Source organism: Cydia fagiglandana, chromosome Z (genome assembly GCF_963556715.1).
Source record: "Cydia fagiglandana chromosome Z, ilCydFagi1.1, whole genome shotgun sequence".
Taxonomy (NCBI): Eukaryota; Metazoa; Arthropoda; class Insecta; order Lepidoptera; family Tortricidae; genus Cydia; species Cydia fagiglandana.
Window position 1 is genome coordinate 42,043,075 of NC_085959.1, and position 72,089 is coordinate 42,115,163.

The window sequence follows — 72,089 nt, forward strand, 5'->3', positions numbered from 1 at the left end:
AGGTCCGAGTCCGGGTCCGAGTCCGGTTCCGAGTCCGAGTCCGAATCCGGGTCCGAGTCCAGGTCCGGGTCCAAACCGGATCCGGGTCCGAACCGGATCCGGGTATGAGTCCGAGTCCGGGTCCCAGTCCAAGTCAAAATCGAAATTCGTAATCACCAAACGTGTACCATGCGTCATTGAAGAGTTCTGTTCTGGTCATCATCAGCAGTTCCACTTCATCAAATGCGACAGTTTTTAATGTAAATGCTTGATTTTATGATGAAAATACTAAAAAATCTATACGTATGCCTTTAATATTTGAGGAGTTCCCTGGATTCCTTATGGATCCCATCATCAGAACTCGAGCTTGACAAAAATGTGGCTTAAAAACTTAACTTGCTTAACGAACATAACGAAAAGGAAAAATCGCCAAACGTGAACTATGCGTCGTTTAAGAGTTCTGTTCTGATCATCATCAGCAGTTCCACTTCATCAAATGCAACAGTTTTTAATGAAAATGCTTGATTTTCTAATGTAAATACAAAAATCTCTATACGCATGCCTTTAAGATTTGAGGAGTTCCCTTGATTCCTCATGGATCCCATCATCAGAACTCGAGCTTGACAAAAATGTGGCTTAAAAACTTAACTTGCTTAACAAACATAACGACGAGGACAAATCGCCAACCGTGAACTATGCGTCGTTGAAGAGTTCTGTTCTGATCATAATCAGCAGTTCCACTTCATCAAATGCAACAGTTTTTAATTAAAATGCTTGATTTTCTGATGTAATTAAAAAAAATCTCTATACGCATGCCTTTAAGATTTGAGGAGTTCCCTTGATTCCTCATGGATCCCATCATCAGAACTCGAGCTTGACAAAAATGTGGCTTAAAAACTTAACTTGCTTAACAAACATAACGAAGAGGACAAATCGCCAACCGTGAACTATGCGTCGTTAAAGAGTTCCGTTCTGATCATCATCAGCAGTTCTACTTCATCAAATGTCACTTTTTTGGGTGTATATGCTTGATTTGTTGATAAAAACCCAAAAATCACTATATGTATGCCTTTAAGATTTGAGGAGTTCCCTCGATTCCTCATGGATCCCATCATCAGAATCTCCTTCTTTGAGATTTGGAAGTCGGTTAAAAATAGCCAGGGAGGCTTACGGGGGCCGCTTGTTGCCGACCGCTGCTATAGACCAATGATTGACCGGCATTAATTAAAGATACCTATAGGTACCTTTCGGAAAATACAATATTCCCTATGATATAAGTGGTGTATCTGTGAATGCTAGGCGTGTAATCGTGTCCTGGATTTCTCAAGTGTTTTCTTTTTATTTCTCGTCTCGTAAAGAAAGATTTGCGGAGATTTGGGCCCTTTAGAAAGATTTTATCGACGCGCCCTTCCCCCGCTTGCTCTCATAAATATCTATACCATTCTGATTCTTATTTTTGTTTATATAAGAACTGAGTATACGTAAGTGTTTACTTATTTTGACGCTGACTGTACAATGGAAATATTTCTTCGAATGCTTGACGATTATGGTTATTTAGTTACGTATTTTGCAGTCTTTATTCATACTTTAAAATATTTCGTTTGAAGTACAGATTGATTCATATAATATGTAAGGTATTTACTGGTACTAGCAGAAAAGCGGAGTGACCAGCGGTAAACTGGCCTTCTTTTTTACAAGAGCTTTTATTTAGTTTCACTGACCGTTGTCTGTAATCAAATCTTGCAAGTTTAATTTGATCCACTTCCCGGTTTCCGATTGAGCAGAAATTTTGCATACATACTTAAGTAAGTCGGGTGACAATGCAATATTATGGTGTCATCGAGCTGATCTGATGATGGAGATCGGAGGTGGCCATGGGAACTCCGTGATAAAATAACGAAACTTAATTGTGTTTGGGGTTTTTAGAATTGTCTCGATGAGTATTAGTTGCCTGTGGAAAGAAAAGTACAGTCAGCGATAAAAGCTTGTACCAAAATTTTTGCCAAAAACTTATTACAAGCTTTATTTACTTTTACCTATTGTGTTTCGAACCCCTACTGTAAATATCATTCGATAGTGTGACGTGACGTGCGCGTTCAGTAATAGCGCGTAGTAAATTAAACGAGTTATCCGCAGATGGTGTAAAACGCAAAATGACTAGTGTGTTGTTTTGCCTAAATCGCAATTAGTCTACATCGCAAACGGTCTAGAACGCAAAATGCCTACTTTTTTATATCACCACATTTTACATAGGTAGGTTAGGTTCGTTAGGTAGGTATTTTCAAATGGCCGAAGGCTAAACAGCACAGAATAGGAGCCCGGCGGAAGCGACACCGCTATAAAGTTAAGATAAAACAGAAAATATAATTCAGGCATTTTGCGTTCTAGACCGTTTGCGATGTAGACTAATTGCGATTTAGGCAAAACAACACACTAGTCATTTTGCGTTTTAGACCATCTGCGGATAACCCAATTACTTGCAAGTTACATTTGACCCACTTCCCGGTTGTAATTAAACTAAAATGTCTTACTTTAGTAAGGTCTTACCATAGAATTAGATGACAAAGAACAACTGTCAATCTTCAAAAGTGTGACCAAAAATGAAATGCAAGTGTGTGCGTAAATTGTCTATGTGAGATCAAAAATAGTGATGTCATGTCACAACATATTAATAATCTGTCGATGTTTGGTTGCTTTGTCGACTACTTTTTCAAATGTGTTATTTTAAACATTTAAATTCTACGACATTATGACGTATAAATAACACTTGCACTGCGTTTGCCATCAAAATCGTTGTAGACTTATCTTAATGTAACTCTTACTGTGTTGCAAAGTGAAGTTATCATGACACGCTAAACATGAACACCTTCAAAAAGGTATAACAACCGTTATTATTTGAAGTCGGTTATAAAAGCTAATATCTTAATGATGTCTTGTGAAGAAATAATTACATAGCTATTAATATACCGACAAGTTATCGATACTGTCATATGAACATTTTGTCAAGCCCTAGCGTAAACTAACAGTTTATTTTTACACAAAATATCCTAAATTATTGACTAATATGATAAAATATTAGCACGGAACGAAAGAAAAACTTATAATGAAGTGTATAAACCGGCTTCTTACACTTTTTAACCGACTTCCAAATCCCAAAGGAGGAGGTTATCAATTCGGTTGTATGTTTTTTTTTTATTTTTTTTTGTTTTTTTTTATGTTTGTTACTTCATATCTCCGTCATTAATTGACCGATTTTGAAAATAATTTTTTTGATTGAATGTATATGCATACAGATTGGTCCCGTTTCTGTCAAAACCCAGTTCTGATGATGGGTTCCATGAGGAATCGAGGGAACTCCTCAAATCTTAAAGGCATACATATGGTGATTTTTGGGTTTTTATCATCAAATCAAGCATATACATCCAAAAGAGTGACATTTGATGAAGTGGAACTGCTGATGATGATCAGAACGGAACTCCTCAACGACGCATAGTTCACGGTTGGCGATTTGTCCTCTTCGTTATGTTTGTTAAGCAAGTTCAGTTTTTAATGCACATTTTTGTCAAGCTCGAGTTCTGATGATGGGATCCATGAGGAATCGAGAGAACTCCTCAAATCTTAAAGGCATGCGTATAGAGATTTTTGTATTTACATCAGAAAATTAAGCATTTTCATTAAAAACTGTCGCATTTGATGAAGTGGAACTGCTGATGATGATCAGAACAGAACTCTTCAACGACGCATAGTTCACGTTTCGAGATTTTTCCTCTTCGTTATGTTTGTTAAGCAAGTTAAGTTTTTAATGCACATTTTTGTCAAGCTCGAGTTCTGATGATGGGATCCAATAAGGAATCGATGGAACTCCTCAAATATTAAAGGCATGCGTATATAGAGATTTTTGTATTTACATCAGAAAATTAAGCATTTTCATTAAAAACTGTCGCATTTGATGAAGTGGAACTGCTGATGATGATCAGAACAGAACTCTTCAACGACGCATAGTTCACGTTTCGAGATTTTTCCTCTTCGTTATGTTTGTTAAGCAAGTTAAGTTTTTAATGCAGATTTTTGTCAAGCTCGAGTTCTGATGATGGGATCCATAAGGAATCGAGGGAACTCCTCAAATATTAAAGGCATGCGTATAGAGATTTTTGTATTTACATCAGAAAATTAAGCATTTTCATTAAAAACTGTCGCATTTGATGAAGTGGAACTACTGATGATGATCAGAACAGAACTCTTCAACGACGCATAGTTCACGTTTGGCGATTTTTCCTCTTCGTTATGTTTGTTAAGCAAGTTAAGTTTTTAAGCCACATTTTTGTCAAGCTCGAGTTCTGATGGTGGGATCCATAAGGAATCGAGGGAACTCCTCAAATATTAAAGGCATGCGTATAGAGATTTTTGTATTTACATCAGAAAATCAAGCATTTTCATTAAAATCTGTCGCATTTGATGAAGTGGAACTGCTGATGATGATCAGAACAGAACTCTTCAACGACGCATAGTTCACGTTTCGAGATTTTTCCTCTTCGTTATGTTTGTTAAGCAAGTTAAGTTTTTAATGCAGATTTTTGTTAAGCTCGAGTTCTGATGATGGGATCCATAAGGAATCGATGGAACTCCTCAAATATTAAAGGCATGCGTATAGAGATTTTTGTATTTACATCAGAAAATTAAGCATTTTCATTAAAAACTGTCGCATTTGATGAAGTGGAACTGCTGATGATGATCAGAACAGAACTCTTCAACGACGCATAGTTCACGTTTGGCGATTTTTCCTCTTCGTTATGTTTGTTAAGCAAGTTAAGTTTTTAAGCCACATTTTTGTCATGCTCGAGTTCTGATGATGGGATCCATAAGGAATCGAGGGAACTCCTCAAATATTAAAGGCATACGTATAGATTTTTTTGTATTTTCATCATAAAATCAAGCATTTACATTAAAAACTGTCGCATTTGATGAAATGGAACTGCTGATGATGACCAGAATAGAACTCTTCAACAACGCATAGTACACATTTGGTGATTACGAATTTCGATTTTGGCTTGGACTGGGTCCCGGACTCGGACCCAGAACCGGACTCATACCCGGATCCGGTTCGGACCCGGACCCGGACCTGGACTCGAACCCGGGCTCGGACCCGGACTCGGACCCGGACTCAGACCCGGACTCGGACCCGGACCTTGATCCGGAAAACCACTAGGATACCTTAACTAAATAAACCACTATGATTACCTACCATAAAATGTGTAAGTATATAAGTATGATGATGCCCATCTTACTAGCCCCTCCCGCTTAAACCCCCGTACACCGCACGGCATGGGCCGTTAAGTGGGTTAGGTTAGGTTTGAACTGCGATCCTCACAGAACTGAACTGCTATCAGAGAAGTGGGTTAGGTTAGGCTAGAACTACGACCCTTACAGAAGCGAAATGCTAGTAGAAAAGTGGGTGGTTTTACCTCCTTTTCTACATAGTGTACCATCTACAATAATCTTTCACCGGCCCCCATAGAAGTCGGTTCTTTTTTCTTAAAAATTATTACGCTGTTAATTTGACAAAATATCGTTATGAAAATTTCGCTCGGAATATCATAAATCCTCTGAAATGAGTAATTGCTTGGATTATTTGCCCCTGTGACACTGCAATCCGGTACACTACAAGCACAGGGCGGACACGCCATACATCAAAACTCGTTTGCGTGTATATGTGTGAACGGCACGTCTGTACACGCGTCATTGTGTGAGTAAGTCGCTTAGGGCTACTATTTACATGTTTTTGAGTTCACGGAGCGTTATCGTTGTACTCGTAACGTAAATATCAAACATTTTTATTCCTAAAATTAAAGAAACAAACATAATTTACAAGATGGTATTTTCTCCTAGATCCTTGCTATAATAAACTGTTCTATTCACAGGTCACAGCTAATATTATTTGAACCTATATGCGAACTCACCCGTAACCCGTAAAGGCCGTAAAATATTACGTAAAGTATGGTGCGGCAATAAATTACCAAAAATGTCATGTCGAATTGTCGATACACAATTAGCGTGGACTAAATATAAATAATTATAAAACGCTACTTTTTAATATATGTATAATAAAAATAAATGTTCTTTATTTTGAAAAACAACCATACATCGCAAAATACATCGGCATTTTGAACGTTGCGTCATCGCGCCGCGGCGTTGCTAGCCGAACTGAGCGTACGTCAGGAGTCCGTCAGAACTCAGTCGCGGGGCGAGGTAATCCGAGTCGGGGCGGGGCGGTGCGTGTCCGTTCTGTATGATAATACTATTACTTATTCTGTGCTACAAGACACCATCTTCACTGAATTACTTTATTTAATACTTTTCGTCCTAATCCGTGTATATTTTTCAATTTGAAAATTACCGTGATACGCTCTTGACCGTCCGCGGCCGTCGTCAAACTCAAAAGTGGTTACGTTTTCTCATTGGTAGTCTGACTCTTTCGCACTCATGGGATGTTCATATACGTGATGGCTTCCCTTTCGCACACTTAAGCTGTCTGTCAAGCGCGAGCGAATTCTAGGTCTATGGGTCTTACAGAGGAGTAAGGTCAATACGTCTATTTAAAGCCCCAAGGTTAGTCTGTCTGTAGACATTTAACGTTTCTATCCCGTTTCTAATTTTAGAGCCGTGAGATTTTAATCTTCCATTGTATGAGCTATTTAAGTAAATACCTACACCTATTAGGGTAATGCGCCGCTTTAGGTAAATGCTGTTGAGGTGAGTAACGTGGTCGAGTGACCGCCGCGCCGGTGTGCCGTATGCAATGGCAATAAGGTGCAAGTGCTGGCAGGCGCCAGCGAACCCCTCGACCCTCCCGGTGCACGGTGCCTAGCCAAGGTGACGACCGCTTGCGCTACCACTACCAAACCTTACGCTTTGTACCTCTCTGTGGTTCTCCTTTGTTATTCGTTTTATGTTTTAATTGTTGAAATTCGTATACATGTTGGAATGTATGTGTCCACCGATCTGCCTAGTCCATATTTTATCTTTAGGTATTTCAAAATATGGCTCTATTCTAACACTATTATTATATGTACCTACTGTTAACATGTTGCTTGGCATCGTAACGCAGAATCCCTATTAAGTATTGTAAAACCTAGCAGATACACATTAAAAATTATGTTGAGCTAGCTCCTTTATAGCAAAAACTAATTAAGGTAGAAGTACTAGTGCTCGACGCTGCACTAGTATTCGATATGGGCACTTGGATAATGATAACACTGCAGTTTCCACTCGTTTTCAATTGTTTCTGATACTTGATCGTCCCATTTCAAATCTTCTTCTTTCCAGACCGATTGAAATAATAGCTTCAGTTTTGTTGTTGTAGGGCACAACCACCCTAGAGGGTCGAAGATCTTCGAAATGTCTGATAATAGTGAGCGTTTCGTGGTTTTACCAGTCAGCGACGGTTGTATTTTAAGTTGGAATGTAAATTCGTCGTCTTGAGGGTTCCATCGCAGCCCCAAGGTTTTTTGCGACTCTTGATGTTTGAAATCGAATGATTGTTGTTTAGTGGTGTCCACACCTTCTAGCAATCTGGGGTTATTCGATGACCATTTCCGTAAGTTGAAACCCCCCGCTCTAAGGAGGTTGATAAGATCCGTTTGCATTTTCTTTGCTGATATGATATTCGAATGATATGATATGATATTCGAATACTAGTGCAGCGTCTAGCACTAGTACTTCTACTTTAACATGTCTGACTAATTGACTACGACCATGTATGTTTCTAAAATAACGATGTGTCATTGTAATAATTATTATTAGTTTTCACCTCGGCACTTTTGACACTGATACATCTAATCCATATCGTTTCTAGATCTGTTAATTGATGTAAGTTCGAATCGGGTCTATTGAGCGATCATTTCGTGAAATGTTAATGTTACCACAGCTGACTAGTGTAGAACGCCTGACAGTACGCCTTGAACAAAGTTATTGTGGCTTGGTCTGAACAGTGAACAAACCGGTACCCCAACATGTTGCTGGCAACAATGGCCCGCCGCTGTCTTTCGAGACCATCATTGTCCTTTACAAGTTGCCTCCAGAAACTCGCGAACTAAATTGACATGAGTTTGACAAATAAAATGATACCAGGAATAGCAAAGAAAAAATAGTCAGGTGTATTTGTCGATAAAATGATATCGATAAGTAAGATGCACCTACTACCCATGTGGTAATTATAAAGGGGTCACAAACGATTTCGATTTGTATGAAGGTGACGAGAAAAGTGGTTGATCGATTGTAAGATTGTGACGTTACCAATCAAATCAAGAGGTGCGGATGTGAAACTAACAAATTTCAATGTTAAGACGAAACAGGACCTGAGTTCCTGAGTTTTAAATATTTTAGGTAAATATACCCATCTCGCTAACGGAAACTGCTCCTAAACTAGTGCGATAAGGACAAGGCGAAAAATCCTGCGTAAAAATCTCAAAAATCGAGGTTTCGTACTGTTTCCTCCAAAACTTAACCAGTCATAACCAAATTTGGAAATGTAAATGATTATGAAATTATCTGTGCCGGACCGTTTTGCTTTTTTGGCTAATTGATATCAGTTTTGAATACTACGCCTCTCATTGCGGCATAGTCAAGGAGCCCATTTTGGCCATTTTTGAAAGGCTCTAGCGCCTTAAAAAAACAAAAATATCATAAAAGCAAAACGGTCCGATAGATATTGACAATATTAATTTGTGTTGAAAAAATCATTGCTCTAGCATCAAAACCCACGGAGAAAACAGTCGAGTACGTTTGTATGGAGATATGACCACTCCTGTTGGCTCTTAATATGCAGGTTTGGGGGCAAGTTGTTTATATCAAGAGCTCGCGGTTGTCGTCATAAATCGAAAATTGGTGATTTAATTTTATACAATGTGACCGGTAGATGAGATTGAACGATAATTAAAGCTAGACCAAGAAAAGTCTGCAGCGATTTTGATAGCCCACGCAGTGCAACTGTTATTTATACCTCATAATTTCATAGAATTTTGACGTTTAAAATAATACTTGCACTGCGTGGGCTATTAAAATCGCTGCAGACTTTTTTTGGTCGAATTGTATTTAAATTCTGACCTAATTGTCAACTTGAATGTCCAGTTTCCAACGTCCCTAACGTTTTAATTTTTACGTCCACACCACACAAAATAAATGAGAAATCTTATCTTATTTCGCCGTCTGGGCGAATATATAAATAAGGCTATTTGTATTTTGAGCCAAGATCACGGATTTTTATGTTATCACCTACAACTTGTTACTCTAGCTGTAAATTTTCCTAACAAATAAAATAAATATAATAAAATATTTATATAATTAACTACAATATGTTTATCCAATATCCTTGTATCTATTACTATAAAATTGCACAATTATCGAAATACCAAGTAACATTTGTAAAATAATTTAAATTAATTAAAGATACTTTTTAACTGACCGCGCAACAGTAGCGCCGCTAGCGGTGAATTCTCGCGATATTCTCTAATCCAAACTTTTTTGAAAATATCGATATGAACAGCACTGGCCAAACTGTGGTATCATTTGTGCACATTGACCTGTCAATTTAGTTCGCGAGTTTCTGGAGGCAACCTTAGTCCGTCTGTCAAAACATGTCCCAGAAACCTACGTCGGACCTAGATACCACAGATACTTTAAACTATTCACAATTTTTAATTCGGTCCCATTAAGTATAACGGGCGGTACGACACGTGGGCCCTTCATAATATTTTTAGCTGATTAATTCCGATTTTCCTACCTTAAAAACAGCGGAAATTTCAAATGTCGTAAGTACACTAAACTATCCATTGAAATGAGTATTTTATTTCTTTTTCTATAACGAATGAAATCATCCATAGATTTAATGCTCATTAAAAGTGGTTTAGCACTTAAACCACTGCTAACAGTAACATTTCTTTTATTACGTCGATATACAGGATTAATCATAAGATTACAAAAGATCAAATCGAACGAATCGAGGCCAGGACCGGCCGCCCAAATCCGACAGTTTTCTATAATAATCAAAATGACCATAGATAAGTACAACAACCAAAAAGTATAAAGCTAGGTACAAACTACACGGTTTCAACAGTATGCTTATGCTTACACGAACTTAGAAATATAATGAAGTTAGGACATCGTAAAAGTTTGTGTGGTATGGGTCAACCTTTTTGTGTATTATGTGGTATCATGTGCTTAAAACTTGATCTCATTCTCCACAACTAAACACCAAAAATGAATTTACACTTCAAGGTTACAAAAATTCAAAAGAAATGTGTACAATCTTGACTAAAGAAATAGTTACATCTTTTAAGGTGGTTCGATTTTCATACAAAATTCAATCAAAGCTCATTAAGTAACTACACACTATTAGTACATAAATATTTCCGCATTTATCTTCCTTCGAATATTCGTTTGCGCGAAATTAACAGGAAAACAATGTTTCATACAGAAATCATGCAAAAATCATAGTTAAATTTTCATCAATTTTACGTATGTGTGTGTCACAAATGTCGTGTACAGATACATTTGCGACGTTGCCATACCATTTCCGACGTTGCCGGGCTGACCACGGCGCGAATTTGGAGTGCCGTCATGTTTAGTGCAATTTTGTTGACACTGACGTTTGACAGGTACTTAATTGACCTAAGCGAGAATAAGTACCCGAAGTTCGTCAGCTTAGCTAAGAACTATCATGGCGTGTTATGCAAACAGTCGCTTTTTTGCTTACAAACGGAAGATTCCCGGTTCGATCCCCAGTCAATTGTATGCTGGAACATAACTTTTTGTATTTTTGTTACATCTAAATTTCGTATTGTTTTTTTATTTTTATTAAATTTTTCTTATTATCATAAATCGATTGATTAAGTATGGTATGGGCTACACGTATTCGTTTATTTTTGACAAAGAAAATTAGAAATTATACTCTACCTAATCTCTCTTATTTTTACAATCAGGACATCCTCACTGCAATAAAAAAGAGATATATAAAATTTCCTGTGGATAAAATAATGGATTTTGTCTATGAATGAAAAACACAATTATTACTATAGTTTGTTTTTTTTTAGCATTAGAAATAAGGTAAACAATCTTGACGTGTCTTTTAATTGAAAAACACATTTTAAAAATAAGTTACGGCAAATATGTAACAATTATAAATCAAATACGATCATTTATATTCTTCTGCTTTCATAAGTAATAGTTTTTTGATTTTTAAAAAGCGTTTAAATCTGTGTGCCTAGCCAAGATGCCAGTCGTTCGCTCCGTAGCGAACGTTAGGGTAATACCTGTCTCTATCACTCTGCCATATTAATGCGACAGACACGGCTGCGCTTCGGTCGCTACGGAGCGTAAACCATTGGCACCTTGGCTAGGCACCCTGGTCATCTGGAAAGCGAAACACATACGGAACGCGTTTCTATTACTCAATACAGTGGCCAGTTGCAGATTCGGCGGTAAACTTAACTATACCTAAATCTGGGTGCCTAGCCAAGATGCCAGTCGTTCGCTCCGTAGCGAACGTTAGGGTAATACCTCTCTCTATCACTCTGTCATATTAATGCGACAGACACGGTTGCGCTTCGTTCGCTACGGAGCGTACACCATTGGCATCTTGGCTAGGCACCCTGGTCATCTGGAAAGCGAAACACATACGGAACGCTTTTCTATTACTCAATACAGTGGCCAGCTGCAGATTCGGCGGTAATCTTAACTATACCTAAATCTGGGTGCCTAGCCATGATGCCAGTCGTTCGCTCCGTAGCGAACGTTAGGGTAATACCTCTCTCTATCACTCTGCCATATTAATGCGACAGACACGGCTGCGCTTCAGTCGCTATGGAGCGTAAACCATTGGCACCTTGGCTAGGCACCCTGGTCATCTGGAAAGCGAAACACATACGGAACGCGTTTCTATTACTCAATAAAGTGGCCAGCTGCAGATTCGGTTTTAAAGTTAACTATACCTAAACCTGGGTGCCTAGCCACGATGCAGGCTAGTAGAGTTCTCTTTCACCTTCAGCAGAACCGGGAGATCCAAACCTACCTACTTTTCATCTAATAATCTCAAGAATCAGTGCATGATTCAAACTTTACCGGTTGCCGTGGTAAGACCTAGGATTTACCATATCGGTGTTGGTAAAAGCCCGAAGTAAACTAGTAAGATTTAACATTTCGGGCTTTTACCGATCGGCATCGGTAAAACCTAGGTTTTACCGGTAAATCCTAGGTTTTGCCGTACTTCGGGCTTTTACAGTAACATATATATAATAATTGCTCGTTTAAAGGTAAGATAACACAAAGGAGAAACAAAAAGAAATTACCTACTCGCACCAGTCTTGAACCCCAATCCTCTTGCACGTAGTTATTTCCACGAACATACCGTTACGCTATTGCAATGCAACATACTTACGTTGTGTGAAATTGTCTACTACAAGGATCACGGAAACACTGTTTGCATGTGTGAGTAATACTAGGAAAAAGCGTGACAGCAACACTCCGTCGAATTAAAAAGGTGGTTTTTGCACAATGAAGTATTCAATGTTTACTTTAATTGTTCAATATTTATTTAAAGAGTGCGCGAAACATACTTTTAAGTATACAAATACCATGACCATTTCACAAAAAAATAAAACCTCAAATTTTGCAAAAGTGGTGCCATCTAGCGAGAGTTAAGTTTTGAGTAACCTAGGCGAACCACCTTAACAGGATTGTGTCAAAAAGGCGATGTAACGCTAAATTAAACGTCCACTTAACACATATCAGCGCCAGAATCAGTTAAGGTAAACTCATTTATAAAAATAATCTCGCCCTGAAAATAAATAATCTCCGTAAATTAAATTAGATTTTTAAATTTACAATAATCAGTTGCGTAGGTACCTAAACACGCAAACGAATGGTGAATCCCTCTGGAGTGGCGTCACGGCAACGCTCAGCTCGTCAAGTGGTATGACGTCGTTGTTGCGTCGCCGCTAGCAGCTATGTAATTAGAATAGAGTTCTTGAGGTGACGAAGTTTTGGTACAACAGTAGTGTAATAAATAACACGTTCAGGCTCAAAATGTATTTCGACGTGCGAATGCGATCAGAGTGCTATCATACATTTGTTGAATTTTTAATACCACAGTGCCTGTGCTCACATCTACAAACGCAACGTTTACAAACACGAATCACAACAAGAGCGGGTCGTTTTGCAGTACGTGGTCTCGCCGTGTTTGTGTGCAATGCGTCTATGTAAGTACCTATAAGCGCCCAGGGGGCCGATTTTTGAAATTCGATCATTCGATTTCGTGTATTTCGTTAATTAATATCTCCAGTACTAGGCATTTAAATTCTACGAATAGAATTGAAATCGAGTGTTCAATACCACTAGATTCCAAATTTTTATCGCTCGTATCTCAAAAATTAGCATTTCGCCGTTTTCCATCGATTTTCGAGTGACGAAATCGAATGATCGAAATTCAAAAATCGGCCCCCTGGCGCCATCCACTGGCCACATGCATGGTGCAAGCGGTCCAAAGATTACAGAAAGCTAGCCAGGCGACAACCGTTCAATGAAAACGTCTCTCGGAGCCCGGAGCTTTTACTTTTGAATTAATGTGTGTCGATTATATATCGTCTTGGAAACGAATTGACAAGCGTAGGTACTTTAGAGAAAGAAGGTCACTTTAAAAATGATTTGTCTCTATGTAAATATATTAAAAAATATTTATTTGCATAATTAAATATACAGAGGTACTACAATACAAATACTAAAATAATTTAATAACTAAGCTTATATCTAAAATAGGCCCTTGAGGCATTGTATCAAGGATGCTGGCGGCATTTCCTCATACGGTACGTTGTGCGAGGAAGTCGCCAGCTCTTCGGTCACCAGTTACGTCAACCAGGCGTGTATATGTGACGTTCCATGGCAAAAGGTACCTTATGGAGGCTGGCGCTTACGTCGTATACCGCCGTAATAATATTGGAGCGGCGTTAATAATAGCGTAAGCGCCAACCGCCATAAGGTACCTTTATCCGTGGGACGTCACAATTAACGTTTAAAAACCGGATGTTTAGTGACTGACTGTGTAGATGGTAGGCACTAGCACAAGGAATGAAAATGCGAAGGTACACTTAACAAGGAACTTTAATTAGAATTTTGAGATACAGTCGAGTGACATAGATCGCGTCTAGCAGCGGACTGCCGCCGGCGCATGGCAACGTAGTGCACATTACTTGCATAACATATGTTATACAATTTCGAACCTTAAGTATTAGACATTAGCATCTAAATTAATATGGCAAAGTTTCCTTAAAATGAAACTTAACTAGTTACATACGTAAACATAGCTATAAGTACTTGTATAGTGGGCGCATCGCTAACACTCCCCACCCCAGTGCTGACTCAGCACTCTAAACTTACGGGAATAGGAGCGATGCGAGCCGCGGATCGCCGGTAAGTACCGGTAGCCGTCCTTACCTCCACTAAACGGATGCGGCCGTCTGCGCCAGAAATTACCTGGGTGATCAATTTTTGGACCGTATTGTGCGAGGTGATTAGGTAGACCATACTGAACAACTTTTTCTATGGGACTAATGGGACCAACTCCGAAATCACAATATTGCTAACGGTCCAACCCTGCATGTACAGAAAAGACGCGAATGAGTTTGCTATATATGTTTTTTCTTTTTTTTTTGTACCTGAAGTGGCGCTGTTTGTAGAAGGTTTTTACAATTAGTGACTTTCTTATTCTTTTTCTTCTTCTTCTTCTTCTATAAAATACACGGTGTAACATGAGTAAACCGAATAATTTTAACAGCGTATTCCTGATCATATTTAGAGACAAAAATGTCTTATAAACTTTTAAAAAAAACGCCTAGTTTCAGAGATAATATTAATTTAAAAATAAACAAGTTTTTGTTGTTACATAATGTAAAAGGCTTTTTTGATGGGAAAGTTGCAGCTATGGGACGTAGTCTAAATATCCTTATTGATAGATGTCAAAAAGTGACAAGTAACACTTTGCAAAAAGAAGGTTTTACGAAAAAAAAATGTAAAAATAAATAAACAAGTTTTTGTTGTTACATAATGTAAAAGGCTTTTTTGATGGGAAAGTTGCAGCTATGGGACGTAGTCTAAATATCCTTATTGATAGATGTCAAAAAGTGACAAGTAACACTTTGCAAAAAGAAAGTTTTACGAAAAAAAATGTAAAAATCAATTTTAACCCTTATCTTGGCATCGTAACACCCGTGATACATGGAACTTAAAAAAATCTAGCAGGTTCACTGTATTACCTAACAAAATAATTCTGCCATCCATATGTCGAGCTACCCTCCTTACTTATAGAAAAAAATAATGGACACGAGTGTCATTGTAAATTAATTAGTAATAATCAACATGGCGCCGCGGAAACAATAGATTTCGGTTCGTACTGGAAGTTTTGCATTTATTTATTATGTTAGTATAATATTTTTCTATAATCTACATTTTGATGTCTTTACTGTCTCTTAGTGCATACATATTTACAATGCCTTTGAATTTCAAAACATTTAATACACAGAACCTTACATGAAACTGTTATGTATTATATTTGATACTATGCCAAGAACTAAGAAATGTTCATATCGAAAGGATTGTATTACATTTAATACATTGCCAAGTTATCGTCAAAATAGTTTTACATGATTTTTTTTTTGCGGGGTTACAAAACATGCTTCAGTTATTTAATATTAGTTGTCGTATTATTTAGTTATTAAACTTTGATTTTTTTAAGAACTAGATGTTATTTAACTATATATTCGTACGCTGTAGCATTATTGCTACGCCGTAGCCCGTAGCACGGAAAAATATGTGTTTGGCAAAAAACGGTACTAAAGTTAAAAAAAAATATTTTATTTTACTTTTAATTATTTGTTTACTTTTCATATATTTACTCATCTTTTTGCCGACTACTTTTTTGAAACTTTTCGGGATCAAATTTTCCGCCCATGTGATCAGGTATTCGTAGATATAATTTATATTTACAGGTTTAATAGTCATCTGATGCTTTAGATTTCGTTTAATTAGCAGTAAATGCTAATTTCTGTAGCATTACATGTTTTATTTTTATTAAAATCTATATTTTTCTTCTAAAAAGTAGGTAACTATTTTGTCGAGTTATTGGCAATGTATCAAATATGATACATATGATTTTCCGAAACTGGAAAATCCTGGATTTATTTCCTTATTTTTTAATAGTCTAGTATGCTCAATAGGTGACAAAACACTAAAAAAATGTTTATATTTAAGATATTTTGAGCCTTGCCAAGATAAGGGTTAAGTAAGAAGTTTACCAATAAAATTTATTTTTTATGAACAAATACATTCAAAACATTGGAAAAACAAAACAATTTTTTTTTATTTTGGCGAAATTGACCTAAACTCATAACTATTAAATTTTTTCCTTCTTTTGACCTCAGAAATGCGTGGTTAAAATTATTCGGTTTCCTCATGTTACACCGTGTATGTATGACCTAACAGGGGATCGTATCGATATTTTATTAATTAGTTTTTATTGTTAGACAGCGATATACTTCGGTCTTAGATTTTTATTTTGAGTTATTTTATGTTTTGATTAATAATATGGATATACTACTACTGGTAATAGTGGCTACAAATCTTCCAATGATAACCAGCTACAATTTGAGTATGGTTTGTATCCTCGTCTTGAGTTAAATTAATCGCACACTGTCGATCTTTGTCTAAAAACGTCCTCTTGTTGGGCACCGCTAACCCGAGAGGCATCGGCAGCTCATTTCTAATCCGTCTGTCTGCAGCACTGTTGGCGCACGTCCACGTGACTACAGCGATCAGTTGCTGGGTCTCTAGGTTGACGACCACGTGCCCCAGCCCGAGCAGGGATCGGCGGCAAGCCTCGCTGCCGCGGTTGTGTTGTTCGACAGTGCAGGAATGGACGCAGGGCACCTGGTAATCGATAGGGTTCGCCGGAACTGGGTATATCTCGTTACAGACTCTGTTGCTCGCGTGCATGTTATCCAGCCTGTATAGCTCTTGAGTCCCCGGCGGCCCTTCCTAAGATATAAAAATAACAATTATTATTCGGATAGCCAATCAATAATTGAGAAGTAAATTATTAATTCCGATTCTTAGGTATTTGACATCAAGGCTATGTCGCTTTCGTTTGACTCGCGCTAGACTCGGCCGAGGCTTCCGACGCTTCGTTTTATATTGAAAGTACCACGTGATCACCGATCAGCCGTCATAGAATATGACATGTTGGACGCCTCGGCCCGGACACGGCTCGGTCTAGCGTGAGACATCCTTTAACTTTGATTCAACGCAACGCCAACCAAACATTACGATTCTTACCAGATTATTAATGAATCCTATCACAGTTAAGTTTTGTGGGGACTCGGTTGTGAACTTTTCGAAAAAATCATATGAATCGTCGTCGGGTCGTGGAACTTCCGAGAACCTGAGATAACCGGCATAGCTTATGCTACCCTGTCCCCACGGGTCCCAGACAACGATCAGCCCGACGTCATCGAACATCTGTTTTGACGGTATCGCCGGAAAAATAAACGCTTTCACGCCTATTTCTCGGTGCTTGTAAAGTATAGTTGTATACAACGCTTTGGCTCTGAAATAACAACACGGTGATAAGTAGGTACAGTCAGCAGTAGAAGTTGCTAAGCGGGCGAGGTGTTAAAATGATCTTGACGCGACTCTATTGTTAAGAGAATAGGCATTAAGAGCGTGTCAAGGTAGGTCATTTTGAACACCTCGCCGGCCTAGCAACTTCTGCTGCTGACTGTACTAACTCTGGTAAACACTAGTTAAAGTTAAAAAATGTTAGGTTCTTCCACTCTTTCCGTATTTTGAAGCTTGCCACTCGTTACGTGCTTAGTGTTAGATATCACTTTGGATCTGTCAAGGAGAAGTAATCCGTAATCAATCAGTTATTGTACAATGACGTTTCCACTTTAAACTATTTCATTGCAAATACCACGCAGAGTTAGTTTGGTCAACCTCTGTTAGCCTTATATTGTAATTCTTCTTTTTAACGTAAAACCATTGAAGTATAATTTAGACAAATCAAAAAACAGATCCCTTATAAATAGGACCACACGTGCGTCTGTCTGTCCGTCTGTCACAGCCCTTTTTCTCTAAAAGTACCGGACCAATTAAGTTGAAATTTGGTACACACATGTAAATTTGTGACCCAAAGACGGACATCGTACGTAAACAAATAAATGTTAAAATGGAGGCCACTTTTGGGGGGTAAATGTGAAAATTAAACAAAATATGTTTTTAAACTATACCGTGTTACCCACATATTAAACGAAAGAGCTCATTTTGTGAATCTCAGATAGGTACCTATATTTTCTTTTTGTAATTTTAGAATGAATAGTTTAGAAGTTATTTGAGAAAATAGCCAAAAAATAACCCTTTATCTCCGAAACTACTGGGTCTAAAATTTTAAGAAAAAATAAACAAAATAGTTCTTTACCTATAGATGACAGGAAAACCTGTTAGAAATGTGCAGTCAAGCGTGAGTCGGACTAATTACTTAGTTTTTGATCCGACCCCTACGGGTTTTTTAAAGGCAATTCACTCGCGTGTCACATATAAGAAATACGGTTTACCTTTATTTTATTTTGCCGTCAATTTTTCTGCATATTTTCGTTTCACGGGAAATTTTTCAAGTAATTTCATATCGCAAAATAATCTTTACATAGAATATTTACTTCAAATAATTTTAGTTATGATTAGTTACGTATCACCAAAAATTTAAAATATTAGTTTTGTTTCAAGAACAATGTGGTCATGTAATTTTATTTCACAGAATCATCAAATCACCAAAATTGTATATACAGAATAGTCATTTAGACGAATTTTATTTATTTAGTGGTTAATTTAACGCACTCTGCTTCTCTGGAAGGAATTCGTTTTTAGGGGTTGCCGTTCTAACCTAACCCACTTTTCTGGCAACAGTTCGGTTTCTTGGGGGTCGCAGTTGTAACCTAACCTAACCCACTTTTCTGGCAACAGTTCGTTTTCTTAGGGGGCGCAGTTCTAACCTCTAACCCAATTTTATGGACAAAGTTCGTTTTCTTGGGGGTCGCAGTTCTAACCTAACCTAACCCACTTTTCCAGCAAGCGTTCGTTTTCTTAGAGGTTGCAGCTCTAAAGTAACCTAAACTCCTTTTTTAGCAATTTCAGTGAATACTACGAGTATGTGAATGGTAATTTAGTAAAATAATAATTGTTGAAATTAATATTCTGTGAACTGTAATGTCGCACAAATTATATTCAATGAATAATAATTCTACAGTCAGTCTTTTATTTTATTACAAAATCTTTGAATAAATATTCAGAATTTTAATCAAGTTACAAAACATGTTTCTTTGAAATGAATAATCGGAGAAACAGAATTAATTGTAACAAAAATATGCGATTCGATTATTCTATGAATAATTTTATGCATAATAAAATTCTGCAAAAAATTTGGCGGTGAAATAAGGGTACACCAAGAAATACATTGTAAAAAATTGGGTTATGTACGGAAAGCGAGTCCGACTCGCACTTGGCCGGTTTTTACTTGTAACTAATCACTGTAGGTAATCACCATTAAAATTGATATCTGAGGATCCGCGAAAGGTACCTTAATAATATATGAATTCGTAGTCAAAGTTTGTAAAAAACGGCCGCCATTTTGAATTTCTTCGTTTTGGTATAATCATGTTAAAATCCGGAAACACTTTATCAGCACTAGTGTCTGATCTACGAAACCTTATTGCTGGTAGTGCCATTATAATTGATGGTGAATCCTTTTACATCGAGACATCGAGTGGTTTGGCAATCCAAAGGAAAATGTATCTTCCAAGGCTCTCAAAATGTATGCACACCTCCTGATATTGCGCAAGTGAGATGACATGTATTTAGGTGCAGATTAAGGTATTGAAACTATTTCTAGCTTCTTCTTCTTTTTATTCCTTAGCGTTCGTTCCGGCTTATTGCCACGGCTCGTGGGTGCCTGGTATCCGCTTTGGCAACTAATTCCAGCAAAGAGAACTATTTCCAGCTTGCTGGAAATTAACTCTTCAAAATGCTGTTTTTGATTGGCTTAGGCACATTGACCACAACTGGTTCTATCTATAGGTGAACGTATACAACTTACGTGACGATACATCTGGCGGCCGTAATAAACACTCTCCTCTTGATCGCAGCCGCCGTGCAGATGAGCGGCTCCAAGACCTGATTTTTGTGGTGGCCGTGTATCACCCTCGCGACCCACGGGTAATCGTCCTCGTTGACCAGCGTAGCTCCATGTTGCTCCATTTCCGGCATCGGGCAGAAATCTGGAAGCGATCAACAGAATCGCGTAACTACTCTACCACCAATGAAACGAAACTTTTTCATAGACTTTCCGTCGGGCAGTTACACAAATCTCTGACATTGTGCTGGGACGTCAGTTATCCGCAACCACGATCAGTTAAACCTGCGTCGAAACGTCTGAAGAAAGGTAACAAACCCCAAGAAAAGTAACAAATAGACCTGGTCATAAATATGTTTTAATATTTGTGATCAAAACGCGAGTTTTGAATGTTACATTTTATAACAGCCTCCTGCAATACCTAAACAGTACCCTAAGGGTCATGGCACCTGCCGTTATTAAAAAAATCAAGAAAAAAATCACTTACGAGTATGCACTTCTCAATGATAAATAAAATACTATAACGATACCTCCTAAGTATAATGAGGCAAGTGAAAAACCAAGATTTAACAGGAAAGCTGTTCAAACGTAGGTATAATGGAATGTAGTAGCTTCCTTTAACTGTAACTTTATGTGTCAATGTAGTAACAGGATTTGTCCTGGCGAAATCTCTTAGATTATGTTTGCATTACCTATACTAGAGTATACAAGTATTGTAGCGGATCCAACAAGCTATTTATCCAGTATAAATTACGTCTATCAAGTTTTAGAATACTTAAGTAAAATTTGATTCAAAGTAGAATCGCATATATGTTACTTCATTATCAAACTATTTACAATATAATAATAAATAATTGTAATTCAAATTGTTATAATAAGTTTCTTTTCAACGTTATTCTTTATTATACAAAACTAAAATAAGTTTTTAATAAATGTACACATATGTTTTTAGTCTAAAGACAATAATATTGTGTGCCCTCACAGGGTCTCATGTACTTACCGTTTTATAATTGTAACACCTTACTGTATTATGAACATGACTACTACATATATATATATATATATATATATATATATATATACAATTATACATTGAAATAAAGAATAAAAAAATTCAGCATGAAATTTCAGTGGAAGGTAAATATCAATATATTTTAATCATACATAAATATGCAACAAACGCAAAATCATAAATTGACACCTCGGCCCGGGCACGGCTCGGTCTAGCGTGAGGCATCCTTAACTTTGATTCAACGCAACGCCAACCAAACATTACGATTCTTACCAGATTATTAATGAATCCTATGACAGGTAAGGGTTGTGAGGTCAAGATTTTCACTGACCTCACAAACCTAGACAGATCTCAGTTTTTCATTCTAGACCGTTTGCGATGTAGACTAATTGCGATTTAGGCAAAACAGCAAACTAGTCATTTTGCGTTCTAGACCATCTGCGGATAACCCCACGAAAGGTTCAGCCTGTACCGTTACGCAAAAGACGGAAGAAAAATCACACTAAAATATTTTCACCACACCAACTTGGAAAGGCTTACCTTGCACTTCAAAAACGGATAGCAAAGTTGCATTTTATTCACATGTGAATATGAATGATTCCGGCGCGCGGTCCGCTTGCCGTCGCGGGTCCGCGGAGTGGCGCAGGTCCAGCACACGGGGCGACACGATGGCTGTCTGCCATGTACTCACGAGTGTGGCGGAGCTGCGGCGGGTATTCCGGCGCGCGGTCCGCTTGCCGTCGCGGGGCCGCGGAGTGGCGCAGGTCCAGCACACGGGGCGGCACGATGGCTGTCTGCCATGTACTCACGAGTGTGGCGGAGCTGCGGCGGGTACTCCGGCGCGCGGTCCGCTTGCCGTCGCGGGGCCGCGGAGTGGCGCAGGTCCAGCACACGGGGCGGCACGATGGCTGTCTGCCATGTACTCACGAGTGTGGCGGAGCTGCGGCGGGTATTCCGGCGCGCGTTCCGCTTGCCGTCGCGGGGCCGGGGAGTGGCGCAGGTCCAGCACCCGGCGCGTGACGAAATTCGTCTGTTCTCTTCCCCTTGCTTGCAGCTTATATTGGGTTCGGAACCGGTGTCCGGTACCTCCGGTACATAATATTGCAAGTGAAACCCATAAACATATAATCAGCATTTTTAATTTCCGCAGGATTCAAAATTTCTGAAAAATATTTATAATTATATTACGCATTTCGTTTAGTGACAAAATAAGATTCCTTGAAGTTTTATTATTAGAGCCTGCGCGGAAAGAGAAGAGTAGTGGACTGGATAGGGCCCAACACATTACATGACTCTTGCATAACTTTTGAACAGATTCTATATTGTTGTTATTTTTTTCTAGATTGAATGTCATGTGAACCGATTTCAACAAACTTGATTTTAATAGTATTAAGGAAGACTCACGTTAGACCGGGCCGTGGCCGGGCCGGAGCTTCATTTTCCACGGAAAACACCGATTGGTCGATCGGTGATCGACGTGATCACCGATCAGCCGTCATGGAAAATGACATGTGACGTTTCGGCCTGGGCACGGCCCGGTCTAGCGTGAGTCATCCTTTATTGTAAAATTTAGCTTAATAATTAGATTTTTTTATTGTAAAAAAATTAAAACAAACGTTTTGGAATGTACAATGTAAGTTCTTTCAAATAATATCCCACTTGATATAGTAAATTACTAGACTTTTAAATTTTGCTCCCTTCTTGATATCGTGCAATTTCCATAGTTAATAAAAATATATTGAAAAGAACCTATTAATGTATACAGCCGGCGTATTATGGATAGCTTTATCCATCTTTATTCACGTGATAAAATAACTGTCACTTTTTAACATCATGGGATATAAAGTGACGGACACCGTTTTATCACGCTGTCACGTAGACAAGAACGACCATCATTCCGTACAGGTTAGCGTTGTTCATGTTTTGACTGTTCCAAAATTAAGTTCGATAACCTAAGTCGTTCTTGAGATATTTGGCAATGTCACAGGCAGACGGACGGACAGAGTCGCACCAAGGGTCCCTTTTTTGTACCTTCTTGGTACGGAATTAAAAAGGGTACCCCAATGGTGTCACTTAGACAGACGTCTATCGGTCTGTCACAGGCTTCTTGCTCCGAAACTGCTGACGGCACGATTCGGGAAATGAATTAGAGATTAACTAGATACTACATAAAGAAAGGTAAAGGCTAAAGGTTGTCTGGAAGAGATCGCTTTTTAGCGATAAGACCGCCTGTTGTTTAACCTCTTCTTCCTGTATTATTTGTATTGTTTTCTGTAATGAGGTGTGCAATAAAGAGTATTTGTATTGTATTGTATTGTACATAGTAAAGATATGTGACGTCCCACGGGAAAAGGTACCTTATGGCGGTTGGCGTTTACGCTATTACGCCGCTCCAATATTATTGCGGCGCTATGCGAATAAGCGCCAGCCGCCATATGGTACCTTTTGCCGTGGAACGTCACATATCTTTACTATTTTATATCTAGTGAATCTCTAATTGATTTCCCGAATCGCGGCGCCAGCCGCCATAAGGTACCTTTTGCCGTGGAACGTCACATATCTTTACTATTTCATAATATCTAGTGAATCTCTAATTCATTTCCCGAATCGAGCCATGAATCAACATGTGTAAATTTGGTACCTACACATTATTAAAATAATTTTCAACATAGGGGCCACTGTTATTGAGTTATTATAAAAATAAAGTGCAAACTCTATCCTCCCATTAAGTACCTAGGTATATCAAATTGGAATCCCCTTTCTCTGAAACATGTTTATAGTTAATAGATGTCTTTTTATGTAAATACGAGTATTACCATCCTTCCCTTAAATCTTCTATAAGCTATAAGAAAGTGTGCAATGAAGCGTGAGTCAGATTAAAAAAGTACGAAACTCTTTGGGCGCGAGTTCGACACGCACTTGACTGGTTTTTAATTATGGTGATACCTTCCTATATTATTTATTACCGAACTGATTAGTTCAGTGTATGCCGTCGCATGAGCGAGTACGCACGTCGCACGTTGCTTACGTACAGCCCCGTCGTTTTAACGAGGTTCTTGAACTTAGTTTAAATACTATAATTATGAAGATGGCTTCTAAGGTTTGAACATCTAGATTTGAAAGGTGACAAATGTAACATCGTATAAATAGTAGTATGGTTTTAAAATGTCGGGATCCACATGAGATACCTGCTACTACCTGACGATGTTTGGCATTGTTATCTTTTGTTAAACCCAATCCTGATTACCTGTGCAAAATGAAATGCAATAACAACAAAAGATTCTAAACAGTAAGATGAATTACATGCAATGAAAACTGACTACGTCACCAAAAAAGGCACGACGGTACTTCAAAATGTACTAGAACTAGATAATTAGAAACGTTTCTCTATCGCTTCTCCATAATATGTTAAAAACAACAGTTTTACTTACTAAAGCGGTCCTGTGGGACTTCATCCTGTATTGCTCGAAACCTTGAAGCCGCAAATTATAGAAAAAGGCTTTTGAGCTCTACAACGATCGTTGAACTTTCAAAAAACATCGAAACCCAATCTAGAATGTTGTCAAAGAAACATCTAGATGCGTATGAGTTGATTGAATTCCCAAACACAGTGCCAAGTATGTTGAATAGTCGGCAAAATCTAACATCGCACAACATATGTAACGGTTAGTGATAACGAGCACCTGCGGACACAATGCAGCCCTACCGCGGGTGCACAACTCGCACACGACGCGAGCCGCGGACCGCGCGTGACTTCCCACCGCCTTCACTGTACAGAGACTCGAATAATACTTACTAACTCGACTGGTCATCGAGATTCACTAGTAACCAACCAATAAGAACGAAAAGAAGCGCGTACTTTTGTCAGTCAGTTTGTGGGAAAATAGGGCAAAATAGTCTAAGCAAAAAAAACAAAATCGCTCTCCTTTTGATGCGACTGGAAAATCATATTACTTTTGGCAAACGGGTTTTCTTACCTAATTTGACCCCGCTAAATCTGAATTTGCCGGTTGTCAGATCGAAATCAAAACTAGGCCAAATATGATCATGATTTCTGGACGACCCCTATAATTACGGCTCGCCACCCACTTCAAACAATCTTAATCTTGAAATCACGAATTCCGAAATGCCATTATTCCGAAAATTTTAATTCCGATTCCACGTGACTCTTATTTTCTATATCCCCATTTTTTAAATTCCGAATTTATTGATTCAACAGTTTGTTTTCGTGGGGTCGCAGTTCTAACCGAACCTAACCCACCTTTCAAACAACAGTTAGTTTTCTTGGGGGACGCAATTTTAACCTAACCTAACCCACTTTTCTGGCAACAGTTTGTTTTCGTGAGGTCGCAGTTCTAACCTAACCTAACCCACTTTTCTGGCAACAGTTTTTTTGTTGGGCTCCGCATCTGCTCCGGCGCTACGGGCATAGCAGCCCCTTCGCCCTTGCGTAGCAAAGCGCAGGCACTAATGCTCGCCTCCGCAGCTTCGGCTTGCTGGTCGCCTTCGCTACGGCGGTTCGCTCTGCACTTTGCTACGGCGGGCGAGGGCTGCTTCCCCTCAGCGCCTCCGGCTTTTTACATACACTCTAGGGGTAGGACAGACAAGACCACGTGGGTAGTGGGGTGCTCCGATTCGGATTTTGGTTAGTTAGACTTAAAAAAGTGCGTTTAAGTCTTATTTTGAAAATCACGAGTTTCATTATTCCGAGTTTACAAAAGATCGAATTTCTGAATACCGAATTACTTTATTTCCGATCGGACAATAATTTTTCGGAATAGACAAATTCGGAAAAAATATTTTCGGATTTTTTCTAAATCGGAACTTTAAGCTTTCGTCCATATGAAAATCGGATTTTAAGTATTCGGAAATAACACGGTCGTGATTTTCTTCTTTCGTGGTTTTCAAAGTCGTAATTTCGATATTTCAGACATATAAAAATCAGGATTATGAAAATCGAGGTTATGAAAGTCGGAAAAACATATTTCGGAATATTTGGGTGTTCCCGTGTTCCCCATTGCATTACAAACATGATAGTGTATTTAACTTTGACGTAGCATATCTGTATAACTGGCGCCTTATAAAGGGTTAAAGTCATGCTAATTTAATAGTAAAATCATTGATTTCATAGCAATTTCGCAAGAATTCAAAAAAAATTGTAGTATGAGATGAAACTTTATGTAATTTGTTTGTTGCAAGACAATGAGGAGGCACACATACTCGTGCAAGCGCTGTAATATTACCGAGCTTGCAATAAACAGCGAACCCATGCATACTGATGGCTGAGAGTCCACAACGGGCCGTGTTGCTCGCGCCGCTGACCGACTACTTACTGCCTCTCTCGGACCAGTCGCTAAAGTGACCCGACCAACACATACTCGTGCAAGCGCTGTAATATTACCGAGCTTGCAATAAACAGCGAACCCTTGCATACTGATGGCTGAGAGTCCACAACGGGCCGTGTTGCTCGCGCCGCTGACCGACTACTTACTGCCTCTCTCGGACCAGTCGCTAAAGTGACCCGACCAACACATACTCGTGCAAGCGCTGTAATATTACCGAGCTTGCAATAAACAGCGAACCCTTGCATACTGATGGCTGAGAGTCCACAACGGGCCGTGTTGCTCGCGCCGCTGACCGACTACTTACTGCCTCTCTCGGATTAGTCGCTAAAGTGACCCGACCAACACATACTCGTGCAAGCGCTGTAATATTACCGAGCTTGCAATAAACAGCGAACCCTTGCATACTGATGGCTGAGAGTCCACAACGGGCCGTGTTGCTCGCGCCGCTGACCGACTACTTACTGCCTCTCTCGGACCAGTCGCTAAAGTGACCCGACCAACACATACTCGTGCAAGCGCTGTAATATTACCGAGCTTGCAATAAACAGCGAACCCTTGCATACTGATGGCTGAGAGTCCACAACGGGCCGTGTTGCTCGCGCCGCTGACCGACTACTTACTGCCTCTCTCGGACCAGTCGCTAAAGTGACCCGACCAACACATACTCGTGCAAGCGCTGTAATATTATCGAGCTTGCAATAAACAGCGAACCCTTGCATACTGATGGCTGAGAGTCCACAACGGGCCGTGTTGCTCGCGCCGCTGACCGACTACTTACTGCCTCTCTCGGACCAATCGCTAAAGTGACCCGACCAACACATACTCGTGCAAGCGCTGCAATATTACCGAGCTTGCAATAAACAGCGAACCCTTGCATACTGATGGCTGAGAGTCCACAACGGGCCGTGTTGCTCGCGCCGCTGACCGACTACTTACTGCCTCTCTCGGACCAATCGCTAAAGTGACCCGACCAACACATACTCGTGCAAGCGCTGTAATATTACCGAGCTTGCAATAAACAGCGAACCCTTGCATACTGATGGCTGAGAGTCCACAACGGGCCGTGTTGCTCGCGCCGCTGACCGACTACTTACTGCCTCTCTCGGACCAGTCGCTAAAGTGACCCGACCAACACATACTCGTGCAAGCGCTGCAATATTACCGAGCTTGCAATAAACAGCGCACCCTTGCATACTGATGGCTGAGAGTCCACAACGGGCCGTGTTGCTCGCGCCGCTGACCGACTACCTACTGCCTCTCATACTGCGCGGCATTACCTACCTATTTGACGTTGTCAACATGCGCGCTGTTCGTAATACACTTGGGGTCATTTTTAAGCCCTAGTCAGACTTCTGTAGTTATTCTAGTTAAGTTCAAATGATGATGATAACGTTAGGCCGTTAGAACGTTTGGGCTATTAAAATCGCTGCCAACTTAGCTTGGTCTAACTCTATGAGTGTTCCAAAGGACTACGCAGGAGTACTACGCAGACTAGTCTGTATATTACAAAGGACTACGCAGGAGTACTACGCAGACTAGTCTGTATATTACAAAGGACTACGCAGGAGTACTACGCAGACTAGTCTGTATATTACAAAGGACTACGCAGGAGTACTACGCAGACTAGTCTGTATATTACAAAGGACTACGCAGGAGTACTACGCAGACTAGTCTGTATATTACAAATGTATGTATAGAGATAGACCAAGAAAAGTGTGCAGCGATTTTGATAGCCCACACAGTGCAACTGTTATTTATACGTCATAATTTCATAGAAGTTTGACGTTTAAAATTACACCTGTACTGTGTGGGCTATCAAAATCTCTGCAGACTTTTCTCGGTCCGACTCTAGTGTCTATCGAGGCAAACACTCGCTAAGCAAGCAATGGCAAATGGCACAACGGAACCAGCGATATTCCCGCCGCTACCCGAGGCCCAAGCAACTCGTCACCATGAGTCCGTACAGTCCGCACCAGTACCAACCTCGAGTTATACTGGTTTAGCGAATGTACCTGTACATTTAGCAACCTGGCTAACTACAGCCTTTCTTCTCTATTTGTATTCAAATTCGGATGCCGTGTTTCTATCTCCTTTAGAAGGTATTATACCTAACTTTGCCAGAGTAGATAAGTTTGGAGCCAAATTTTCGATGCGATTATTTCTGGAACGCTGTTTCGTTTAGATTTAAGAGGATCTTATGTAAAATGTGTGGGTGTGGTGTAAAATTTTATCGGGTGTGGTCTCAATTTATTCATTCATGAACAATTTACATTGCATTTCAAATTTATAGATACCTATAGGTACCTATATAACGTTTCTTATACCCATTAAATATTATAAAATACTTATAACATATCGTCAGGTTAAACAGAGAAATTATAAGATTTGAGTTGTGTTTACACCACTTTACACTATAAAAGCACAGGTATGCACCTAAAATTATTTTATTGTAAATATTTTTAATTTACACAAATAATGGTCGTAATTGAGAACTCCATAGTTTCCATACTTTATTATGTGAAACCTGCGGAGCGCTTATGTGTGGTGATTTCAATTGCCTTATGTGCTCCGTCTATTTGAGGTGGTCTGTGAGAATCTGCTGAATCCAACACCAGAAGGTAACGTAGCAATTCGTAAATACATGCAGACATTCATGACATGCTACGCTCGTAGCGGTGCGTCGTAGCTCTACGTCGTAGCGCTACGAGCATAATTTTCTCGGAGTCCGATTCAAATTCAAAAATTTGTTATAGTTTTGATCTTATTTTGACCTAAAAGGTCAGTCACGCTGATTGGTGCATGCGAAATGAAGTAAAAGTCGTGTGTAAGATGTGCATCAATCAACTGTCAAGGTCATATCAAATTCAGTTCAAAACCAAAAAGAATAATTAATCTACCTATGCAGCCGCCACGTGGAAGCCATAAATATAATTTAACAACGTGTGTAACTTGTGTGTTTGTGTGTAACCTGAAGGTGATACAAACCTATTTTGGGTCATGTGGCTTGATCAGATCAAAGTGGTTCGTCAAACTCAGAAATGGTAAGTTATATTATTTTTTCCAGTGTCGTTATTAATTTGTATTATTTTTAATATACCTAATTACTTATTTCTCTGTAGTTTTATTAACACGTTATGGATATTTTTACCTGAAATGAAGATTCATTTCTATTCAATTTATTTTGTTTTAATTAGAGCTGAATAAAATTAAGAGTAAAAAAATAAAATAATAAATGGTGGTAGCCTAGCTGCGGAAAGAGGTAACAATATCCGCACACTAGTTCTGCTCATCGCGTCATGCATCCATGTCGATGAGCAACAACATCGGAGACAGCAAACAACCCTGCTTCACACCAGCTCTGACTATACGATCACTCAACTGCCTTTTATGCATGACTCTACAAAAGGAATCCATATAAACATCTTGTATAATTGTTATGATCTTATCTGGTATAGGTGCCTACCTCTGTTCCTAAGTTTGCGCAATTTTACTTGTCCACCTAATCCTGCCAAACGCCTTCTTGAAGTCCACAAACAGAGTGAAGAGTTCGCTACGCATTTTGTTGCACTGCTCCAAGGTTATACGTAGAAGGCAGATAAAACGCAATTGCAACAACACTCTGTGCAAGACAAACAGCTGTAGGGAATCCTCAGACAGTCTGTCTTGGCCCGAGTAAAATAAACTTAGGTTTATCTTACCCCACATTGACCTTATATCCTTGTCATATGTTTTGCCGTAGCGTTAAAATAATTGAATGAAGTGTCAGAGGCTACTCGTACATTACTAATCAACTCTGAAAGGAATACTATATTTGTCTTATACAGGTTGATTCAGGATACGTGAGCAGGACTAACACTGCGCATTTCGTAAATTATAAGCAACTGTTTCGTATCAGTATTAGTGAGGTTAACGTTAATTTTCTGGTCGTGTTGAAAAAAAAAAGCTATTAAGTTATTTACGACACGCATGGTCACCCTAAAATTAGAATACTAAACTACCGATATTCTGTGAATTTTAATAATATTATTGATAATTTAATAATTTTAGTTTAATTTTTTACAGTGATTTTTTTTATAATGAATAATGAAGTACCTATTTGTGATTTTAAAATCGTAATTTAGAAGACATATTTAATGTACAGAATGTACCCACTATCCCAACACGACCTGTAACTTTTTGTTATTAATAAAATATTTGTATTTGTTTGTATTTTGTTTGTATTTGTCAAATTGAATGTCATCACTGTCATCACGGTCTGGTTACTTTTGAAAACTCGTATCTCACTCAAGTTAGACAATTTATTTTTTTTGTAATCAAAATGCTGTCATTGCAGTTAAAGAGGTTTTATGTTTATCAATTAGGTCTTTTAGGGGGGGTCCCTTTGTTTCCCATAAAGTTTTAAGTCATAATGTATTGTTTGTCATATTATTGTTAGTCATAAAACTGAAACGGTTAACTTTTCAGGATTTTCGTAAGGATATTCTATAGATAGGTTAGGTTAGGTTAGGTTTGTATTATGTAAATCCTGAAAAGTTACGCGTTTCTGAGAAAAACCAATTATGACTAACGAAAATTCGGACAAACAATACATTATGACTTAAAACTATTTGGGAAACAATAGAGACCCCTTTTAGGGTAACCATGATTGTAGAGAATTAAATTTGCCCTCATCAAAAAGTTAAAAATAGGAAAAAGTGTGGTTGTTTCACCTAAATACGACGGTGATCGATCAATTAACAGTTACTGCGTGTGCAGGATTAGCCCTGCTCACGTCTCATGAATCAACCTGTATATGTGAAATCCTTTATAATTATATTTATTATTATGTTACAAAGCACTCCTCTATGAAGAGTCTTGAAAAATAAACGGATTAACTTAATCGACGATAAGACGAAGTAATTGATTTAAGCGCCCTTTTATTTCTCCAACTTTTTTTGTAATTAACTCACGTACAGTATCATAGATTTTTTTAAAGCCGACCGTTTAGAACTATGTGCTTTCATAGCCCAAATCGGTCAGCTTAATACATTTCAACTATACATATACTACAATATAATAATAATTAACTGTTTAAAGGATTTAATTGTACATTTACATAATTTACTATTTGTGTAAATACAAATCTTATCCATAACAGATTCATAACCTGCTATTTATGCACACAACTCGGGGTATATGACCTAAGTCCCGCAAACTTAGGACAAAGTGCGAGCATCCCTTCTCGCGAGGCAGGCAGGCGAGTACCTACTTATATAATATACATATTATGTATATATATATATTATGTATACCTATTTACAAATACCTACCAATATACGTAATATTAAACTCTTTAGGAGGGTGACGTTATTCGTTTAAACGAGCAATTCTTGTATGTATATTTATAATTATATTTTAGGGTTCTCGGAAACGGTTTAACGACTTTGATGAAATTTGCTATATGGGGATTTTCGGGGATGAAAAATCGATCTAGCTAGGTCTTATCTATGGGAAAATGCGCATTTTTGTGATTTTGTATGGTGTCCCAGATATTTGAGTTATTATTGAAAAGAAGATTTAACGTTAAAAAATCGACCACCACTTTTCACACCGGCGACGGTTCTGGCTATTGGCCTGATTCAGATATCTGTTATTTTTTAGAATTGGTTTTGATGCGACCTTGACGATCGTCTCGGTGACCGGCGCGCGCATGTCAGGCACGACTTTCAATTCACTTCGCATGCACCAACCAACGTGAGCAATCTTCAGGGTCGTATCAAAATAAGATAAGATCGGTAACAAGTTAACATTGAAGTGACTCTTGTAAACTGTAAGGAAGTATTCGATTTAAATTCAATTTAAGCTCTCCAAAGGGCCTCTACGTATTGGATCTATATCCCCACGCAAGCCTATTAAAAGACCGGGATTAATAGGCCCGCGAAATCATACATGGAGTTATTAATAATCCTCACGTATACCTAAATTGTATGTTTATCGGCAAAGAGCAATAAAACGTGGTTAGCGGGGTATCGATTCTGATGGCCTTCGCTTGCAAACTTCATCTACTTTCAATTTGAAGGTCCTTGATCGCTGTCTCCGACCAACGGCCTGTTTCATACTTTAAGATACTTACGTCTAAAAATTGCTAAAGATACGATATGGATCGGAAATGTCAGTGTCAAAAGCGACGATTTTCAAACAAAATTTCTGGCGTGTCTTAAATTTCTACTCAAGCCTCGAGCATTAACAAAACCCTATAACACCGTGATAAGTTCCACCGGCACCGGTGTTCAGCGATTGACAGTTAACACGCACAATTGGTTGCGTTCCCAAATGTTTTATTCATAAATAGCCGTTATTTAATTAGTCTAGTACGAGTATGAAGCCCCGCCGAGCGCCGCAGAGTGTGCCCTCGCATAATAAGTGGAAAGTAGGTGTCTACTAAATACCAACAATATTATACAAGATTATTTTGTTATTGTTTTATTATGGGGACGTCCCTGGATTGCGAAAAAAGCAGCCAACAATTTCGAAGATTTCGGCAATAATAAAATGTCGTTTTTAATTTAGGGCCAAGATGACAATGGTACAACGACAAGCGAAAAGCGAAAACAAAAACTGTATCAGGATCTGATGCTATGAAAAGCATTTTTTTTGTAACAAACTATCAACATGCAAATTTACACGACACAGCGGTCAGTGAACACGCATAATGGGGTGAGTTGAGTAGTTACGCCATAGGCCATAGGGGGTGATTAGTAGTAGTAATTGTAATAATCACTTTATTGTACTCGTACACAACACAACTACTACTAAGATAAATATTTAACAGAAATAACTACTACTAAGATAAATATTTACTATTTGCCAATAGAGTATCAACATAATAAAGACCAAATTCGATGCTTAACTTAAACTTAATATTTCTATTCACCCCTTTCTGGTGTCTATCGACCCTGTTTTAAGGATATGGCGAAAACAGGTAGATTTCTTTGATTTTCTCTGTATTGAGTGGGAAAAAATTGATTACACAAATGCAAAATTGAAGAAGTAACTTTTATCATTTGATTTTTGGGCGAAAATCGTCCTTGAAGTACAAAATCGTGTCTTTTCACCCCAGTTTACGGTATTTTTCGCCCGTGCGTCTCGCTTGCGCTAATATGTAATAAATATGTACAAAAAGTGTGTGCAAAACACAAGCTTTGGTTTCGATTGTAAATGCGAATTGCCTGCCAGGTCACTACTGAAATCAAAAAGTAGCCATGTTATTATTTTGTTGTCCAGCCAGGCATGTCTGTTTCTCCTTAATTAAATATTTATTTAATGGATGGCTTCTTTTGCACACTTCTAAATACCTTAAAGCGTTAGCGTGATATTAGATCTGTGACACACACACACATCCACCCCTTTTTAATCTGCCTGCCAGTTAAAAACAAACGGCCTTCGTCAACCAAAATGAAATATAAATCCCCGACATTTTGCTTAATGTTTGTGACTTTAGGGAAGAAATAAATGTTGCCGCGAAACCTGATTGCTCCAGGAAATCATAGAGCAGGTGTGTGTGTCGACACACAGATTACATTACAAATGTAAGATACGCTACTCAAAAATACGGGGCGTTTTTTACTTATCCTGTAAATATAATAAATATTATTGACATCCTGACGTCTAGATGTATGAAACAGTATAAGGGATATAGTGTATGCCAAAAAAAGAGATTATTTTATCACATGTAGCCGTCGTAATGAGTTGTATGGTTACCTTAATACTCACAACTTTATCTAAATAAAACAAAACATATACCAAAGTAGACTCTTCGTGAACTGGTACACAGGTAACTAGGTACTCACCATTTGAAACAAAAATAAGCTATTCGAGTGTTCATTCATTATCACCACATTATAATAAAACTCACTTGATTGATTCCTCATACAGCTAATGACCATTTATTCAAATAAGTAGTGGTTGTTATTCCGAGTAGGAACAAAAAGCAGCCGATTGAAACCGCAACGTGTACTTTTATAAATTTAACAACATGTAAGTTGAGGAAGTACCTAAAGACGAAATTAAAAAAAATCAGTTTCATATTAAATCTATTGTTCAAGACAACAGAAAACCGTCATGTAATTTACGGGTGTTATGCGTATAGGGTTGATTTAACACCGCGAGTGGCGAATCGGTCATGGCCACATTTAATCTGAGGCGTGTCCTGGGGCCCGGAAACGCGTCAGCCGCCGAAGCCACTACTTAATAAAATTGTACCACTTTATTAAGACGCACGCGGCAGCATGTCTTTCATTCGTGATTTCATGTCTTTTTATGCCTTTTCATGTTTTTCGTTTGTTGGTTACTTACATTATATTTTTTCAACACTTGTATTCTGTAAAGTGAAATATTATGAAAGTAAGGCTAACTTTTAAGGCGTGTCCAGATGGGGAAAATTTCTTGCCAAACTGATTAAATTGTCCGGTAAAATCAGGCCGTGCGGACGCAATCGCCAATTTGGCTCGCCGAATATGACCGATATCAAAGATGAAATGAGGTGCGAACGCAAGAATATCAATTTGTGACGCTAGTATTCGCGTTTGGGGACATTTTTTCTATTTAAATTGCGCAGTTATCGCGGCGTTTGCGTCCGGATCACCTGATTTGATCGGAGAATTTAATCAGATTGGCGAATAATCTAAAGGCTTGTCCAGACGAGAATAAATTATTATATGGGCGGTATGATGAAACGTACCTATTATTAATAAGTTTAATTCACTTTCGCAGAGCTCGCTTAAAACTTATTATACATAAGTTTAATTCACTTTCGCAGAGCTCGCTTAAAACTTATTATACATAAATTGATTTAATTATCTGTGTATGGAGTGAGTGTAATCTTAGGTGGCTGCTTAATTCTCTAAGCATGCTTAGATCTCCTTCGTTAACAAAGGGAAAACTGTCTAGGAATATCAACTATAGCTTGGCAACGCGCTAATTTTACTGAAAAAAGTGTCGGAATGGAAGTTAAAATATTTAGTTGCTGTGGAAATACAATCCATGCGGTGCCTATTATTTACGACTTCCACAGGAACTACACAACATTAGCCTCGACTCGATTTATGTGTCGCGCTTCTGTGAAAGGGAACTTTCAGCATAAGGCGCTTACGTGTATTTATAGATATAACGGTATAGTTGTGACTGTGAGAGTCGTAAGCGGCAACTGCATCTAAGTCTATTTTTGTTGAGTATTTGTGGGTAAAATGAGAAAACAACAAAGGTTTTGTTTAAGCGCTGTGGTTGGTTGAAGTGATTGTATGAGGCTAAGACCTTAAACTATGTCGAACTACTAGTACATACATATAAGTATAGTATACACACAAGACGCTGAATAGTTGGAGGCCTAGCGGTAAAACTACTTTCATAAGGTGGCTAGGTGGTAAGCATAAGTTAATGTTAAATAGTATCCTTGTTCCTATAGATTTAATTACGTTGATTTATACATTATCCGTTGATGAACCTTAAATAAATAAAATAAAAGTTGTAAGTCGATGGTCCGGGTTTCTCAATTCTGATTTAACCAAGGCTCGGAACCGGTTTTTTCTTCATACAAAAATACCGGTATTATTACGTTCTTTTTCGTTCTTTGGTTAAATATTTCATTTTTAATGGGACAATCTAATAATACGAAGCTGTTACCTAATTACATAATACAGTCCTACGTAAAGAGCATAAAATAATTAAAAATAATGGGCTATTTCGGGTTTTTCAAAAAAACCGGTTCCGAGCCCTGGGTTTAACAATTTGTTATAGTGTTGAACTGATTTGGTCACGCGCGACTTCCACTTCGTTTCACAAGCACCAATCAAATTGTTAAATTAAGTAAAATCTTAGAACTTATGTACTAATATAATATATGTATACTGTAGGTACTATATCGTACATAATATACCTAATATCATTAGAAGTAGCTATTTACGAGTACCAATCGCTTTTTAGTAAAGAGAAACATCATAAGGAAACCAGACTAAACTCAAAAAGGCCTAGTTTTACCTCTGAGTTAGAAATTCAGATAAAAGTCCCTTGTAATGCCTGTATGAATTCCTGGGATTAGGTTGCCGAAGCGGACCCCGAGCTTAAAAAAACAGTATAATTTACCTGCACCAACAAAATGGTCCATTCCACACAATCACATGCGATTTCACAGGTCCATTACTTTCTCCGCCTCTACTCCAACCACCCGAGGCCTCCCGAGACAAATGGGTAATGTTAACGATGGTAAGCGTTTATGCTAATGGTAATAGCCCCGGGATCCCGTCCCCGGGGCGCTGTTCTGTAGAACTACCCGAAGATACCAGTATCAGTACCCAGGCAGGTAAGTAATGGGACGCTTTTGTTTTGTCACCGTAAGTAGGCCGATTTTAATTTTGTTGTCGATTTTTCTAAATCATTTTTGGGTAAAATTTGACTGGTTTGAAGAGTATCTGATTCTGGGCGGAATAAATACGAAATCACAACCTGTTACACAACCGATCACAGCTGTAGGTACATACTTGCCTAATTTTTCCTTGAGTTACCTAATTATTTAGGAGAATAGAATTAATTATTTTATTATTGTTATCAGACGAAATAAAACTTCGATAACCAATAACAATCAGCCCATGCAGAGTTTTGCAGGATAAATTATTGTGAGAAAAGTTGATGTCAATCATAGGTACCTATTTTAAAGTGACTTCAATGGCTACGTATATGTGTAAACTATGTTCAGTCGAAAGTTTCAATTTATGACCCATTTTGTAGGTACCTTGTCACAGAGACAATAGGCCCCTTGCACGAACTATAGGGGAGAGCATATTGCTATTGTTTATGCTTTCTATGTAGCCTACAAGATGGCAGAACCTACTAGTTATGCACAAGGAAACGTACCGACGAGAATGGTAGATTGGTAGCAATTGCTTGGGCAATGTACATGTGCACACATGTTTCCGATTCAGGCCACAAGATGGCAGACCCTCCAACGCGCACGGTCCCTATAGTGTGTGGTCTCTAGCGAGTTTCATATTGACTGTCACTGTGACAAGGTACGAAATGGGTCATAAAATAATCGTTTCGACCGTCATCATCATCATCATCATCTCAGCCATAAGACGTCCACTGCTGAACATAGGCCTCCCCCTTCCGTCCGTTTCGACCGTACCTACGTGTTATTATCACATTCCCTTCTATATTTTGAAACGGATAACATGATTGTAGGGATTGTAGGGCGGGTTGCGCCACGCACAACGTTGAGGTGACATTCGGATGTCAACTCAGCTGCATTACTGTTGCGACATTACTGCGGCGTCGATGGCGCCGCTGTAGCTGGTTATTTGGGACTTTATCAAATGAGTGACGTTTAACGTCATTACTGCGGCAGTAATGCGGCGGCGAACGGGGATTTTGCCTAATTCAGTTTCCAGTTAACGAGGTTCCACTGTACAGTAACACCTAAAATTCACGTAAAATTCTATACATCTTGGCAAATTAATCACGCACCGCCTGCGCACCGCTCGTATTATTTATCATATTTTTATTACCCAAAGGACTGCATAAAAATGAAGTAGGCACCTAAGGAACAGACTTTAATCTGAAATATAAACTTACAATGCCAAAAAGACTCCTAATGTAAAAAGATTAATGACAATAATGCTGACGTCCTCAGGAGATTGTTATACTATACGATGAGTAGGATAGTTTTTACCCGAATGCAGGACAGCAGTGTTGGTCAGGAGTAGGGTCCTATGGGTCCTGTGCTTTCAGACTCGACTCAGGTTTTCAGACTTTTATAATGGAGACGAAACTTAAACTCTTTTCAACATTTTTTGAGCCGAGTCTTGTAGACTTGAGGCATCTTCGGTGATACTATTAAAAAAAAAACTAAATGCCTCCGCGTTTAATCACACTTTTAGGTCACACTAACCCCTATTGTATGTAGTAGGTACCTATATTTCTTTCGTCGAACCTTTTTGTACTAAATACGTAAGTATACCCTGACTTTGCTGATTATAATTATTTTATCTTAAAGTATCTACACAATTTCAATATTATATTTAAGCCAGTATAGATATCTAGAATTGAATATCTTAAGCTTTTTAGCTGGATGAGTATGAAAGGCAATACTTGAAATTATTTCTTCTACCTACCATTTATCCTGCGAAGGGCCGGCCACTCCGACGTACTAATATTATTTAGTCTGCTGCCTTTAATTTTGCCTACTTTTGGCAGATTTATGCTCGCCGACCATGGCTGTGTGTACTGCTACGTACAACTGGAAGCACGCACACTCTTGGGAACAGTGTAGCTATTTGTGTACGAATCCAACGACAGCCAACGAGAAAAAACCGTGACTCCCATGTGTGTTCATGTAACATACTTTTGCCAAGTATCACGCGTCCCTAATTTTTAAGTATACCTACCTATGCAATCTTTGAAAGGCAGGCGCCTTTGACCAATTTTAAAGAGCGAGCAGCGCGCGCTTGCTCCTTCTATACAAGGATTACGGTAAGGGATTACGGGATTACGATATAGCAAGAGAGATGGTGCTGATGCATACGACTCCATGTACACCATATTGTTCTATTAAGAAAAAGCAAGACTTTAAACTCTATTTTATTATTACGAAACATGAAAGATAAAATGGTCTTCCAGTGTAAATAATTCCTCGGTGGCGGAACGTAAAGACAAAAGGAAATATGCGTGGGGTTCTGAATGAAGTCCATTGTTGTTCTTCGGATTCAGATGAAAGTTTCCGCGGCTCAACTTGTAATCCCGGCCTTGAGCTGCGGTTCAAATTAAATAATGCTTTAAGTCGATTGTTTCCAATTTGATATTGAAATTGAATGTTAAATCTAGGGGTCGAGGTAGGCAGTATGACAGATGCTGAACTTTTACTGATTTACCTAACAATTGACAAAGAGTTTCTTTTTTTTCCTTTATCGTCTTGAAAAACGTCGTATAAAACGCGCGTGTGCATCGTTAGGTCATTAGGTAGGCACACACATCGGTTTTCGTTTTGTGATACAATATCGCGTCTTGACCAACGTAGCACACTCGTATCATAATGTAACTACTTGTATTATATCGGATGCCGCTCCAATCGGAGCAAACCATGACAATTCATTTGGAAAAGATTAATTATTACAATCTGCTATAAAACAAGTCTGTCAGGATACAATATTAAAACTAAAGTTATAACTAGAAATAAAATAAAAATACAAACTACATGTAAAATATACTTATCTACAAAAAAAAATATAAAAGGAACACTCCGTATCAGTACATTGCAAACCCTACCTATTCAATAATATACTCCTGTAATAAAGTAAGTACTTAATACCTATACGTTTAAATTAAAACCTGAATGGCGGTGAATACATAATGTAAATAAGGCGTTGGCGTCGGCCTGAAAATAAGGAGTAAACGAATTTCCAAGATAGAAACCAAACTTTAATTTTTCGCTTTCGTGAGCCCATATATTGTAAATGATCAGATCAGAGACTTTTTATTTTAGCTTTTTGTTTCAAAGCAAATTGCACACGTCATTCCGGGGTACTTATTTGCTTATTTTATCAACTTAAACATTTTCTACACTAAGTATATCCTCACAATGACAATTTTATTGTTATTGGACCTATAACATTAGTAAGCTATTATTTTCATTTTAATTTTTTTTGGACGATAATGATAGAAATCCTTATATGTATTTTTGACATTATTGCAAACTTATTATGTAGGTCTTTCATGAAATAAATCATCTACTCTAATCTATGAGTTTTACGCGGCCTTGAACACTAAGGACTGCGCCAACTCAAACGCAGTGCACCTCGCGTGCATTAATGTTATTGGTACATACATACAAGGGGAGACCACCCATTGTGAGCCTGTTTACCAAATCGCTACAAACTTTTGAACGTTTTGGTGAATAATAATGTGAAGAAATCGTACCAGTTTAAAACTTTAAATACCTAGCCGATGAAAAAAGGTATTTATATTTACCTTACGATATTTTCACACAATTAACATAAAAAGCATGGTCCCAAAATAGGCTCGTTACGTCGCGTCCCATTTAACCGACTGAACACATCTAATTGGTCATATTATGCTTTAATTGGGGCTTATCAGTGTTCAATGAGCGCTCCAGGCCTCCAGGGGATCGATAAGAATTAGTGGGAAAGGCCAGAGTGAAATAAAGTAGTATAACTCCAAATAAGTACCCTTTGTAAAAAAGAGATGAAAGCAGCGTAGTATCTTTTTTATGGTCGTCATCGGCAGTTCCACTACGAAGGTAATGCATGAAACAGTATTTGATCACATCCTGAGTTGACGTCAACGGGACCCACAGAGAAAGAAATTTTAAGTTTGCTGTCCGGTTAAGATACAATAGTGATCTCTGACAACCTTGGATTTCAGGTCCACCTCTTGACAGTTTTGTTGGTCAATTTACTACTTGTAACAACGACGGACGAGAAATACCACGCCTTCACTCCTTGGCGGATATGATGATGATGAACAAGGGTGAACCATTATTCATTGTTGATAAGGTGCTCGACGCGGTCCCCGTACATGTCATCTTGAAACTTAAGTCATTGTCAATAGAGGTGACAGCAGGGTGTCATCTATTGGGTATTAGCACGTCAAGCACTAGTACCACCAACTTATTCTGGGCCCGATTCGGATTTTGAAATAGACATCTATTACATATCTTTTAGACATCACCAAGATACGATAACGATATGTTTAAGATCTAACCTGTCAAATTTGACATTTGCGCGATTCTGGAGATACTCTTGAACGATTTCCACAGGATATGACTTAGAGATCCAATACACATCTAATAGATATCTTACTCTATCTAACGTAAAAGTGACATTGGTTGCCCGAATTGCGCTGTAAAAGAGAACTAGTTGATTTCTAAACTATAACGTATCTAGAATGGATCTAGTACGGGTCGTCTCTTGTAAACATATCTTGAAGTTCGAATACGGCAGTCTGTCTTGGTACATGACTAATTTTGGAAAGGACTTCTAAGTTGTATTCTACCACACATGGCGTACTCATTTTCATACTCGTTGACAATGATTACGTACCCAGTAGTAATGTAGGTAGTTATTTACTAGCTGACGTATTATGTCTACTCGGGTATGAACGGATGCGTGGGTTGGCGTCACAACTACTTGCGTGGGTATTCCTTGTTATATTTCTAGTATTGATTAAACACAAATTGTATACATACAAAAGTGAGTTTTTTTTACTGAAAACAGTATTGTAGTCTAGACTAGTGTAGTCGTAGGTATATATTGGCATTAAAAATATGAGTCTTAATTAAAAAATATTTAATTTCACATGTCCCGTAGTCTGTCTGTGATCAAATTTTGCAAGTTAAATTAGAAGATTGGTCTATTTTTGCCTGTGAAGTAGTTTCCCTCGCACACAAGTGCAGTCCCTTCACTTGCAGTTTCGTTCTACTAAAATAAATTGATAATTGCATCTTAAAAACCGGGCAAGTGCGAGTCGGTCTCGCGCACGAAGGGTTAGGGAAAAAAAAAAGGTCACCCATCCAAGTATTGACCCCTCCCGACGTTGCTTAACTTTGGTCAAAAATCACGTTTGTTGTATGGGAGCCCCATTTAAATCTTTATTTACACGCCGCGCTTAACGATATTCTCCGCCGGTCTCTTACCAGCATCAACGTACCGGCTCTTCTCGAGCCTCCTGGTATTATACGAGACGATGGTAAGAGACCAGACGGAATGTCACTAATTCTGTGGAAGATGGGTCGGGTGCTGGTGTGGGACGCCACCTGTGTGGACACCCTAGCCCCGTCTCATCTCCACGGCACTACTGGAAAAGCCGGCGCGGCAGCAGAGGCGGCCGAAAAATTAAAAAAGACCAAATATAGGGGTCTCGGCCCCGAATACAATTTCGTACCTTTTGGTGTCGAGACCCTTGGCCCGTGGGGTCCGAACGCGTCTAGCCTTTTTAAGGACCTATCAAAAAGATTAGCTGACGCCACTGGTGACCGTAGATCTGGCAGCTTCCTCGCGCAAAGAATAAGTATTGCGATACAGCGAGGAAATGCTGCCAGCATCTACGGCACCATGCCGCAGGTGGATATTTTATAATCTTTTATTTTAAGTTTAGTTTTATTTATTTTTAGATATAGTTTAAGTTTTGTAGGTTAGTTATTTAATTATGTTTTTTTTTAAGTATGTATATTAAGTACGTATGCACTAATAAATCATTAAAGAATCTTTATTTTATTCTGTTTTTAGTATTTGTTGTTATAGCGGCAACAGAAATACATCATCTGTGAAAATTTCAACTGTCTAGCTATCACGGTTCGTGAGATACAGCCTGGTGACAGACGGACGGACGGACGGACGGACGGACGAACGGACGGACAGACGGACGGACGGACGGACGGACGGACGGACGGACGGATGGACGGACGGACGGACGGACAGCGAAGTCTTAGTAATGGGTCCCCTTTGGGTACGGAACCCTAAAAATGAGGTGTAGGTACCTGTGGTGACTTCCAAAATTCTTTAACCAATTTTCGCCCTTAAATCTGTCCCCCACTAATCACCTGCACTTGCTACTTTGCAACTGAAAAGTGTAAACATGCCTTAACTGTGCGCCGTAATAATGGCCCCCAAATGACCTACTCCTACTCTAATTGAAACATTTAAAACAAATGGAGTTTAAACGCTGTGAAAATGGCCGAATAATCGAAATGTAAGCACTTAGCACGATTCATAGGCAATTTGGTACCGTTGGATTGGTTCCGAGCTTTTCGAGATGATATAGATGGCGGCTGCAGGGCGTTCGGAAACGGCCGATATATTCATTATCATACCCCGGATAGACGGATGCTATTTGATTTGACGTTTACATAGTGCGAGAACAAGAGAAACGTTTTTTTAGCATTAATAAAACTAGTAGTTCGCCCCGAACTGTGAACTCGCGGTTCGCCAAAAAGATCAATTGAATGCAGTGCTACTTAGTCCGAGATGGGCATTTCGTAATTGATTCCTAATTCCACGATTACTTGAAATTACTTATTCTAATCGGTAATCTGATTACCGATTCCCAGATTACTTTGTAATCTAACAATACCGAATTACTAAGTACAATTCCATTTGAGGAATCAGGAATCAATTTTCGAATACTACAATTACTAGTAATTGGAATCAATGTAGATTCCTCATTACGGGAATATATTACTTGACTCCTTTCAGATTACATTTCGTACTACTATCAAAAGTACAATTCGATAGTAGATATAGATGTTGTTGACTTACTAGGATGCATCTACCTATACCTTATTTGAAACAGGTGTGTAGATTTCGAAAATGATGATCATGACCAATAAAACGACATCCATGACGACTTTTATGACATACTGCATGGCCGTCATTTTGGATTCCAAAATGATCATCATTTTCGAAATCAGGGACCCCTAAAACCTACAAAGTGACATCCATGACGACTTTTATGACATAGTGCATGGCCGCCATCTAGGATTCCAAAATAGTCATCATTTTCGAAATCTGCGCCTCCTATAACCTATAAAACGATATCCATGACGACTTTTATGACATACTGCATGGCGGCCATTTTGGATTCCAAAATAGTTATCAATTTCGAAATCTGTGCCCCCTAAAACCTATAAAACGACACCCATGACGACTTTTATGACATAGTGCATGGCCGCCATTTTGCAATCCAAAATGGTCATCATTTTCAAAATCTGCGCCCCCCCAAAACCTATAAAACGACATCCATGACGACTTTTATGACATAGTGCATGGCCGCCATTTTGGAATCCAAAATGGTCATCATTTTCGAAATCTGTGCCCCCTAAAACCTATAAAACGACACCCATGACGACTTTTATGACATAGTGCATGACCACCATTTTGGAATCTAAAATGGTCATCATTATCGAAATCTGCGCCCCCCAAAACCTATAAAACAACATCCATGACGACTTTTATGACATAGTGCATGACCGCCATCTTGGAATCCAAAATGGTCATCATTATCGAAATCTGCGCCCCCCAAAACCTATAAAACGACATCCATGACGACTTTTATAACATAGTGCATGACCGCCATCTTGGAATCCAAAATGGTCATCATTTTCGAAATCTGTGGCCCCTAAAACCTATAAAACGACACCCATGACGACTTTTATGACATAGTGCATGGCCGCCATTTTGGATTCCAAAATGGTAATCTCTTTCGAAATCGGGGCCCCCTAAAACCTATAAAACGTCATCCATGACGACTTTTATGACATAGTGGATGGCCGCTATGATGGATTTCAAAATAATCATCATTTTCGAAATCTGCGCCCCCCAAAACCTAAAAAACGACATCCATGACGATTTTTATGACAGTGCATGGCCGCCATCTTCATCTATATTTTGTTGCATACTTACCTTGGCCGCAGACGTTCGGAATTTTCATTCAGTTTCCGTACGGAATGACAGGTAGGAACGGGACGTCGCTCTACAAATGTCATTCCGTTCGGAAAATGGGGTTGGCCGGTCGAAGTATTTTGAAGATGGCAGCATAGCTTGCCCTGTCAATCCCTAGAATTGTGTCAATTTTATTTTTTAATGAATATACATGTCCTTGATACCAGTCATTTAAGCCAAATCTCATAGACAAAGAGGCAAGCTATGATGGCGCCATCTATGCAAACCTTTGACAGTTGCCAACCCCATTCCGAACGTCTGTGGCCTTGTGGCCAGGCTAAAGTCGACAATGGATTGAAAACGCGTGCGAATATAGTTGTCAAATCAAATTTGTCAGTAATTATTTACTTGTTCTTATGAACAAAAAAACTATACTCGTCCTTTTCTTTCGGGTGCTAGTACTGGTGTAAGACAAAGATAATATGATTCTCTCTGTCTGTGTTTGAAACGAGACAGTCCTTTGACAAACTATAATTGTAAGCTCTGTGGAGCCTTTAACTGAGTCACCATAGAGATTAAAATAAACTGTATCTGTGGTAAGCCGTAATATTTCTTGTAAGTACCTATGGAGTGTAGAACCTCTACCTTCCATAGTTTCTTGCCAAATGTCAAATACCTATACTATGTTTATTTTTATCTTGCTAATTATTTCAAAATGGTAAATTTAAAGACGATATTATAAAAGTGCAAGCCGAGCGCTTTCATTTGATACCAAACTCGACCATACTTTCTTACAAAAAAGATGACCAGAAATGCATGACCCCTCACAATAGCTTTTTAGGATTTTAAGCTCTTCTAGCTTAATAACCTCTTCATAAAGCCTGCTCATAATTTAATGACTAAAATTTACTGCCCTCAACTACACGTTTACCCAATTTCATTTAAATTAGGACAAATTTACTTAAGTTCTTGAGTATCAAACTATCTTCTGACAGTTCAGCTTAAAAACATCGAAATGCCGGGACGTGCCGCTAGCCGGCCGCGTGTCCGAAGTCGAATGTAAGAACTTCGCTTCGCTTCGCTCGCTCGTTCGATCCGAAGTCGAATGTAAGAACTTCGCTTCGCTTCGCTCGCTCGTTCGATAATACTTGAACTTGACGTGTCTTTTAGATGAAAAACGCTTTTTTTTAAATCAGGGGGAAATTACTTATGAAAGCAAAAGAATGTAAAGGTCGTACTAGTACATGATTCATAGTTGTTACATATTGGCCGTGACTTGTTTTTCAAAAGTGTTTATCAATAAAAAGTCCCGTCAAGATTGTTTACCTTTTTTCTAATGTTAAAGAAACGAACTAAAATATCACGTAAGGTAAGACAGCATTCGTTACCGTAAAACAAGGTGGCTTTAGAATAATTTGGGGTTACTTGGATAGTTTTAGAACCGCCATAAAATTACCATTAGGTATTAATTATTTATTTACTGAAACTGTTCGTATAACTAGTAGGAGTATCAGCCAACCAGGCCCCAATTTCACATCGGTGACAGGTGCGGCGAATTGTAAAATCACTGTTGCTGACGTCACAGGCATCCATGGGCTACGATTACCACTTACCATCGGGCGGGCCGTATTCCTGTTTGCCACCATCATTGTATTATTAAAAAAAAACTTTATTATATCGGAAAAAACCTTCGAGCAACACGGAAGGGAGGCGGCATTCGCACTATTTCCCCTCTGCCGAGGTACAAGATTCGCGCGTCAATTTAATCTAGCGCGGGTAATAAAACTAGTTGCACTTGGATTTTTCACTAGACCGAGTCCAGACGCGCGCGTGAACACTGCTGCACAAAAATGCCTGTTTGCTCGGTTTTTTGCTATAAAGAGGTCGGGGACATCAAATTTACAAAAAGAAAGTGTTACATTTCACATGTAATATTTTTTTTTAGATATCATACGTTTAATTACATTTAAATACAATTATTATAGTTTAGTCTCAAGTATTTGTTGGATTTATCGATTTTGCTCGCTCAGTACAAATTGCGGATCGGTCGAGCGACGAATCCGACTTCTCATCTCTCAGAATACAATGACATACTTCAACGAAAATGTGTTAGTGTGCGTGTTGTGACACTAGTCACTCGTCCGTACACAAAAAGAGAACGAGGTTTGCAAGATTTGTCTTTGACGTGTGTCAATTTCTATGTATTTATGTCGTCATTACAGAGGGCCTACCGCGAACCACGTTTGACGTGTTGCCTCCCTGTCACACTTACGTATGAATTTACAAGTGCCATAGAGAGGCAACACGTCGAACGTGGTTCGCGGTAGGGCCTCTGATTGGATTTTGTATGTAAGTGTGTGAGAGGTGCGACTGTGTGCACCTTCCCCCCGCGAAAAATGGCAGAAAGATTTGTACGGTGAGATATCGCTTGGGCCCCTCCCTTCCGACGTGTCGGAAGCCGGTGTTGCTCGAAAGAAAAAACAGATATTTCTCCTGCGAAGTTTCTGACAATTGTCAAAGATTTAGAAGAATTGTAGGTAATTCTTGACAGGTTATATGTCGGAATTTCGTGACAATTGTAGTGTTTCTTGTGACAATTGTCATAAACTTAGCAAGAGAAATATCTGTTTTTTTCCGATATCATAAAGTTTTTTTAATAATACAATGATGGTGGCAAACAGGAATACGGCCCGCCCGATGGTAAGCGGTAACCGTAGCCCATGGATGCCTGTGACGTCAGCAACAGTGATTTTACAATTCGTCGCACCTGTCACGTTGGTGAAACAGGGGCCTGGAATACTTTACAAATAGTCTATTTGTAAATAGAGATATGTGTTGGAACGAAACGCAAGGCTTCAACAGATACTGCGGCGAGACGGGGGCGACCTCTGTCTTAATATTCGATCTAGCTAACGCTGTGACATTGCAATTTTGAACTTGAAACAAGCAACTGATTTTTCTATTTTTTTATATGTACTTGTGTGGCAGAATAGAGTACATTTTTATTTTGAACATTTTTTTTTATTCTGCCTGGTCCTTCTACAATCCTGAACATTGTCTTCGATGCCAGATAATTATTTGAATCAGCGAGCTACGAGATATTAAGGACAAAGGACCGCCATAACGGCTGAGACAAAGAAGAAACGCAACGTGTGGAATATTTCCTGCGCATCCAACATACCGGCTTTTCAGTGAGGAGTGCAGCTTGAAACATCCCGTGGCGGCTATATCTTCATCCATCAGCTACGAATTTTATCAACTGTTCTTCCATTATTCCGGAATACTACAATCCGACGACGTCGATAAGGAGTGAACAGGTTAAGAGGAGCTAAAAGTGAGTCCGTTCCTTAATATCTATCAATCATTTACGTATAAGAATCATTAACAGTTATTTTTCAATAATATTCCTCTATTTGACACAATTTAAAAAGAAACTTATACTTAAAACCCTATATTATAGGCCTTTAAACAATAACCGTAACCTATTTCAAAACTACGAATACATAAATTATACTTTAAAACTCAAATACTTATATCTCAATTGCATAATAAGTGCATCGGCCGAGCACTGATAAGCGTTTTTTTGCCATATCTAACGGTACGCCCGGCCGACATAGGTACTTATCGCCATAACTTAGCCGGCTTGCTTATAGTAAACAACATCGGAGTAATTAAAATTAAATTCGTAAGAAAGTGTTTTAGTTTACATTATCTCATTGTGCTGGTGTTGTTAGTGGAGCAGAGTGTTGAAAGTGCTACAGAAGGTAAATACTAAGTGCAATTTAAAATGAATGAAGCCTTGATTAAAGAGTTAGTTAAGAAGAGGGGTCATATTAAGTCGCGATTAACTAAATTTTCAGGTTATATACGCGAGTTAGCCGAAAAATCATTGTGTGCGGCTCAGGTGACGGAACTGCAACTTCGGATTGCTAAATTAGAATGTGTTTACAACACGTATGACGAGATTCAAACCAAGTTGGAGTATATGGTTGAGGACGACGAGGCCCAATTGGACGAGCGGTCTGATTTCGAGGATTTGTACTACTCGTCAGTCGCGGCGGCTAAGGAATTGGTAACCATGCATACCAAGGTCGCGCCTAGCGATGGGGGTTCCGATAATAATACACGGCGTCATCCACATGTAAAATGTAAGTTACCTACCATTTCTTTACCCAAATTTGGAGGCTCGTATGATACATGGCTAGAGTTTCGCGATACATTTGATAGTTTGATTAATAATGACGACTCCATCGATAATGTAAACAAGTTTCATTATTTGCGGGCTTCATTAGAAGGCAGTGCCGCGGTAATTGTACAATCATTAGCATTGTCTAGTAGTAACTATAAGATAGCTTGGCAATTATTATGCGACAGATACAATAATAAGCGGTTATTAGTAAATAATCATATTAAGGCCATATTTAACTTAAACCCAATTACCAAGGAATCATCGGCAGCTATTCGCCATCTTATAGACACGATATGCAAAAATATACGTGCGTTAGCGACCCTTGATGAACCAACCACCCATTGGGATACATTATTAGTGTATATAATATGTCAAAAACTTGACAATGTTACTAGACGTGAGTGGGAGGAGTTTGTGCCTAGTTGCGAAACAATTACTTTCGATGCTATCATACATTTCCTCAGCGATCGTGCGGATCTATTGGAAACCATGGCGATGGAGGACCCCGGACGACGCGCGTCCTGGCCGCTCGCCGCCGGCGCCGGCGCTGCCCCCGCGGCGCACGCGCGCTCCGCCGTGCGACGGGTAAAGGAAAAATGTTTCGTAGGACTAGATGAACGTGAAACCGATACTGTGAGTAGCCCACTTTTTACATATGAATGTCCATTATGTAAGCGTGGTCATTGGTTATTTGAGTGCCCCGACTTTCTCGCGTTATCCAATAAAGAACGTGCTGATAAGGTTCAAGGGATGAAAGTATGTTTGAATTGCTTAAAACCCGGGCATTTAGCGAAGTATTGTAGGCGTGGTCCGTGCAAGTCGTGTTCATTACGTCATAGCTCGCTTATACACGTGGATAAGTTGCCGTCGAAGGCTCCAGTAGCAATGCCGGCGATACAAGTGACTCCCAGCAGTCCGAGCGAGCACGAGGAATGCGCACCTGAACCTGGCTGCAATGCTAACCTAGACGTCTTGTTGCCGGCCCATCCGGTTTTACAGGGTCAAGTCATACTGTCTACTGCGCTAGTAGAAGTATATGATCGCGACGGTAAACCACATATGGCACGCGCATTTTTGGACAATGGGTCTTCACCTAATTTTATTAGAGCTGACTTTTGCAAAAAACTTAAGTTACCCATTAGGGAGGTAAATGCGTCTTTAATTGGCATTCAAAATATAAAGTCGAACGTGCATAAATTATGTGACGCAAGGTTTTCATCGTTGTTTGACAAAAGTTTTAGCATGAAAAGTTCATTTTACGTAGTTCCACAAGCTACATGCGATTTACCTTTACAAAAGGTAAATGTATCAATGCTAGGCATACCTGAACATTTAGTCTTGGCTGATCCTCAGTTCCACTCGCCGGCACCTATCGATATTCTTCTTGGTGCCGAGGTCTTTATGGAATTATTAGGTAGCAATAAAATTAAATTGGGACGAAACAAGCCCATGGTTTATGAGACCAAGCTAGGTTGGGTAGTGTCTGGTCGTAATGCGCATAATCCTAACTCTAAAAGCGTTTGTTGCAATTTTGTTCAAATTAATAATCAAGATGACGAATTGACGCGTTTTTGGAAGTTAGACGAAGCAACAATAAAACCCGCGACGGCTTATTATACCGACGATGAACGGGCTTGCGAGGAACACTTTGTTAAAAATACCTCTCGATTACCGGACGGTAGGTTTATGGTTAGGTATCCTTTAAAGCAGCCTGTATCTTCGTTGGGCGATTCTTACGAGCGGGCAAAACAATGTTTCTTGTCGTTAGAGCGCAGACTAGAACGGCATCCACAATTGAAGTCTATGTATAAAGATTTTATGATCGAATACGAGACTTTGGGAGACATGTCCAAGGTTACTTCCAATGAGATAGTAAGAAACTTCTTGCCTTTTCACGGCGTGTTACGGCTGTCTAGTCTCACGACAAAGCTCCGGGTCGTGTCTAATGCTAGTGCGCGCACGTCTACCGGAGTCACGCTGAACGACATTCAGTACGTAGGACCTACTATTCAGGACGATCTCATAGCTATCTTGTTACGGTTTAGGCAATACCGTTTTGTGTACACGGCTGACGTGGAAAAAATGTACAGGAGGATAGTCGTGCACCCTGACGATAGGTATTTGCAACAAATCATTTGGCGCAATGATCCATCTGAACCTCTGTGCATATACAAATTAAATACGGTCACTTACGGTACGGCCAGTGCTCCGTTCTTAGCTGTTAGGTGCCTTAAACAGTTATCAATGGACTGCTCGGACCCTCGACTTTCTGAAATCATTGCCCATGACTTTTACATGGATGACTTTTTGTCCGGGTCTGATACTGAGCAAGAAGCCACCAGCATTATAACTCAGGTCAGTGCGGTACTTAAAAGTGCTGGTATGAATTTACGCAAATGGCGTTCCAATGAACCTAGGCTCATAAATGAACATAGTGACGACTCTAGAAATCTAAATCTAGGCAACTTGGACGAAAGTAAGACGCTAGGGCTAGGTTGGAAAAGTGGAGCTGATGTCTTGTATTTTACTATCGACTTAGGAAAAAACCCGGAAAAATTAACCAAGCGGGTTATCCTTTCCACGATAGCAAATATATTCGACCCTTTAGGTCTTTTATCGCCAGTTGTCATTCAGGGTAAAATCTTGCTTCAGCTTTTATGGCTGTCACGAGTTTCTTGGGATGATGAAGTGCCTCAAGAGATTTCTCAAAAGTGGCATAGCATAACAATGTCTTTACCGGGATTAAACCACTTATGCATTCCCCGAAGTGTCGTAGGAATCCACGCGTCGCGAGTAGAATTCCACGTTTTTACGGATGCGTCTCAATCTGCGTACGGAGCTTGCTTGTACGTACGTACTATTACTAACACAGGAGTCGTTACTCGGTTACTCATGGCAAAAAGTAGGGTAGCTCCACTTCGGCCGGTAACTATTCCCCGAATGGAGTTATGCGGAGCTTTGATCGGAGCACAGCTCTTCCAAAAAGCACTATCATCACTTCGCATGAAAGCAGACAGTTGTACATTTTGGACCGATTCCATGATCGTGTTAGGATGGCTTAGAATGCTACCCAAACAACTCAAGGTGTTCGTACGAAATCGCGTAGCGGATATACTCGAAATCACCGGCAGTTGGCCTTGGCGACACGTACCTACTAAGGACAATCCAGCGGATCTGGTCTCACGCGGACTTGATGCGGGTTCAATTGCTGCGGCTGATATTTGGTGGAATGGCCCAGCATTCCTACGTAATGACGAAGAGGACTGGCCCAAAAATCACCACGCAAACAGGGATAGTGATGAGGTTAAGGCTGAAGTAATCACTGCTAATGTAGCAAGCGAAGCTACATTATCTCCACTATCAGAATTGAATCTTACGAAGTTTTCCAATTTTACCAAACTCAAACGCGTCACCGCTTACGTTCTACGGTTCATCAATAACGCACGACCGGGTAGTGTCAGAAAGTCGGGATTTCTTAACACTAAAGAACTTCATGCGGCTACGAATATTTTAGTAAAATTATCGCAGATAGAATCATTTTATTCATATGATGATGTTAAAAATAAAACCTTACTCAAAGTCAAAGACCCGCTTACAAAACTGAATCCTTTCGTGGATTCTGAAGGACTTATGCGTGTAGGCGGACGACTTAAAAACGGGCCTTTTAACTTTGATAAAAAGCATCCAGCTATCTTGCCAAAAGGGCATTTTATAACGGTGACATATTTCAATTCCGTTCACATCATTTTATTACATGCGGGACCTCAAGCCATGCTAGCATACGTAAAGTCTACCTATTGGCCAATCGGTGCTCGTACACAAGCTAGGTCCACGTATTACAAATGCGTCCTGTGCACTCGTATGCGCGGTGCAACTATAGCGCCACTTATGGGCAACTTACCCTCGCCGCGAGTAACGCCAGGCTTTCCTTTCGAGGTTGTTGGCGTAGATTATGCCGGTCCTATACTGGCTGCATCTCGAAAGGGTCGTGGTAGCCAAACCATAAAAGTATACATCGTGATATTTGTGTGTTTTAAAACGAAATGTGTACACCTTGAGCTATGTAGTGACTTGTCTGCAGAGGGTTACATGGCGTCGTTGAAGCGATTCGTTAGTCGCCGCGGCTTACCTTCTGACATATACTCCGACAATGGAACCCAGTTTGTAGGGGCATACAATGATTTAAAGAGATTTCTTACCAGTCATGCGAAGACGTTATCTGAGTCTGCAGCCAATGACGGCATTAGGTTTCACTTTGTTCCACCGTATTCACCACACTTTGGGGGTTTGTGGGAAGCCGGGGTGAAATCCACTAAACACCACTTACTTAGAGTCTTAGGTAACTGTCATCTAACCTTTGAAGAAATTTATTGCGCACTGTGTCAAATAGAGGCAATTTTAAATTCAAGGCCTCTTACTCCTTTGACCAGCGATCCTTCTGATCTGCTACCACTTACTCCAGGCCATTTTTTAATTGGACGACCACTCACAGCTCTTCCGACTCCCTGTCTGACAGAGATTCCTCCTTTGAGACTCACACAGTACCAGAGGATCGAACAATTGAGGCAACACTACTGGGTTCGCTGGTATAAAGAATATGTTTCTGAACTTCAGGAGCGAACCAAATGGAGGAGAATGAGATATCAAGTCTAAAGAAATTGGGAAATTTGGGGACATGAAAAGCATTGTTTCGAGTTTCTGTGTTGTTTGAAATTGTGAGTTGGAGTTTGGCCGATTTATGTACAGAAATGATATTTAAGTATACCTACACATGTGACATAAGTTGGTGTAAAGCAAGGAATTCAGAAGAAAATCGAAGATTAAAAGAAGCACAATTAGGTATATAATTTTTTTTATAATGTCTTTGTGGCTATTACATAAATTAATTACTTAATTCACTAGCTAACTCGATAAAAACTTATTGATATTATACCCAATGTAGTCCCGTTTTCGTAAATAATAAAGCGATTAATGTTTCCTAAACATACTTGGTCATTATTTTGGCTTTGTTTGATCCGTGCCAAAAGCAACAGGCCAATTCGAACGTACATTGATATCAGAATGATAAGTTCGGGCCGGCCTGAGAGTGTAGACTGATTTGTAATCATATCCACACTGTCTACGCGATTCGGCGGCCACGTATGGGCAAATTGCATTCGCGTTGGCGAACCATTTGGCTCGATTCACGGCATAATGGGCAGTTAGGCCGCTATTATTGGATCCTTTGTGTCGGAGACCAGTTAAAAAAGGATCTGTTTATGTTTTTTTAGAAGGTGGAGGCAAAAGTGCGTTGCCGATCTTTGAGAAGGAAGTACGCTCTTTTCTTGAAGGATTTGAGGTCGTATCACAGTTGAGGACTGGCAACCAGTGGTGAAGATGGAAATTTTATCGCGAAGAGCGATGGCGATAAGCAGCGGCAGGGATTAATCAGCAAACATAGCTACACAATAGAAAATGCAGAGCGAGGCAACATCTCCACGCAGCGCCAAGGAGTCCAGTAAAAACATTCATTTATTGCCAACTTCAGATTCTCGCTGTTGAAAGTTGGTGAAAACCGTTATTCTTTATTACATGGTTAGGTACCTAGTAACGCCGTGTTGTGTCTAATAATTGTAACATGCGGGATGTTACACAGCAAAAGAAGCGACAAAATCCAGCTTTGCGATTAATTTGTTGCGGTTTCGTTGTAACGCACGGCAAGCTTCATAAGCACACGCACTTGCAACACTGAAACTGCAACAAATTAGACCGTCACCGCGAGGAATTAATCGCAGTGCATTATCAACATAATATTAAAACTTATCGATATCGAGATTCAGAGCGAAGACCAAAGTGTAACTCTACCTATAGTACGAACATCCTCCGTACATACTACATAGAGATGCTTTAAGGTTCCGTTCGGATTTAGACTAGGTCCATCAGCATGCTTGCTCCAGCATTGCAGCACGACGCACTACTGACTGCACTGCCGCCAGTGTCGAAAATCCGGACGGCGACATCGAGTTTGACTTTTATAGCAGCAGTAATGTTGGCAGTTAGCGTAACGTTGCGCTGAAATACTACTGCAGTAATGCTCACTACAAAAAACGTCAACAAGGTCATTTTATAGAGAAAATAATATTAAATTTGATATTGAGTAATGCAGCATTACTGCAGCAGTGTTGCAAATATGTTGTGTGTTAATTCTTAGGTGGCGCTGGATGTATTTATTCGTCTACTGACGATAATTTAAATCCACAATTACACCACAATTGCAACTGTGTGACAATTACACCACAATTGTCACTGTCTGTTTAGTATTCCGGGAATTACTGAATCCCACATGATTACCAGCCTATTATATAATTATTAGGCTACCTACCTTAGAAATCTCCTTATATTATGTAGGTACATAGATATATTCAAATCTCCTCAGGTTTTTCTACCCTGTGTGTAGACTTCTTTTTCAATGAAATATAATACATTTTTACGTGTCAATAACTTTTTCTTATATTTTTTTATGTACAGCTACAAAAAACATATCATCAACCCTCTTAGTTAAACTATGAACCCATAATACTGATTCCATAACTCCACAAACGTAAATGATTACTCAGAAAAACCGATAAAAACTCTTTTGCATTTAGATACACTATTATATTTACGTACGGCATGTTTTGGCCCGTACATTCTCCATTTTTTCAATCGAACAATTTAAAATGTAGATGGATTGGATGCTACCAACTATAGATTAAACGTAAAGAAAAAATACAGACGAATAATAGCTATAATATTTTTATAAATGATCAATTCATTTTGACGTGAAACGAATTTGAAACAAACAAAGGGGTCGCTTGCTTAAAACAAATTTAATTTTAATTAAAAGGATCCGATTTCATAGAGCGGTTTAATATGCCATTTTAATATTACATTGTTCACTACCAGGGGCCCGATTTAAACTAACCAATTTGTTACGGTCGTGATCTCAGTTTGATGCGACCGCTGAATGGTGCATGCGACTTGTGGTGCGAGTCGTGCGTGTTGGCTCCTCTACACGATGGGCCAGCGCCGGCCACTTCAAGGGACGCATTTATGCGTTAGAGGGAGCAAGTGATATTGCTATCTCATTCTACAGCATGGCTGCGTCCCTTGGTGTGGCCGGCGTTGGCCCATCGTGTAGAGGAGCCATTACATGCGCGCGCGCGTCCATCACCAACCGATCGTCAAGGTCGCATCAAAACCAATTTCTATCTGTAAATCTCATCTCTGTAATTCGAGTAGTCAGAAAGATTTTTTTCTTTTTCTCTTTTTGTTTATTCTGGGGCGTTAAATTTGTTACATAAAATAATACTTATATATTAATTATATAAGGTAACTCAATGCACGTAAATTGTAGAATATCGGCATTAATTTATAATTTTTCAAATTTTGTTGCTAACGCATTGACATTGCAGCTTTGATGTACTCTTATTATTACTTTTTCTTTTCCCTCTCTGTTTCCTAGACGTTGGTATATGGCTGGTATATACATATAATAATGCATTTTCATTCTTCAAAGTTCCCTTTGTGCGATTCTGTTTTATTATATTAGTGGAAACCGTTTTGGTTCATGTATTAGTCATATAATATCTATATCATGTACAGTCAACTGTAAAAATTATGTCAGTGAATTAAGAACTATGGGACATATTTTTGAGTAAGTTGTCTACAGCCATATTTTTACAGTTGACTGTGTACAGGATGTATGTGTGATATATGTATATTATTGTAAGCTGTTTGTTGCTCAGTATTATATTGCTGGCTGCTGCGATGTTAGTGACTTGGTTCCAAAATTAATGCATGTTACTTTTATTTAATTTTATTTGTTTTATTTAAGCAATAGTTTTAATAGCGGATGGTGCTGGAGCTAACATACGGTGTTGCATGAACAAGAGATTTCCTTTGGCAGGATTGGTCCTTAGGACCCAAGGATGGATTTAAGAAGTGGAGCCAACCAGATTTCTGCCAAAGGAAATCTCTTGTTCATGCAACGCCGTGGTTGACCTTTTTATGCTCTGAGCACACTCAACTATAAGTTTAGTGTTTTCTGTATATTTAGACTTACGTGGAGCTGTATATAGATGATTTTTGCTTTAAACATTTTGCTATTCTATTATATACTTAAAATTATGTCCATTTCATAACATTCGAATATTCGGATTGAAATTCGGTGTGCACCACAATTTTGACACGGACGGCTCGATTCGGAAAATGAATTAGAATTCTACTAGACTTCAACAAGTTACGATATGGATAATTTAAAGCTATTTGTAAGATTAATATGTCAAATTTGACGTTTCCACGATTCTGGAGGTCCTCTTGAACGATTTCGACAAGTTATGACTTAGATATCCAAGTCACATCTAGTCGATATCTACTGTAGATCTAGTTGATCTCTAAATCGTCTCTAGATCTTGTGATTATCTCGAAATTCGAATAGGCCTGGGAGATTCTTATTTAGACTTAGGATTTTTCTTTTCGTTTAACGTATGAACAGACTTTATTTGTCGAATATGGTTGAATCTATTGGAATTTTTTTCTAACCTAGCGATCACACAAGTATAAATTTTTATTTGAACCATGTTTTCTAGCGGCGGTTCTTAGATATGTTTTAGCAAAGTTGGTGTATCCGTTACATTGCGTCTGGGGTTTATTATTTTGAGATTGACGCTGCCAATAGCCGAGGGTCTAAATAAAACAGTTTTTAAGAAAATCCATTAGTGGAGCGAGAAAAGTGTTTGTCAATATTTACTACTACTTCGCTGGCTCAGCGACTCGAAGTGGATCTTGGCCTCCGACACTAGATTGCGCCATTCGTTCCTTTCCTGTGCGATCTGACGCCATTCAGCCGCTTGCATGCCACATAGGTCTTTCTGGACCTCGTCGATCCATCTGTACCTAGGCCTACCGACCGGACGTCTCCCAGTTGGTCGCCCCAGATAAGCTCTTTTAGCCGCACGATCCTCTCATCCTCTCCACATGGCCGAGCCAGCGAAGTCGAGCAGCCTTTCTCTCGCCGATGATGTTGGGCTCGCCCACCAGTTCTTCAACCTCCAAGTTTCTCCTCATTCTCCAAAAGCCATCCTTACGTCTTGTAGGGCCTAGGATCTTTCTAAAGATCTTCCTCTCTGCCACCAAGAGCTTGTTTTCTTCCTTCAGGGTTGACGTCCACGCTTCGCATCCATATACCAAGATCGGTCTTATCACGGTTTTGTAGACTCTAATCTTGGTTCTTCTGCTGATGAGCTTGGACGTTAATATTTTGTGAAGAGCCGCTGAGCATCTTAGGGCATTCTGGATACGGATATCGATTTCGTCTTCTCTCTGGTTGGTGTCTGTTATTGTGCAACCGAGATACTTGAACGTTGATACGCGCTTGTAACAGTTCCTGTTAACGGTTAACCCGTCTCTACGTATCCTTCTCCGTCTTCTCATGTGGAGATACTTCGTTTTCTCCAGACTGATCCTAAGCCCCACTTTCCTACCCTCCTCATCTAGAGTTTGTTTTTGTGTTGATGTTTTTGACATTTGAGTTTGACGACCGGTCTGGCCTAGTGGGTAGTGACCCTGCCTGCGAAGCCGATGGTCCTGGGTTCGAATCCCAGTAAGGGCATTAATTTGTATGATGATACAGATATTTGTTCCTGAGTCATGGGTGTTTTCTATGTATTTAAGTATTTGTATAATATATATATCGTTGTCTGAGTACCCACAACACAAGCCTTCTTGAGCTTACTGTGGAACTTAGTCAATCTGTGTAAGAATGTCCTATAATATTTATTATTTATTTATTTATTTATTATTGTGCCATTCCTCGAACATGCTCCTCACACTCACCCAGTAGGGCCAGGTCGTCAGCGTATCCTACTATTTTGTGTCGGCCGTTCAACTCAACTCCCCCGTCATACAATAAGACTTTCCGGATGACGTACTCAAGTATCAAGTTGAACAACAAGGGCGAGAGTGCATCGCCCTGTTTGAGCCCTGTCATGACTTCAAACTCCTCTGTGAGGGCGCTACCCACTCTAACCCGCATTTTGCTTACTTGAGTGGCAACTTTGACCATTTTTACCAGCTTGTTGGGTATGCCTAAGGCCTCGAGTATTTGGTAAAGCGCTTCCTTGTCGACACTATCATATGCCTTAGTGAAGTCAACGAACAATGAGTGGATGTCCTGGCCATACTCCCATTTTTTCTCCATAAGTTGCCTTAGGAGAAAGATCTGATCCACAGTGCTCCGGTTACGGCGAAAGCTACACTGGTAATCTCCGAGAGCTGATTCCGCATATGGTTCCAGACGGCCCAGAAGAATGTAAGAGAGTATCTTGTATGCTGTCGGGAGCAGCGCTATATCCCCCTGTAGTTCGCACATTTTGTCCTCGAACCTTTCTTATGTACGGGGCATATCACACCCAGGTTCCACTCCTGTGGTTGTCTCTCGTCATTCCAGATCTTAACAATGATCTTATACAGTCTGGACTGCACTGCTCTCCCCCCATACTTCCATATCTCTCCCGGTATGCCATCAACACCTGGACATTTATTGTTCTTCAGTCTCATTATCGCTTTTCCAACCTCTTCAAAACTGGGCGTTTCCACTTGTGTACTGTGTAAAGTATCCTCTGGTACATCAATGTGAACTTCAACAGGTGGGCAATTGAGTAACCCTTCAAAGTAATGTCGCCACTCATTTCTTATCTCTAATGGATCCGAGATAAGGTTTCCTGCCTCATCCTCAAGGAACTGTACTGCTGGCTGATACCCTTTCTTGACTGACCTTACTTCCTGGTAAAATTTCCCTGTTGCATTGGCTCTTATTAGCGCCTCTGCCTGACTTAGTTGGTCTTCTAGGTGTTTTCTCTTGCACTGCCTGATCAAGGTTCTTAGGAACTTGCGTTTCTCAACATACTCATTCTCCCATCTGTGGTCTTGTAGGGACAGTATTTTAAGTTTCCGTCTCTCCTCCATTGCCTGGTCACACTCCTTGCTCCACCATTTTCGCTTCTTACGAAATTCTCTCTTCCCTATCACCTTCAGTCCAGCCTCCTTAACGATGTCCCGCGTTTCTTGCACCTCTAAATCACTAATCTATTGCGTAGCTCAAGCTGAAAGGCCCTCCGCACAGCCTCATCTTTTAGGTTCTCTATGTCCATGACAGGTTCTCCTGGTTTATGTGATCTGCGCACCGCTTTGATTTTTGCTTTAATTTTTATGCCGAGCATATATAGTGGTCGCTATCAACATCAGCTCCACGGAAGGACCTAACATCTTCTATGATGGTTTTGTGCCGGTTATCTACTAAAACGTGATCAATTTGATTAATTGTGACTCCATCAGGGGATTTCCATGTCCCCTTATATATATTTTTGTGGGGAAACATAGTACTCTTCACCACCAGCGACTTTAAGGCAGCAAAACTCACCAGTCGAATTCCATTATCGTTAAGACTGTTCGTGTATGCTGTGCCGGCCAATAGTCGGTATGAAGGCTTCTTCTTGTCCAATTTTGGCATTGAAATCCCCTAGTACGATCTTAGCATCATATTGGGGTATTTGATCGTATACTAGTTCCAGGTCTTCGTAGAACCGATCTTTAATTACATCCTCAGCCACCTCCGTGGGTGCATATGAATTGACTATTGTAATATTACAAAATACACCTTTAACCCGCAGGATACTAATTCGGTCAGAAACTACTTCAAATCTAATTACTTTATTTTTGATTTTGTTACTTACAACAAACCCTGTGCCGTTAGTGTGATGGCCACTTTCACTCCCGCCGTACAAGAGTACAGCTGTGTTATCAATGTTAGATTCTCCTTTATAAGGCCATCTTACTTCCTGTAATGCCGCGATATCGATTTTATAGCGACGCAACTCTTTATTCAGTTGGTATATGGCACCGGGTCGGTACAAGTACAAGCTTCTTACATTCCATGAGGCAAACCTTAAGTCCATATTTCCGTGCCGTGAGTCGTTTTTGGAATCGGATCGTATATTTTCTTGTGTCGGTCTCGTAACAATAAGTTTTTTCCGTGGACGAGGTGTTAGTCCGCCGCACAACCCCCGAAGTGCTGGAGGACCACATCCTACTTTGGTCAGCGAGTTCATCGGACTTAGCCGGGAAGCGTAGCTAGGCTGTACTTCCGACCTTTGCCCCATCTGCCAACCGGGGGACGCTCCTCTACGCCGTGAGGCCCAGCGCGAGGATTGTCAATATTTACTCTTCCTTTTTTACATAGCAACTGTACTAATAATAAAATTACATAGAATAAAGTTTAGATCCCGCGAGAAAGGCGCGCGATTGGTGTCGATCCACACCGGGTGGATAAAAGCCTGCAAATATATTCACGAACGTAACGGGGTCCAGTAGAAATTTGCCTAATTTTGGAAGGGAAGGGCCGATTAGTGTTGGGGGAGAGTCGATACGTTTTAGTGCTAATATTGTACCTAGGACTCGGTACGGAAACGGGTGAATGTGGAAGGTAGAATGACGCTTAAATAAATGAACTGAGCAAATTCCCTTTTGCATCACGCATTTCATTATATTCAGTAAAAGAGGCGGACTAGTTACAAATGAAAAATACGTGACTACTTTTGAACCTTGTAGGAAGGCACGAAAGGCTTGCGGACTGAAAAATGCAAGCGCTATTCAGAAGATACGGTTGTGGATTATACTGTTACACAAAGTAATAATTTACGCAATGACATAATTAGTTATTTCTGAATTAGTCGCTTTTTATGAATATAGGAAATATTTTATTGAAACTACGGAACCCTACACTGACCATGGCCCACGACCGTATTTCGGTTTATTTATACCAAATTTTATCGGTTCATATCAGTGGTTTAAACGCGAAGAGGTAACATACAGGATTTATTCGCGTTTGTAAGATTAAGGAGGTACTTAGAGATCCATTGTAGTATGATTTGTATTCCATTCTAGTATAAATATGACTTGAACTTATTTAAAGAGGATTAATCAAGAAAGGGACGCCATTTTAAAAACGCTCTTATTCCATTGACTGAAAGTCCAGTGTACACCAAACATGTCAAAATTTGGGCATTTACATTCGCCGAATCAACAATTGATTCTTTTGGAATAATATGATATTAACATATTTTTAAATTCAAATAGGTCGGTTTTCTGTGAAAACACCACTTTTGCTGTCTCTATACTGGGTGGATTTTTTAAATGGGGCACTGAGGGCAGCGATCAGAGCCCTTCTGTATGATCGATCTTAAGGGGTCCCCCTTCGGTACCTTATTAATTACCTATACCTCTCGCCTCGAATAATGATCCCTATGATAACCCCTTCTAGTCTGTTCTGGTTGGGTTTAATTTGAAATAATGAAAATTTTGTTTTTTCGCCTCGACCCATTGGTGCCTGAGATCTACTTGACAACTAATCCCAAGAATTGGCGTAGGCACTAATTTTTACGAAAGCGACTGCCGGCTGACCTTCCAACCCAGGGGGGAAATTAGGCCTTATTGAGACTGTTAATTTACTTTTTTGTTAATAATACTTAGACGGACTTTAAGTATACTACTACACTACCTACTAAAATAAAAATCCATAACTGACCGAAAAGTAAACTCCAAATAGCTTTGAGGCGGACTGGAATAAGTAAATTTAATTGTAAACACTTTTATTGTGCGATTATACATTCGACTCCCATAACCAGGCGGAGGCGCAATAAATGCCAAATTCACTTACTTCGTGTATTATAACAAAACAAATCGCCCAAAACGTCTTAACCAACACTTCTTTCCAAATAATTTCGGACTTTATCACAAATGTATCAAGGTTGTTTTTTCTTGGAAATTTGGATGGAGTTGTGTTTCGTTTATTGTATTGAAGTTATTAGCTGAAATGGACGTGTAATGCTCGTTAGGGAATGAAAGAGACGGATGGATGAGCGAACGAGTAAAGTGTTGTCTGGAATTTAAAACGTTTCATTGGAAATACGTTTTTTCTATATTTAGATATATATATTTAGTTGCATAACAACTAACTCACAGCAAACTCAACAACATTTTGAATTGTTCAATTGTGTGCTAGATTACCTGTAAAATATCAGGAAGTGCGACAAAAAATTGGAATGATGTCAAGTGTCATTTGGAACTTAGATATTGACATCAGAAATAATAGATTAATAGTTATTTGTTTTACATGGGGGCAAAGTTGTTGTTTAACCGCTCGTGCTAATATTAATCCCCCAGCAAGTGAAAGATGCCAAAATTGATCCACGAGCGTAGCGAGTGTTTCGAAAAATGGAATCTTGAGCGTTGCGAGGGTTTGAGGGTTGCGAGGGTTAAACAAAATTTGCCCCCGAGTGAAACACAAAATATTTCACCACACCAACCCTAAGCAAGTATTAAATGTAAAAAAATATCAAACCAAATCAAATTCAAATGAATGTTATTAAATACCTATTTATCATCCAAAATCATCACTCAAAAGTCAATTCTACCAGCAAACAAAAGAAAACAACTCAAAATTTGCATTTGATTACTTTGCCTCACATGTAACTATCACTGTAAGTTGCACTTTACTATCCGTTTTTGAAATGTACAGTAAGCCTTTCCGAGCTGGTGTAGTGAAAATTAATTTTCGTAACAATATATCTTGAAGTACATTGAAGATATATCTTGGGATATATTGGTATAACCAACCACATTATCTCCTTAATACAGTTTTTCAATCAATCAATCAATGAATATTTTATTTGTCATTTCGTATTTTCCACACCGCTAATCTTACGTTTTAGCGGCCGCTATGAAGCTCAAAACTGGTCACGTTCTGATCTCTGACCTCAAATATTCGAGCTGAAGCCTTGAAAGGCAATTGATCGTATTGTTTATAGTGCTGAAATCCATAAACGGCCGCATGTGCTCAGATGGCGAGCAACTTGAGGGCGCGCGCGACTCCGTTATTGTTGAACTTGGTAATAGTACGTCGACGATTAGCTCAGGGGTGGCACACAAGTTCTACAGCTCAGCGAACCAAATGCCGGCCTTTACTGAGATGGAAGTAAGTACGCTCTTTTGTTTGAAGGTCGTGTCGGTTCGAAAATAGCGCGGGCGACAGTTCATTCTACGGTTAGCCTGCGCGGGGCAGGAAGTTTTTAGAGAAACGTACGGTCGACGACAGCCAAGATGGAAATGTAGTCACGTAGAGCGATGGCGGAAAGAAGCGGCAGGGATTAATCCGAACAATTCCACGGAGCACTCTCCGTCATACATACATTAAATAGGCTACATCTGTACGCGGCACACAGCAAGCTAAACACAATAGTTGCTAAGCGCGGTAAACACAATAGTTGAAACACGTGGCCCGTGCTATTGTCGAGTCCTGCTACTAAAGCCGAAGCACAAAGCCTCAACTGGACAAAACGTTTGCATGATGTCCAGAACATTTTATGGACGCCGAATCTGCGAGTTTTCAAGGATAATTTATATAATTAAACTAACATCTTCTAGAAATTACTTAATAAGTATAGCTGATTTTTTAAGGATAATGGAAATGCTGTCGACGTGGAACAAGTTCCGGAAAAACTGTTTCATAGAGTTTCCGTTATACTTAAAAATGGAACAGTTGTCATTTTAGAGCCTTGTGCCTAAGGCGGTGGCGTATTAACAGGTTATGAATTTGATCTGGGTTTGTTACGGCTATTATCTGTCAGTGTCAAAAGTAATATTCCTTCAACCAGATACGTCACTGTTGACACTGGCAGAACAGACAGAAGTCCAGGTTCGTGAAACAGTGACAAAAACTGTGAAATCCATCATCAAATACTTTGATTAATCACCCCGAACAAGTCCTAAGTACAGTCGTCATCGGATATATCGGACTGGCCAAGGAGCTTACAAATATAGCCACTAATTATCAAGATGTTAAAGTTCAAGTTCAAGTAAAGTTCAGATATTTATGAGTACCTTAGCCGCTCTGATATATCTGACGGAGAGTGCATGTAGTAATGAAGAGGGATGAAACGGATATCACCGCTTGCGTCCGGTTTAACGGGCGGCCGCTGACGGTGTTTGTAGGCTCTTGACAAACAGCCCTAATTAATACAGTAGCTACTTCGTAATATTTCTTCATACTTGCGGCATGTCTCCACCTGCTTGTACCCAATAAATACTAGATGGTAAAACAAACAGGGTGGTGGTGGTTTCAACATTACATGGAACATGTTCTCAAGTGACTATTTGTTACATTTCAACGCGAATTCATTTATTACTTTTGTATTAGCGTTCGTCGATGAAATATTGTTATCTTGGCTAATATAAGAATAATTACGCAAAACTAAAGAGTCTGAAAGTAAAGCTTTGATACAATTCCCATGATTACGTTTAGTCTTTAAATGCATTGGGATAACATGGAAAGCTGGATATTTTGAAAATGACTAGTAGTTATTCTAAAATAGAATCACTTCATACAGCAAGACCCACGCTACTGTAACGCATATAATAGGATTTTGCACATTCTTGCTACAATATTAGGTGCTTTTAGTTTAGTAGATATTAACAATTTTCAAAATTAACCCGTTTTCTAAGTTATTCCAATGCGTAGCTGTGTGAAAGCTCTAAATTTAATTAATTAATTATCCTTTAACTCTTTTATGTAATAAAGTACTTACATAAAACCCCCAAGGTCTTAACTATTCTGGGGACTGTAAAACATTTATTATAGCCAATAGGTATGCAGGTATGAATGTAACAAGAATTCGCGAGTTCAAATATTTCATGTATAAATTGTCTCTTATTTATTAATGAAAATCTCGTAGCAGCCCTAACTCGGTTTGAGCAAATTATAATCAAATAATGGAGTTTATGGGACAACCTGCTGCGTCGAGTTTACTCAAGGGCGCGCCCTGCGACTTGGGTGATTGGCGAATAGAAGCAAAAGTTCTCCCCATTTAACCAAGTGAAAGTGCGTCAGATTGATTAAAAAAAGCTCTCTGACTTAAAAAAAGTCACAACAAACTAAAGGACACCTGCAACACCAGAGGGATTGCAAGGGCGTTTCCAGCCTTTAAGATCTCTTTTCTTGAAGGTTTGAAGGGCGCATCCATCCGAAAATACCACGGGTGACAGTTCATTCCACAGTTTAGCTGTCCGAGGCAGGAGTTTCTGGAGAAACACAAAGTTGAAGACTGCCAATGACTGCCAAACATCTAAGTGGTGAAGATGAAGTGTGGTGGCGTAGAGCGATGGCGGAAAGCAGCAGGGATTAATCCGAACCATTCCGACTTTACTATAGATATATGTATGTGTCGGCGGCCGATCGTAAGATCAGGCAGATCGTGATGTTCCTGTGTATTGTTTTGAGGATAGGCACATTAAACCAATACATAGGTAAGATAGGTTCGTTAGGTTGCTTCAGATGCCCGAAGGGCAAACTGCCCAGAAATAGGAGCCCCGCGTAGCTGGGCTCCGTCGACTCAGAGAACGAGGAATAGGTTTCACGATATGCCTGATCTTACGATCGGCCGCCGACATATGTACTACAAATTGACACACATCTGAACTACATGTAACCTATACGGCTTCAACAATCAAGCTTTCATACTGTCAATGAAAATGTCGACACGCTACTTAAATAACAACATAAGTATTTCACTCAAATCCAAAAAGTCATAACTACAATATCTTCTCCACTGTAATATAAGTCTTAAATAGCTAAATAAAAAGTCTAGATTGCTTAACCCCGATATTAAATACATTCATTCTTAGAATTATGAAATGATTACGTTTACGATGTCCGCTAAAGTGAATTGTTCTTATTTCATGACCTAACTTGTTGAGAATCATACATAAAACTTGTATAAAATGACCCTAGAATCTGTAATGACTATACCTAGTATGGTATCACGTTATGTGGGTTATTATTGTGTTCGTAGAATGGCGGCGTATAGCGTGAGAAGCGGGGTAAAACAATTGGCTTAAAGATAGATTAAAACTGCTGCCACTTTATCCCGCTAGTCTTTTATTAGGCCAGTTAAATAGTGCAAAGGGGTCATAATTTACCTAACTACAGCGTAGGCACTAGACACCCAGGCCACAAACAAGTGGACGAATCAACTTATACAGGCCAATTCGAACGTACACTTACATCAGAATGATTTCTGAATGCCATTTTGTTTTAGTGCGTCCCGCTCGCACCAATATATGTAGGTATCTACAATTACGACATCATTTACTCATACGTTAGAATTGGTCTGACCGTCACTCGTAGTCGTAATCCTGGTTACGGTTAGTTGTTCAGGGAAAAACGGCTCTTATTATATTTATATCTATATTTACTTAATTTACCTAACATTTGTGGTATATTTCTACTATGTTGTAATTTTAGGATCTACTTTGTTGTAATAATGTATGTATAATTAATTTATTATTATTTAACTTAATGTACTTACATATGTTTGCAATAAGAAATCCGCAACGCAGGCTTCGTCCCGTGGCTACAAATGCAAATCAGCAATATGCCTCGTCCCAAACATACCAAGGATGATATCCGCAACAGGCTTCGTCATTATAAAATCTAAGTTAAACAATATTTAACCGTCACGAATCGTACCTGGCTCAAATGTCCCCATTACGCTGGCAGCGTTACCGCGCTGAATGGCCAATGAGATCTGTTGGACCAGATACAACCCGGACCGAGGGTTGCACCCCCTGTCCCTCAGCCGCCGACCCAAATCCCTCACAAAGACCCTAGCCTCCACAGCCCAAGGTCCTGCAGTCTCGACTGCAACTGGGACAAAGTCGTACATTGGTTCCAGGGCAGAGTATGTATAATTATAAGTAAAGTCAGCCAAGAAAGAGGTCTACCACCTTTCGACTCTATCATCTGATTGATAGAGTCGAAAAGTTGTAGACCACTTTTTTGGCTGACCGTAGCTAAGTACTTTAGCAGAACATGATACATTTCTTCAAGCCAGCTGAGACACTATTATCACTTGTAAAATGACGGTTCAAAATAATACCAAAATCTGTCCGACTTATTAGTTAGGGTCTTCTTAGAACTCGTTAAACTGAGCATCCTCTCGTGCTCGTTCTGTGCCCTCGTGCTAAGTTGCAAATGTACTAGAGCACCACTTTAAGGATGATTTCCGAAGTAATAGGTACCTACCTGGCTACTATAACCCCTTATAAAAGTTTACAATGCTCTATTGGTTAATGTATGTTTTGTCCCTTTTTGCATACCTATGTATTAGTCCAAATAACAGACTGAGGCAAACGTTTATTAGGTCATATTGAGGCTCGTATTACGTACGTATATGAATAAGGGGGCAAGTCGTATATATAGATTTTAAACTACATAATTATTATGTGTTGTGTGTAAATTCTAATCTAAATTCTAATGTCAAAACCGTTACGTAGGCATGCCTACTTAATACAGAATAAATAGCTGCCAGTTTGGGGCTATAAAATTAAATGAAAACATAGAAGAATTAATTCGACTTAAAGATCCGAGGGCCAGGCAAAAACACGATCTGAGAGGAATTCTAAATAGATAAAAAACAAATACGAATTAGAAGCACAAACATTATTTTAATGGAGCAAATTAGGCATTGTACTATATTTTGGGACTAGGTCAATCCGGTTAAGAATATCCAAATATTTGCTTATTCGGAGCGCCTACCTTATTCTGAGAACGTGTTGGATTACTTTAGATAGGTATTCAGATTTAAATTTAACAACTCGCTATGGTTTTGATCTTATTGTGGTTCGACCTTGAAATGAAGTGAAAGTCGTGCGTGATATGCGCTCTGATCACCAGGACGATCGGCAAGCTCGTATCAAAACCAGTTCAAAGCCATCACACATTGTTAATTTATTTATTTTATTTGTTTAACATTTTAAATCAGGCAACAAGGCCCATATTACAAATACCTTACTGACTAACATATATAATATGCATTTTATATAAACTTAAAAAACTAAACACTATTTAGGCGACAAATCGGCGTGGCTCCGTTGAATAGGCTGGTGTTGTGTCGGACACGGCAGTTTGCCCCGGATCCTCCGCTACACGACACCCTTCGGCCAGAATTTAGAATAGCCTGCTTGTTTGATCGCTCGACTTTTACGATTTGTAACTCGTATAGTGTTTCTTTGCTTTTGAGGCGTGCAATAAAAAATACTATATGTTATTTATTACGCTTATTTCATATAAAGAGGTACACTAGGTACACTTTTATTTTCCTATTTCAAAAAAGTTTACGTTCTTTCCACTTAAAATCACGAACCCTCTGTATTATAGGAGAAAAAAGTGTCCTTAAATTTTTATTTACGTTCCATTACCATTTCCATCGTACTATTGTATGACGGTAACGAAACGAAGGAACAAAAATATTTGGTTGATGGACACTTTTTTTATCTTATTAGGGTTGAAAAAGCTCGTGATTATGAATGGAAATATAATAATCCCAAATCTAAGAAAAACAGTGCATTACTTTAAAATAAGTACCTTATGTAATAATTATGTATTGAACACACAGTTAACTGACATTCATAATCATACGTCTTATTTCACAGATATACGATCTAGATCTGATCGATGGTCAGTAAGAGTATTCCTGTTACTAAGTGCTGTGTATGTTTACACATTATTCTTTCATCGGAACCCCCTTCACCTCGACCGTGATACTCCGTTCAGTGTGTTTCAACACCAATCACGACGTAACACAATTGACTGACCGCACATGCACCCTATGCTATCGTAATAAGGTTCTCAATGCAACAGCGATGATACTGATACGCGTACTATTACATTCTGTGATCGAACATTACGCATATGGGTAATGAAACCAAATATTTGTAAATACTTGCTTAAGTGGTTTGCAAAAATTTAATCGTTTAATTCATTGATACAGTGAACTAGCTTCTGCCCGTGACGTCTGATGTAATCAATCAATCAGTCAATTAAACATTTATTGTTTAAATATAAATATTTTACATTTACATAAAGTGTCTGCAGTCCAGTTATTTCTTTTCAGTAATCAGTAATCAGTAATCAGTGTATTTATTGTATTTTTTACAATTTAATAGCACCTGTCCGGCGTCCGCGAAGGGAGCTTATCAATCTAATACTCCAGGTCCTTTAACAAATATTATTCTGTGTCTAAGAAAGTGAAAGTATGATATTCTTCAATAGAGGCAATGCGCCCGCGGGACAGAGCGTTCCGGCGAAGAAGGACTAGGAGAACTGACCCCAAATGATGTGATAAGGCTAGGTGGAGCGAGGGGCAGAGAGAGGCAGCATACAATGCAAAAACTATTACCGGGTTTTAAAACCACCGGCATCAATGCGTGCGCGCCGCTAGAAACTCGGAAACGTCAAATATTAAATAAAAACAGGATGATTCTCATTGTTTATACGTATTAAAAAGGGTTTTAAGCAATTTATTAGATACATTGTGTTTATTTTAGATACCGGAAGATGTATTTATGAGTGGAACAAAAAACTCTTACAATCGACCAGTAACACATGAATAAATGCGGCCTTCGGCAGGTGAGTGCTGACAGCGAACATTTTGGCAGGCGGCCAGCCAGCGCGAACATCATATCATTGGCCTGTATCGTCCATCTCAGACTCGGAGGAATGATACTATAGAGGTGACAACGAGGGAAGGGGAGGGGACTGTTATTTAAGAGCCTGACGGGGCTAATGGCCCAACTTTTCAGCCTGGCAACGTCGGGTTTCTTGAAGTCTACGAACACAACCACAAGGGTTAGACGTCAAATTGTAGTCTAATAATAATGCTTGCTACAGTAGTAGTAGCAGAGAAAGCGCTATTATTCCTAGTCCTTGTCATACTCTTTTTTAATGTCTGCCTATTCCTAAAAAGTTCTATACTTATGCAACGTCAATACGAAAGACGATTTAATTGTTGTTCCCCACGAAAGCATATATGGCAACAAAAAACCCTACTAAATTATGTAGATTGTTTTTGGAATACTGTCAGGGTTGTTAAAACGTATTGTTAATATCGTCGACTGTTAATCAGTAACAATAAGATTTTTCATGTAGATATTATTGAAAGAATAGACTCTAATACGTGTGGCCTTCGGCAGGTGAACGATGACAGCGAGCGTTTGGCAGACCGCCAACTAGCCCATCTACTGGCAGTTGGTTTCCCACAATTTTCACTGTCTTCTTAAACGATTTATCCAAATACGTATTATTCACTGATATATTATGTACAGCTAGTGACGGCTAACGTGCATGCATGGCCAAACATCACATGCATGGTAGGTACACAATCTTTATTTTTATGGTAACAAAAGTGTGTGTTACGATACTGTTTGGCTAGTTAGTTTGGCTGACACTATATATAATGATGTGTAAACTGTACAAGTGTAGTTGCATTGAGATGACACATGTACAGTCAGGTACATACAGAGATTGTTGACTCCTCTGCAAACAAATTTCTATGCAGGAGGGTCAGTTATCTCTGCAGATGACTGTGTACCGATTCTTATTTTGCTGTCGTTTTTGATGAAATTTGTCCGGTTTGCAGAATCTTCATTCTTAACAAATATAGGCATAAAATCACAATTAAATAGGGACTAACCCATACGTTTTAAATGTAGTTTCATAACTTTTACATAAAAATTGTGCTTATTATGTTCCGAATAGGGAACTTTATCTATCCGCCTTTGACTGAATCCGACGAAAAAAAGATTGGCCCAGGTGCGAGTACATACATTATTATTTTTTTATATGTATAGGTAAAATTACTTTCACAAATATCGGAGTAGTTGCCAGTCCACATGGCGGTGGTTTGAGTAGTTCCCGTGTTACCGTGACAGTTATTGACACGTAGACATTGCTACGAGTATTTCCCAGCATTTCCGTTCCCAGAAAACTGGCAAAGTGCGTGGACTCGCG

At 39.2% G+C, this 72,089-nt stretch overlaps 2 protein-coding genes across 2 annotated transcripts; one reads left to right on the top strand and one right to left on the bottom strand.

The window, feature by feature from the left end:
• Positions 1–17,477: 17,477 nt before the first annotated feature.
• Positions 17,478–20,334, bottom strand: LOC134678140 (uncharacterized). The gene is made up of 3 exons (XM_063536591.1): positions 20,165–20,334; positions 17,519–17,623; positions 17,478–17,487 (listed from the first exon to the last, which is right to left on the bottom strand). The coding sequence occupies exons 1-3, from the start codon at positions 20,332–20,334 to the stop codon at positions 17,478–17,480; spliced, it is 285 nt and encodes a 94-aa protein (XP_063392661.1).
• Positions 20,335–48,516: 28,182 nt separating this feature from the next.
• Positions 48,517–53,821, top strand: LOC134679179 (uncharacterized). The gene is made up of 2 exons (XM_063538056.1): positions 48,517–49,801; positions 53,783–53,821. Exons 1-2 carry the CDS (start codon positions 48,767–48,769, stop codon positions 53,819–53,821), a joined length of 1,074 nt encoding a protein of 357 aa, XP_063394126.1. The 5' UTR covers positions 48,517–48,766.
• The last annotated feature ends 18,268 nt before the right edge of the window (positions 53,822–72,089 follow it).

Excerpts from the sequence above, each read along its gene's own strand:
- LOC134678140 (XM_063536591.1), bottom strand. The coding sequence starts at position 20,334 with ATGCCGGAAATGGAGCAACATGGAGCTACGCTGGTCAACGAGGACGAT. Across the intron at positions 17,624-20,164 it reads GCCGCCAGATGTATCGTCAC|AGCCAAAGCGTTGTATACAA; the intron begins GTAAGTTGTATA and ends TTGTTATTTCAG.
- LOC134679179 (XM_063538056.1), top strand. The coding sequence starts at position 48,767 with ATGAATGAAGCCTTGATTAAAGAGTTAGTTAAGAAGAGGGGTCATATT. Across the intron at positions 49,802-53,782 it reads ATGAACGTGAAACCGATACT|GAGCGAACCAAATGGAGGAG; the intron begins GTGAGTAGCCCA and ends TCTGAACTTCAG.